Source organism: Cyclopterus lumpus, chromosome 3, assembly GCF_009769545.1.
Source record: "Cyclopterus lumpus isolate fCycLum1 chromosome 3, fCycLum1.pri, whole genome shotgun sequence".
In the NCBI taxonomy this organism is placed as follows: domain Eukaryota; kingdom Metazoa; phylum Chordata; class Actinopteri; order Perciformes; family Cyclopteridae; genus Cyclopterus; species Cyclopterus lumpus.
In genome coordinates this window covers 20,978,155-21,050,243 of record NC_046968.1, presented here as the reverse complement: position 1 = coordinate 21,050,243, position 72,089 = coordinate 20,978,155, and the positions used below count along the sequence as shown (strand labels likewise).

Sequence of the window (72,089 nt, the reverse complement as noted above, 5' to 3'; positions counted from 1 at the left end):
AAGTTGGAAAACAAGCTGAAATATCACAACCCATTTCCTCGTGATTAGGCATGCTTCTCGGCTGTTAAAGGGATTTAATGCACGATAATAAAGATAAAAAGGAGACATTAATAATTGTGTTATGTTAATTAAAGGCAAGAGGATTAAACAACACAGGAGCCTTGTAAAGCAATAAACAGACAGGGGCTCTGACATTTTTCCAAAACCATTAATAATAAATGCATTTGGTCCCTGCTGGATCAAACAAATCATATGGGATGACAGAAAAAAAAAAAAAAAAAACACTTTACATTCTCACTTCACTTAAGAGACACTTTGAATTTGAATTCCAGGGTCTTCAAGATCTAGTAGCAGTAAATACACTTTATTTTGCCAAATAATCCTAATACATGAGCCTTCACAGCCAACTTGGGCTATTCAGCCATAATGCAGCATGTGTATTTATGGGCCGGCTTTGGAAATAAAATTCCAAGTAAAGATGAAAACAAACAAATATATTCTGCAGTGAGACTTCAGTGTAACCACAGCTGTAACTTACGGATCTGGGCCATAGAATTCCATATTAACAGCGCCATATTCCTTCATTACAAAAAGTGAACGTTTAGATTTGTTTCCTCTCTGCGTGTAAACATGGAACTGGAGCCTGTGTCGTGAAGTCTGCTTGACATGGAACTATTGTCAAGGATTAAAAAGTGCATCAGTAGAGCTGTTTTAGAGTAACGCACTTTGGCCATATTTATCGTGAGATGATCATTACAGCCTATTAATGAGGCTGTTAATCAGATTTATAACCTGCAGAAGCGCTTGCCTGTCTATCTGAACCAGTCTTTGTGCTTCAGCTACGGCCAGCGCCTATCTGCACCTCCAGGAATCGGATTGTCGGATGATGTTTTGAATGTTTTACATTGACGGTCATTTAATGTTACGTTAGTTTTTTTAATTTTTTTGCTCAAATGGATAATAATCTAAAAACAGCCTGGCTTACATGTGTTAATGCCAAATACACAGAACACAACATGCTCATCTTTGACACTTGCTGTCCAACGGTACACACCTTAATGTAATGTTGATGTTATTACAGCTGTGCTATTCCCGCAGGTCAAAATGCCTGCAGTGAGAAAAGGTCTATTGGTTGTTTAAAGGTTAATGGTGAGTGGAGAGCAATGAATGCTTTGTAGTAACGCCACTTGTTGCTTTTTCGCTGCTGCATAGCATACTGCTCCTCATGGCCACTGATTTGGAGATAAATGTCATCGAGAGTTGCCAAGAAAATTGAAATGCTAGCTGTTGGAAAATTGCAGAGCGTGTGAAATAGAGCTGTGAAGCATGAACAATATTAGTGTAACTGCTGCAGTCACTCCAGATGGCACATAGCAATGTGACATTAGCACCAGTGACATGCGACATGGGGGAGCGGTCAGTTTGCTTGATGCATGAGACTGTGTTGTATGATCCGCTCATATATGACCTCAGCATTTTAGGGGTTAATAGCGCACGCTGTAGGTGGAGGCTGATGGATTTTCTCAGTTGTTAGCGTGACAATATGGCCTGGTTGAAATGATCTTGGGCGGTTTGGTTATTGACAATAAAATGCTGATGTAAATTGAACAAAAGTAGCAATATGTGCTGACCATTACTACCCAGAGGTGGATACACATGGTCCACCCACGCTGTCCAAGAGAGGGTTTCAGGTTGAGGTTGAGGCCCTGCAGTCTTGCAGCTGGTATTGTCGGTGGGGCATCATATCGCCACAATAGGTAATGCGATCACCAGGGTGCAGCCGGGTGGATAATGGAACCGTAAAGCTTTTTGCAAGCGATACAGTTAAAGTCAAGTGAATAAATATTTATACATTTATTTCCATTCAAACAACAGCTTCCTTTAAAAGTCTGTGTGTCTGTGTTTGCTGGGACAATATCACGGCATTGTGTTCCGTTTAACATTATTTCATCTTTATTATCACAATTCCAAATCATTTCCATAACTATGGCTGCAGCGAATAGTTTGAAAACTTTCTTTCAGAATGTTTAACATTCCAATTATTATTATTTTGAATAACTTACAGAAGCAATGCGTGTGTAGTATAGTCCACCTTCTCTCTCTCACAAACACACGTGAGCGACACTCCTCTCTGTGATCGTCTCTCCTCTGTCCAAAAGTAAAAACTATTTGAAAAAGGATTTCAATGAAATTCAAACAACCTATAATTGTTGGTGTTTAGCCTTTCAGAAACAAAATGTTCATCCCAGTCCAAAAAACGGTCTCCTGCTAGTAACACTGAGGCACATACTTGTATTCATGGGGTGGTCTTGCAGCAGTCTAACAGCACCATAGTTACACATAACCACAATTACACAACATCTCCTCTTTCAGTTTGGCATGTCGCAGTAAGTAGATGTAGATATTTCCCTTGAATATAGAGTACTCAGCTGATCTTGATTCTCAAACGAACGTTGGGAGTTGGCTGTGAAGATGTGCAATTTTGTTTAACTGTCTTTAGCCTCTGCTTCTGTGGGCGGTTTAAGCTTTTCAACCAAGCCGAGATAAAAGCTTTCGCTGGTGTTGTCTTCAGCTATTTTAATCTATATTCTCTCCGACAAATGTGATAAATCCTGCACCATGTTTTGAATTCCAAATCCTGGCTGTGTGTCTAAGCAGCTATGCTTATTTAGAGAACAGAAGGCATTATTGAAATCATATTTACACCTGGGCAGTGGGCGACTCGCGCCATTTAAGTGATTCTAATTTCCGACGCATTTGAATAAATGTCACAAATAGTGAATTCAGCTTCAGGATTGGCTGCCTCAACAGCTGGCACAAGCTGCAAGCCAGTGTGCCATAGTTGATGTATTTTATTTCCTCTTCATATTGGAGAAACTGGTTTCTACATCACACCACACATTGAGGAAGGTTTGTGTCCAATGCTATCAGGAGCAGGTGGTTGGATCTGGAGGTAAGGGCTACTGAGGTGTGGGTATCTGATCACAGAGCGCGACACGTTTAATGACAAACTTGCTGACGAGAAAGGAAATGGCTTAATCCTGTGTGGCGGTAAAGAGCTGTGAAAAAGGGGCGTGGAATAAGTGTGGTGGCTACAGGGATGACCCTCCAGGGAGCACACCCCGCCCTGGACATACCCATAAAATCTATGAAAAATGATTAGGCTGTGACTAATTATCCGTTTAGTGTCGCCGAAAGTTGTTAAACAGACCATTGCCTTTTAATACCTAAAGTAAGGAATGGGATTAATTAAGCATAAATGTATTCTTCTACCCTGCCAAGTCTCTTGCTCACAGTCTCTAAAAACAGTGTGTGAGGGGCTTTGCACCTCGGGGAAATAGTTGGTAATGGCCTGAGAAAGGGATCTCCTTTTCTCAACCCTTTTTTTTGGGTGGATGAATGAATGAATAAGTACTTGAGCAGCTGCCTCTATAAAAATGGAAGCTTTGGGGGAAAAAGGATTTATGACTGCAAAACTTTTCCTTCGCAAACCATGACCTTTAAAGGTGAACTCCACAAAAGTTTTTAATAAATAGTTATTTATTAATATCCACCTGTATAGCAGGGAAACACTACAATTGGCACATATACTGTGCTTGGGGAAAGTCAATTCTGAATTTGACTCCCGAGAAGTGTTGATTTGGTTTGTCGTGGTAAAAGCTATCTGGTAGAAAAACCAATGTCATCTAACTTTATCAATTCAGTAAACAGTTCCATTAGTCAATGACATTTTTAATCAACATAATGAGAACATGTTGATTAATGTTGATTAACAAATGTTGATTATCACATGTTGATTAACACATTTGGTAAAAAAAAAACATATTTAATTTGTATGATTCAAGTTGTTTTAAGCAGTCTTAACTGAAAGCACTTGGTTAAAGCTAAGAACAGATCACATTTAAAGATCACATTTAAAAAGATTTCTAGTAGTAGATGATACAGGCATGATCTTACATTGGCTATTACGGTTACCGTTGTACTTGTCTAAGTAAGTTTGACTAATACCCCTAACATCATCTGCCTTATATCTTTGAAATGTGGATTTCAACTACAATGGTACCGTGCGAGACGCAGTCAGGAAACGTTACAGCTGTGTCGTTGAGATCAAATGAATGTAGAGTTCAAAGATTGGCGTGGCCCGAGCAAAGGTGAGAGAAGTAGGGTCGAGGAAGTGGAGAAGGGGCCTCCCTCACCTGGTCCGATGATGTGATCCCATCACAAGATGGTCTCCAGTTATTCACAGTCGACAATTAATATTTAATCATACACTTTATGTGTGACTTTGCTCATCGCTGAGTGAAATTCATATTCTTACTATAACGTGCCATCTGTGTGATAACCTTCAGGCACGGTTGATTGGATCATTATAACTAACTGAAATTGGCAGGAAAATGTAAATTCTATGGATTATATCTTTGGCCTCGGATTTGAATAGTGGCGCACATTTTAATAGTGTTGCACATTACACACTTGTTTGATTAATTCTTCTTCTTAAATCAGGTTATTGGAAGGTTAACACAAAAGCTGCATACTTTTTTTATTTTAGTCTCCAGTCAATATCTGTAACACACCAGTCCTTGCTTTATATTCTGTTCCCACTTGACCACAATAGTCCGACCACCAGCTGTTACCCGTAGCCCGATCACAAGCCTGACAATGTAACATACGCAGCCGCAGCGCTAATCAAAACATATAAATGAATGCGCTGCTTTTTCTCCCCAAACAGATTTCTGTCAAATAAACTGACTAAATGGATATCTAGTTATCGCTGATGTGCATTAGGCAACCGTGGCAACACTGAAGCAATGTCAGGATGTGTGTGTGAAAGAGGATCAAAACACAGTGTATTGTGCATGTATCACACTGTGAGTAATGTGTCTGCCCCTCATTAAAATGAGTGAAACCTAAGCAGCAACTACACTCGTTATCTGACAGTTTCCCCAGCAGTGCCTGGAGCATTGTAATTTTAATTGCAAGACAAATAGGCTTATGGCTGTGGCAAACATGACATCATGCAACAATATCACCACAATAAATCACTTGTGTAAATTCATGTATAATGTCAGTAATTATGGGGAGTGGTAACTTCTTTTTAATCGTCTCATATTGTAAAAAAATTATTTAATCCATGTTCAGTGCCCCATTTTCCAAAACGTCTACACAGCCCACATTCAAAGTTTACTTTATATGATCAAGTTTACAGAAAATATGGACTCCACTGCATAGCCTAACTCAACCATGATAAGCTCTAATGTTTGGGGATTGGAATGCTGTCTGTGGGTTGCTCGCTAATGATTTACCTGATTTTTATGTGCAATGAAATGTTCTGAAGCCAAATGTGACTAATGGGCCTTTTTTTTTTAATGGCAGACATTTTGACTTGTCAATGCAGGAAAAGCAGAGGTGTGACTAATATCTTGTGTGACTGGCTACTGGCACACTTAAGAGAAATCCAGACATTATTAATAGTATTAGTTACACCTACGTTTGACAAGTATTAATGTCCTCCCTTGTCCTTTATGCACATTGAAAAGCAAGACAGGAATAGCAGCTGCCTCTTGGAGGATCTTCTACTATCAGCGTGTCATATCACTCACTGCTTTTAGAAAGGAAGGGGATGGAAGGAGCTTAATGCCTGAGTGGAACACATTCAATGATTGAAAGGTTGGTGTACCGGTTTCTAACTGTCATCGTCTTCCCTGCTGTTAAAAGCACAGAAAGGGCCACAATGTCGAATGTGCCTTTTACCAAACTCTGCTGTGTGCAATATTGGACCACAGTGTACAAAAAGAGTCATACAGGGAGTGCAGCGTGCCATCGAATGTACCTTTTTCTAATACTCAATGCTCATTGCAGTGCAGTTCTGATATTTCTTTTGTCATAGATTAGGGTGCTCCGATCAGAATTTTTGTGGCCATTGCTGGACGCCGTATTGCCTGATCCTATCACCGAGCGCTGATCACAGGTCTGTTTGAAACTATTTCTTCAAGCGATTCTGATCCTCTGCTCTTTGTGTGCGTCTCCGTGCCCCTCTGGCTGTCTGTTTAGACACAAATGATAAATATGGGGAATAAGTACGTAATCTAAAAAGCCAATCACAAACAGCAGTGATACCAGCTTGTCTGGGAAGAAGACGCCCCCCGACAGATGCCGAAAGTATCGCTGCAGATTGTGTGCTGGTCCACGCCTGGGCTGCAGAGGCTTTTCAGACAAGATGCGCCACAGCGAGCTCTGTGGCACTGGGCCATGTGTGTGTGTGTGTGTGTGAGAGTGTGTGTGCAATTATGGTCTCCCTGCTAAAAGTAAGACTCAATCACACCCACCCAACACCCCTACATCTTTTCTCTCTGCCTTGCTAAACATAAGCACTTTGACATTGCACGTGCAGTTGTGCGATTTGGATTATTATTTGGGTTAATTACACCGCACTGTGACAATGCTCAGCAAATTTGACACAGTATAAACATTTTTTACTAAATTAGAAACCAATGATGCAATCTACAGACAGATATTAATAGCAACATGGCATACACATACAAGGTGGTTGTGTACTTTTGGAGCATATGCAGGTGGGCCTCTGCCTATAGTTTTGAAAATTGCACTCAACACAAAAGAGCACCTTCTACAGCTTGACCGGACTCGTGCAGGGAAGCAGGCATTGGAAAATGCAGTAATCCTCAAGACCAAAATTGCAGTGGATTGCTAGTTGAACATACCTCTTTCGGCACATCTCTGCCTACTTTGCTGCATCATAAGTCCCCAAAATACCAATTTGGGAGGTGAAAAATCTCTCCACACAACAGCAAAATGTCACTTCTGAGTCTGATAGCTCACTGCTACGGTCATTTTCCGACTTTAAATGGCACAGTAATTCAGACTCAATTTTTTTTGTCTTTATTGAATATGTTCCTCCTGCAGATTTTATAGTCTGCAGTATTATGGGTTGTCAACGTAGTTATTATCTGTGAAAAGATTTCCATAATGTCAAATATTTCTACCTTGTAATATGCACGTTGCAACAGCAGGCTTCTTATAGCTCTGTGCAAGGTGGTAAATCCCATCTGGAGCCAGCAGAGATCAGTCTGTCAGCTGGGAGATTTACACTTTACATGCTCTTAAAGTCCTGGTCCGACACCAAGGGGGCCAGAAACCGCTGCCAGATTGCCAGACACTAGCTGAGCAAAGGGCCCACAGCCATTTAACAGCTGTGCTTTCTAGGCTTTATAGCCCATGCTGATGCACTGAGGACACAAGCAAAAAAGAACATTGATTGACCACTTGGACAAGGCCAAGATGCCATAACTTAAAACTGCAGCCTGATTGCTTTTTTTCCAAGCTGTTTGCAGCCTGACTCCTGCGTAATCCCTCTGTTATTTGGAATAATCATGTATGTTATCTTTAGCAATTAAAATAAATAATAGTCTAATTCTAAAGAATAGCTGATTTTTATGAGAAAGTATAACAATAGTTGTACTTTTGCATTTTTATTGAGTGTGAAGGGCACCTTTAATTTAGTCTGAGAGCAACTATGTTGTAAATTATCAATATGACACACAAGAGGACTTCACAGGCCACTAGTCTTGTATTTGTATATCAATGTCTAATATTGATCGTGTGGTATTTCACACATAAGTCTAAGATATGTTATGAAATCCATAGCCTATGTACAAAGTTTATTCTATCACAGGACAATAAACATTTTTGTGTTTGATTTTCAGATATGAATTGTTAGGAAATGTATTATATCCTTTCACCTAGTTGGCTGTAGAATGTTTTATTGATGATTCATAAGGTGTAAATAGACTTTAAATGTGACGTTACATTTGATCTCATGGAATTGAATTGATGTTGCATCATGTGCTGCTGGTTTTGGAGTCCTTTCTATATTATAGTCTGTTTGGGTCGACCGCAATTTGGATCTGGATGCAATTATCCTCGGGTCCATTCAAATTGGATCTATTTCTGCTCAGATCCCCTTCAAATTTGGTCTGTTTTTGTGAAAATTAATTTATGCACGCCAAGTTCAAGCCCCACATCCCACCCAATCCGAAAACAACCGCTGTACTCCACACGATACAAATGTAAAATATGTACACACAGGGGTAAATTATGTTTGACCCCTGTGTGTTTGGATTTAGACACAGTTTGCAAACATTCATCATGAGTTCTACATTTCTAGTTCTAGTTCACCTAACATTGTTTTAATTCTGCTCTATAAGGAACTTTGGGCTGCAACTTTGCACGACAGGCACTATACAAATAAAGTTGTTTTTCAGATGTGATTTGTTTTCCGTCATTCATCTTCGTGATCTCTTGGGAATTATATTTTTGTTCGATAAATAAATTATTTCAACTTCAACTGACGCGATAAGAGTTGGTTGTCTGCTGCGACCGTGAAGTGCGACATGTATGTGGGCGAGATCAATGCTGGAGCCTGTTGACAGATTTTGTTGGGCCTCTGTGCCTAATTATGGACTAAACTTAAGGGAATGCACTGAAGTTTGAATTAATCTATCTTTATTCCTGCTGCTTCTTTCAAGCACCTGACTTAATGAAATCCCACAGCTATTAATCTTTTGACATACCTCTGAAGTACTTTTGTCAGCAAGCCACCGTGAGAGTGCAAACCGAACCTGACATTTGACTAATCGCAGTCATTTGAGAATAATCATGACTATAATGTATTGGAAATCCACAGCGGCGTAACATAACATCTGTGCTCCCCTATTTGTTTGGTGACCCACTTTACAGTCAAAATATGGAGGATTTGTTGAACCACAAACGCTCCCCCCCCTCCATCTTGACTAATTGCAAGTTATTTACAAAAGTGATTATTCCAATCAGAGGGTCCCGTCTGATTTTTGACAGAATAGCCGAAGCCTGAATCAATCATTCAGTGCTGAGCCACAACTGATCTCCACCTTATTCCCCTCCCCTCTGTTTCATATAGTGGAGCCTCAGAAGAATGACTCTTACCTGTCCTTGGCCCCTTGCGAAGTGCTCTGAGAGTGAGAGAGAGAGAGAGAGAGAGAGAGAGAGAGAGAGAGAGAGAGAGACTTGGGGACTCACCTTGTACATTGTACCTGTCGTATCATTTAACTCTTATTTGTTGGTCTTACTAAACCGTCAGCTATTCCTTGCCTTCTTGGCCTTTTACCTGTTAAATGCCGTGGAAATGCTGACAGGCGGCCAAACCTGAGCTGTCTGGAAACAGACTGTTGCTGGCTTTTCTTTGACTGCTACCATGTATTGTCAGAATAAAATGTATGCGCAATGCGCTGCACTTAATATGTATATACCACAGTCCACCTTTCAATACAAATGAATTAAACAGCGGCATTCTTCAGTTGACGCTCTACTTTTGACAACCAACCAGTAACTCTGTGATATATTTTCATCCATTCCTGCAGTTTGAGTCAGGGATGTTTCGTTTAATTGTGTACTTTTCTGGACTGATTCAATTGTCTTTTATGTATTCCTTGCTCAACTGAGCATGTCATTACACGCATCATTTGTGTGCAATTTAATGGGGTATGCAACAAGGTTACATTTCTATGCTGGTTCAATTCGAGGACTTGTAGCATTTCCTTCACAATCATTTCTGTCTCTCTTTTTCACTGACTCAGAAATGTCTTCAATTGTGCTGGCTAATGCCACAATTTCAAGAGATATTCCAATTATCAGTCATGTAATGTGATGAAAATGGTAACTTTCTCTTTTTGACCTGCGTGTGTTTTATTCCTCAAGTGAACTGCATCATGTATTGATACCTATCCGTTGCTTCATTCCCTTTTCACTAGAGTTGTAAGTTGACATGCTTCTCAGTGACCCTTGACTGGTGATTGTTCCTAAGTGGCATTTTGGTTAGAATTAGCCAATACATTTTAACAGTTCATTTATACATTTTTAATAGGTGGCAAAAGGACAGTTTACAAAAGGACAGTTTGCCACCTAGTCAAAATGTTGCCAGGCCTAGGAAAGTAGTCAAATGTCAAGTTTGGGTAACGCCAGGTGTCTGAACTGCACTAATACAGGTCTCCCCAACCAAGGTCTCTAGTACAAACACTAAAAATGATTTGGTAGCTATATTTGATCAAGGCCGTATGGTCGCCATCTCTTTACCCTATCATAGAATAATTATTGCCTCCTATTACCTTTCTTTGTTTTGCTTGACACACTGTTCAATCACAATGCCACACTGTATGTGGAAGTGACATGATTCTCATTAACTTTAATTACTGTGTGTCAAGTCATCTGAAGGCGGTGTTTTGTCCCAGGAACAGCCCCAGCCCCCCCACTCGCCGCCACAGGCCCTGTCCTTCATCACCTGTGAAGGTCTAATCTTATCTGCGGCTGTTGCATGGCCCTTCATTAATCACACCCCCGGCCAAATCAAATGGTGACTGATGGTTGACGTGGCCTTGTCCGGCCATCCCTCAGGTGCTGGGAGTCGGTCTCGGATTGGCCGGGGGGCACAAATGCGTTCTGGGTTCTGTGGCCGATACGTGACCGGTGTCTGCGTGTGTATAAACCCGCCGATGTCCTCTACACGGGGAGCGTGGCATGCCATGTAACCCTCTGCCAACCATCCAGTCCACCTGAAGTTCAACACATTGTTCCGCTGCGGCTGACCTTGTCTCATCAGGAGCGGTCAGCTCCTCCAGCTGTGATCCGGGTACTGCACATTTTTGCTCAATGACACAAAACTTTTCTACTTGTTTGGAACAAAGGCATGCAATCGTCGCCCTTGCTCGTCATGAGCTCAGTAGAAGATGTGCAGCGGCCGACCAGTGATATCATGAATGGAAAGCGATGTGTGGCGAGAGGAGGCTACAGGTCGGAGGAGGAGGAAGGAGATGGAATAGAACTAGTTTGTTGTAGTAGCAGCAGGATATAAATGGCACAAAGATGAAACAAATCAACCTTAGGTAGCCCCGGCCGTTAGCAAATCCATAGTAATCAGGGAGGCTGCATTGAGCTCTCCGCTTCATGGACCCTTACCAATCAGCAGAGAAAACAGAGATCGGTCATCTGTTTTCCTCTGCACATTGACGGGGTCAAGGGGCAGTGAGAGTGAAGTGTGGTAATTATATATGAAGTGTGTGTATGGAACAGGCTGAGAGGGGGGGGGGGGGCGTATAATTCTGTGTTTTAGTGTCATAATTACCTTTTTTAAGTGGTTTTGCTTCACACTATTTGTCAGTTACTCAACAGTGGGTGTCCCACTGACCGTGATTAGTTGATTGATCCCGGATGTGAACTAATACATGCCCACCGCTGATGTCAAAACACAGATGGCATGACTCATTTTGCAGCCATCCAGAGGAGTTTTTGTTTAATGTTGTCATATGGACACGTCCGGGAAAAATGATGGGGAGGGGGGGAGGGGGGACATGCGGCAGCTATTTGTATTGATCTCCATTAATTGCTGTGGCATGGAAAAATGAAAAATGAGGCGATGTGTAATTCCGGAAGCATCACTTATCTCCTGACATGATGCGCAGGCACAAAGGCAGCGGATGTATAGACAAGAGGGGCGCTCATGTTCATGCGTACACAAACGCACATCTGTTTTGTATGCAGCGGCATCACAAAATGATCTTCCCGCTCGGCAGATGATTTTGCGTCGGTGTGCTCAGGTTTCCATAACCTTTGGATGCCTCCCATCCTTGTCCTACAGAGAACTGAGGACAAAGCTCTGCCCTATTAGAGATGAATAATGGACCTGTTGGCAAAAGAGACGTTGCTAATGTTTTGTCCAAATATCTCAAATCTGTCCCCAATGATAATGTATTCTGCGGCAGTGCCAAACAGCTCTCTATTTGAAGAGGTGATTTCATCGCTCATATGACTTATACAATCTTTAGATTGGAAAAGGGGGAAAAAATGTAATCCCCCTCACATTGTAATGTCTGGCGGGTGTATAGGCATCACAATAAGGGCTTAGTTTGTTTTCCTGTAATTGATGCTTTGCCTGTGTGTCGGCATGGCTTTGTTTGTTTATGCTAATGTCTGTGATGACCCGGTGGTCCCCAATCTAGCAGTGAAATGGCAGCCAATGCTTTAGGGAGTGAGCCATTGATCTCTCTTCAGTGCCTCTTTCTTCACAGGTACTTGGGATTAACTGAGCCAGAGCAAAGCAAAAGGAAAATGTGACAAAAGGATGGAAAAAGAAAAGAAATCACCAAATTACTTCTGGTATGCGTATCACATCAGCTTCAGGCCTGTAGATGCTAGTGTGGCATCTACCAAGCTGCCTGGTGTAAAAGTGCTCACTCTGCTTCGCTGATATCGGGCTCTTGAGGCATGATGCTGCCTAAACAGCATAGCTGTAATTCCCCTAAGTAGTGCACTATGCAATAACTGTTCTACATGAGCACACAAACATCAACAAAGAGGTGGGCTGTTATGGATGTGTTTCTCCAGAGTAGCTAATAATATACGGTGTTGCAGTTGCCAGTTGTAGGAGACTGGGTTCATCACAGACATATGAAGCTGGTAGCATCAGTCACTTGGTTGTAAATGTGTTAAATATGAACTTTGTCTATTTCACACAACATTCTCCACAATTATTTCCCCTATTACAATTTGCCTAAATTGTAAAATCTCTACTACGCATTGCAATGACATTTATTGTGGTTTAGTTTCTGTGGTTTGCATGATATTTAAATGTATACTTTATTCATCTAGAGTTTGTTAATTCCAATATATTGCTTTGACGAATTTGAAAATTTCTGTGAAAAATGTAATGATATATTGAAAATATCAGCTATTAAGTAGTTTCAACAATAAAAAAAATCTGATTTGAAGGTAAAAATAAGATGGCTTTCTTTCGTTTTTTTTTTTTACTGCATACAAAGATAAGATCATTTCACAGTGTGTTCAACTACATGCATCACTGCTTTAAATATACTCGTTAAGTATGTGCGTGAATGAGAAGGATGAAGGAGGCAAGGCTCCAGACAGCGACCAAAATGGTTGCTCACTCAACACTTCCTGTGACGTGGTCCCCTTTATGAAAGAACATGATGATGTTCATTCATCATTATTATTCTCAGCCTATTCAAACCCCACCAAAGTTTCAAAAGTCATTTGATTGTTTAGCAGATGCAAGCGTGTCGGGAAGGTCAATCCTGTGCTCACGGGAAACGCTCCCTCGTGACGCTGCTTTTCTGCTCGCTCTGTGCCCTCATATCGCAAAATGTCGCCTTTATTTTTATGTGCATGTGTGACTAATATATATCACACTTGTGAACGTAGAGGTGCACGGCACATGACGCAATCTATAACTGATTATTTTAAACGGTGGGGACGACGAAAAGGTTCTAACTAAGAACTGATGAATAAAAAGGCAGGAAGAGACCGACTGAGCCAGTGTCACTGGTGGAGGAAGGGATTAAGAACTTTTACTCTATTAATGCTGCCAATACCACGATTTAAAATCTCATGCCTCAAGAAGAATAATTTTGCTCTTTAATTTATATATTATATGTATACTATTAGATTATTATTATTGATGCAGTAACATTTAAGATGCATTTTTATGTTGAAAATGGCTGCAATAGAGCTCTAACGCTTTTTCTTAAATTTTTTATTTATACTTTAGGCTGTTTTAATTTACTGTATAAAAATGCATTGTATTTCACATATAAATAAATATAATGAAGTCAAAAAGTGCAATGTAGTGGAGAAGAACGCAGCAGTGTGCAAGATTGTGCTTCAGAACAGTACTTCAATAAATGTATTTAGTTAAGTTCCACCACTGATTAATACCATGTAAGGAAAAAGGTCCAAGTCATCGGCTGCTACTGGAAGCCCTGTTATGTGTTCAGAGGCACAGGAGCAGAGTTACCTCTTTATGACTGGCATTTTAAACTTTTTTTCTTTTCAAACTTGATAACAAAACATTAGGTAAGTGATGCGGGGCAGGCTCACAAAGCCGTTCCCCAGGGTAGATTATTGCTCGGTGAAAATTGAAAAGAAAAGAAAAAACCTTTTGAACAGAAAACACTCTCACTTTCCACCATAAGCTCTCACTCCTGGACACATTTTTTTTGTTAAATGTCAGTTCTTTAGGGCCACAGTACTAATTTTTGTTTCACTCAGTGTTCGTAAATAGGTCCGACTGTGAGTGTTTGTTCACAGATCCCAGGAGAGTGGCATGCATGCTCAGCCGAGAGACCTCTCACTGCAACCTCCCTCTAACATATTGATCAGGAATGGCTATTGGCGTCAGCCCTGTGAATAAAATGCTGCTCCGCTGGGTTCAATTCCCCACTGGGCAACTGAATGGAGAGACAAAACCTTTAGCTTTCTTTTTGTAGACTGCCATTAAGCCCGGATCCCGGGTCTAATGACATCACCGCCAGACAGACGAAACAGAACAAAAATGGAAATGTCACTTTTAGTTGGACCGCACATTCTTAAATGACTTTATATATGTGTTTTTTTCCTGCCTGCTACTCTTTTGTTTCTGCAGCCGACCAAGAAGAGATCACATTGGAGTGATTTCTAAAATCAAGGGCAGGTAAATAGTGTTGTGTTGCGGCTTTGTTGACATCAAAGAGAGGAAGAGGCTTGACATGTGCGTCTGGATACGTTATCCCTTCTGAAAGCAACAAACCCTTTTGACATTCGAAATAACTGGAACATGAAAAAGACAATGTTTATACAGATTCAGAGTACAGAATGTGCAGCGTTTTGTATCCACATTATAGGAACAAGCATTTTCTTCTTTTTTTTTTTGTGACTTCTACCGTTGTATGAGGCGAAAGGACCTCTTCATACCTCACTTCCAATTTCGAACACTTTAAATGTTCTTGTAAAAACGATTGCTTTTATAATCTCTGTCATTGTTTCAAATTTTTTACACACAGGGAATCTCTTGTATCTCTAGTGTATCTTTTAACATCAGAACAGGCACTAACCTTTTGGTACGCCAGAAAGTTTCATCTTAATGATCTGCTTTGCTTCAATTTACGTGTTTTCCCTGAGCCTCAGAATAACTTTAGGTAGTCGAGTGATTTCCCATATATCATTTATTTATTTAGTAATTAATTTATTTGTGTATTAATCTATGAGCTATGTATTTAATATTAAATAATGCACAGTCCTCTTCATGAGAGTTAATGATAAACTTAGACCTTTCTCAGTGGTCCTTTGTTTTTTGTTTGGTTGGAATATAGGGCAGTACAGTTTGGGTGCTCTTGTCAGAGACAGTTTGTGTGCTGCTATTTCGTAACAGTTTTTTGCGGCAGCCGGGGTTCAAGAGACCTTTCCTGGGTAGTGTGTGAGCTCCCTTCGTCGCCTTCATTGGCGAGGAGACATAGGAGGGGTCCAGACAGTTATGGAGGAGTGAGTGCTCAGAGGAAGAACGTTTGGGGGTCACTGAGCTTGACGGGAGACCGGCCTCACTCTCGCTATCAGGTGTAGCAGTGCCACTCTTGTCTTCCTGTAATTCCTCTTGCTCCTCCTCCTCCTCCTCCTCCTCCTCCTCTTCCTCCTCCTCGTCATCATCACAGCACAATGCGTGGTACAGAATTTTGTCACTGAAGCGGACTCTTTCTCTCGTGCCGGAAGTGCGAGATGTCTTGTGGCTGTGCGTGGAGCTGCTGGCCTCCTCGCTGGACGAATCTGGAGTAATAATGCGGGGCCCATTGGGGATGGGCAGCCCGCCGTTCATCTGGGAGTAGACCGAGGCAGTGGAGGGGGGCGGGGTGGGGCTCTGCGTCTGGGTGGGGATGGTCCCGCGTCCCAGCTCTGCGTGCAGATCTCCCGGTTGCTCACAAGGTATGCGGGCGGTGGCGCCGGCAGCCTCCAGGTAGCTGCAGAACTCCCAGCTATCAGAAAGCACATCTGCATTGAGGAAGTCCAGCCTGAAGGCATCTCCCAAACCTCGCTCGCTGCTAGACGTGCTGCTGGCTGTGGCCACCGTCCAGTCATCCGGCTCCAGGTCAAAGTCAAAGTCGGACGTTAGTTTATCGATCTGACCCACCACCTGCAATAGAAAAGGGAGAGCATGAGTGAGGGAACGGATGAGATATTGTAGAGAAACACATTTTAGACAAGACAAGAGATTTAATTTCAGATCCAGATATTTCTCTATATATTCATTTTTAGCGGCCTGGCTCTATAGATGGCATTGTCGGTCTGTTGGTAAAGCGGTCCACCACTTTTGGTCTAGACTTAAATAGTCTAAATAACTACTGGATGGATTGTCATGGCATTTAGTATTTTGACAGCCATGCATCTTCCAGGTGTATGGCCCTGTTACATGCACAAAAGGGATGTGATATGCAGCCCTCACAATGGTGTCACACTATTTCACTGATCAACAGGTGGCAGTCACACCGCAAGAAATGCAGCAATGCTCCCGCAGAGGGTTGAAGGCAGAAGGCTGCAAGCTGGTTTACATGAAGGATTTAAGATATTATTTTAAAGGATTGGCGTCGCAAATGTTTGATGAGGAAGGAGATGCTCTCGGCACATTTGTTAGACCTTAAGGATACACACAATGTGTTTTGGTTTGTTTACAAGAAAACTCCCCAGGGTCCTTTTAATAATCACACGGGGTTCAATATTACTCATATTTTTTCGTTCTTTCAGAAGCATTACAAATGCAAACTGGTCTTACCTTTCATACATGGAGTATGTAAATAGACTCATTGTAATGACAAAAGTTGACAAAAGTGTGAAAGAATCCAAAAGTACTAATGTGGAACTCACTCTAATACAAATCTCTGTGACAGCTTACCGGATACTACATTACATGCAATTTCCAGATGCTTGACATCCCACTGATTTCCCCCCCACAGGCAGGTTTAACAAAAGCTAAGATTTATTCACAGCTGCTAATAGTTCTGTGTGTTGCCTTTACAGCTTGCCATTACAATACTTGTTATCCATAAATCCTTAATTGTTTTATTCATGGATTCAAAATTGTTTTTATTTTCCGCCGAGGCCTCCTGTGGACAGGTGTTGTAAATTAGCTTCACGCTACATCAAGACAAAATTAGATATCCACTGGAATGAGGTTTTAGCAGTGGAGACGCGTGACTCCTCATCAAAGAGGCTTCTTCAGCCCTGAGAGGGAGAATAACTGAAGAAGCCTCTTACATGAGCGGTGAAAGCTGTCCCTCCTCAGTCCAGCGGATGATTCATTTTGCCTTGATGTTGCACTGCAGCTACCTGGACGAATACGATGGACACACACTTATAGCTTTACCGCACGAACACTTAACCCAATGCTTTTCATGCTCGCACATTGATGTATATTTTGATTTTCAGTGCTATTGTAATGTCAAACAAAACCAACTCAAAATGTCACTGCAGAGAAAAGTGTCCCGTAAAAGCCTTTAATTCATTAACTCAAAATTAACCTCAATGCTTCTACCTTCAACAGCCACAGCGGCGAGTGTTTGATGAATAGAAAGCACTTGAGCTGAAATCACACTGGTTTGCTGACAACACCAAAAACCCAGGCCCTCTCTATACTTGACATTTTAGCACCTTAAATCAGCATGTTCTGCCCTCCACAACAATATTTCTGTCAAATGAAATCACTCATCGTCCATGCAGCTTGTAAATCCTACGTTTCCCCAAACTATTCAGCAATCAAGCCCAGTGCTTTAAACTCCCCAGACGTTATTTTAGAGCCCTACACATATGGGTTTGCAACATATCCATCCATCCATCCATTATCACCCGCTTATCCGGGGTCGGGTCGCGGTGGCAGCAGGTTCACCAGGCCGACCCAGGCCTCCCTCTCACCCGCAACACTTTCCAGCTCATTCTGGGGGATCCCGAGGCGTTCCAAGGCCAGCCGGGAGATATAATCCCTCCAGCGTGTCCTCGGTCTTCCCCGGGGCCTCCTACCAGTTGGACGTGCCCGGAAAACCTCTAATGGGAGGCGTCCAGGAGGCATCCTGACTAGATGCCCGAACCACCTCAGCTGACTCCTTTCGACACGAAGGAGCAGCGACTCGACTCCAAGCTCCCCCCTGATGTCCGAGCTCCTTACCCTATCTCTAAGGCTGAGCCCGGCCACGCTACGGAGGAAGCTCATTTCGGCCGCTTGTATCCGAGATCTCGTTCTTTCGGTCACGACCCAGAGTTCGTGACCATAGGTGAGGGTTGGAACGTAGACCGACCAGTAAATGGAGAGCTTTGCCTTCCGGCTCAGCTCCCTCTTCACCAAGACGGACCGGTACAGCGCCTGTTTTACTGCTGCAGCCGCACCGATCCGCCTGTCGATCTCCCGCTCCACCTTAACCTCACTCGTGAACAAGACCCCGAGATACTTGAACTCCTTCGCTTGGGGTAGGCAGTTTGCCCCCACCTGGAGGGAGCAATCCGCCGGTTTCCGGCAGAGCACCATGGCCTCAGATTTGGAGGTGCTAACTCTCATCCCTGCCGCTTCGCAAGTTTGCAACATAATTAGAGTTTATTAGAGTAGTTTTTTTTGACCTTTTGAGATTTGTGGAACATAATCCTTTTTGTATATGTGCCTCTGTAATTATTTGCAGTGTTTATTCCTTCCTGGCTCTTATGACTACGAAGGAGTGCATTGCTATCGACGACACAAAGTATTCTCTTTGTTTGTAGAAATTGTTCCATTAACAACCATCTGAATGTTAATACAAAGATCACCAAAACCACAGAAGATCTGCACTGCAAACATGGCAACTGACATCCAAGAGCTTGATGATTTTGTACAGATATCTCAAGATTTAAATTGTGATATTAAATTTGCTCACTGTATCCTTGAATTTAAAAATAAAAATAAAACACTGACTTACATGACCAGCTGCAAATGTAAGTAATAGAAACTGTGAAGGATGACAAGATGCTGTTATTCTCCTCACTGCTGCATTTGAATCTCAGATATTTTATTATGTTAAGTCACACCACATGCATTCATATCTTGCTGTACACGTAGACATGAATTGCATTAGCTCATCTGTCAATGAGCTTCTCTGCAGATCTGCCAGTTGTGGCATCGTAAATGTCATAAGTACCTGGACCGTGCTTCTGTATTGGCAGACTGCCCGGAGGGAATTGGGCTGTATGAATCCTCTTATCCTTGAATTATTTCATCTTTTTACTCATGGAGTTGGTTATGAAAGACGTTTTTAGAAGGCTGAGCGAGGGACTAAACATGATAATACAGTTTCAAAAAAAGAAATTCTTCTAAATGTATTTCACAAGCTTACATAACACAAAGTTATTGTGTATAAATAAAACTCATTTATATTTCTACTCAGAACTATTGTGTGACTTTTTAAAGGGATGGCAAAAGGAATGCTCAGAATACTGTTTCTCGTGGATGTTGCTTTTGTTTCTCTGCGATGGATGATGAGGCCCTGCTTTTTTTTTTCATTTTAGAATGCATTACCAAGTGTTAAAAGTAAGCTGCGTCCGCTTGCAGCACTGGTTAGCCTGACCCCTGCCTGCGGTGCAGAGGCTCATTTAGCTTGATAAGTGTCTCTGATTGAAGGGTTCTGCCGAATCTTTCTAGGTCACAATGCAGCAAATGCTCTTCGCGGCAACAATGAACACTACGGTAGTCTCTGCTTTTCCTTCCAGTAAGAGAATGTGTGATGAAGGAGCTATGGAGTGAATTATAGGAGCAGATTGCTTTGGCACAAAGGATGAATGAACACATCAGGAAGCAGTCATTAATAATGTGCACCATAGGTTTATAATAGAAAACGCGTTATGAGAATCTACAAGAGGCAAAAGTAATTATTTTTTACAAAGGAACACATGTACACCTTAGTTTTGATATTATACTGTGGTTGTCCTGTAGTCGGTCCTTCTAACAATGCCTGAAATGTAGGCCTATTGGTTACATACTCGATAATAGTAGACACCGGAAAGTAATATTGGAGATGATGTTTCCTTAAAATTCCTTAAAATTCAGGACATGCAGCTTGAAGCTGTGATACACCTCTGGAGTTAAACAAAGTTTATGATGCAGTGATGGAACATCCTTGTGACTGAAAAGACTCCATTTGCAACCCAGTTAAGTAGAAGTGTAGAGCGTAACAGTGGAGACAAGTGCTGATTTGAGTTTATCTTTAGTCTTTAATTTCCTCTCAATGCATCCGCTGACAACTTAACTAACTTGCTTTACTGTAAGTGGTGATTAGTGGCAGCTACTAAAAACTATGATGATGAATATAGCAATATCTAGTTCTATAGCTCGCAAATTATAGCAATAAACACATTTTTTTTTCTTTTTCAATAATGTTTTAGAATTCGGTTTATCCATTTTAAAAGCTGGATTGCCCAGCCAACACTAAGCACTTATGATCTTGTTTATACAGTCCATACAGAGCAGTAAGTGATATTGGTACTTTTTCTTTCTTCTTCTTCTTCTTCTTCTTCTTCTTCTTCTTCTTCTTTTTCACTGCACATTATCAGCTGGCAGCCATGAGTCAACTGGTCCCTGCACCTTATCAACAGCAAGTCATTTCAGAGCTCTCTGAGGTGCTTTAAGAGAGGCAGCATCAGGCGAGGGTTTATTACTGTACCTCAACACATGTCTGAGATGATTGGGCTGGGTATTTGAGGGTCAGAGTGAAGGAGGGCACGTGGAGCCTTGTCTGTTACAGAAAGATAGAATGATGGAAAAGACAGGCAAGGATACTCTTACACGGAGTGACTTGGTCAGTAATGTACAACATCTCTGAAGATCCTCTTCTGAGACAGAGGGGTGATTTGGGAAATACGGTCCACTGTGATTACAAGAGCCCTTCTCTCTAATGATCAGCTCCACCTGGTATCATGATTTATTTATCGTGAGTGGGTACTCGCTTCTTTCCCCCAAGTGAGCGCCTGTCCTCTGTCAATGCTAATTGCGAATGTTCTGGAATATAAATATAAGTACTGGAATATCTTATTCGACCACTATCATTTAATGTTTACAGGCGGAGGTCAAAATCAGAAGATGTGGGCATGAAATTGGGTGTGATGAGGAGGGGAATATTTACCACATGTTCCAATCACTCCGTTGATATTTAAACATATGTTTAATGGGAATGGCTTGTTTTGATGTGCATTGATGGCTTTCTGTTTGAAAAGATTCGTGTTAGCCGTCTCGTAAACAGATGGAGTCTTGTATACGTAAATTGTGTAAAAGTGCTTCTTTGACATCTTTCTAATGATCATATCATGTTGTCCAATTTTTTCCCATCTTACATATAACGAGTATTTATCGGCACATTAGAAAAACTGTGAAATATGGCATCTGTAGCAATGCAGTTTGCACATATGTCAAAAATATATCAGGTATGGGTTACCAAAATAAATGAGACATAACTCCCTCACTGGGTTCATTTGAATTGCACGCTGTATGAGTGAATTTTCTGTGGATCGCTTCATTACACTGTGTTCAAGTGGCCTCTCTCCATCTGTTCCTGTGCCACCCGTTCTTCTGGGAGTCATTTTCAGAGTAGACTGAGAGAAGTTTGCAGTGCTTGTTTGTTAATTATGCAGCATCCAATGTTCAGCATGGCTTTTCTTTTTTTCATGGGAAAGTAAAAAAAAAAAAATGTGTTCAGTGGAGCTATTCAAACACATCTAAGTGTTAATTCTCTCTCAACATGTCACAATAGATTTCCAGCCTGCCCCTGTGCAGCTCTTCCAGCGCTGAAAGTGGTTTATGCCAGTTAGGAAGTCTCAGCAATTATCAAAATAGCTTTGCATGCTGGCTTCTTAAGTAAAACGTTCGCAAACATTGTTTTAATGCAGTTAGCTCCTGCAGTTATGCAGTTTCTTCTCACTCCTTACCCAGTGCTTACTTCCTCTCAATTTAATTCCCCTCAAGACGAGAAGATGGGACTATGCAAGCCACTCACAATGTGGTGTGTTTTTTTTTTTCTTATCCCCCAGAAGCTAATTTATCATCCCGACTTGCTCTGAAAGAAAGTATTTACTGGATTCACTAGAAAAACTGTCCAGTGACTCGTAAACGTGTGCAATCTCTTCGGGACATCTCATACACTATTGGATGAAACAGCACTTTGGGAGCATTTTGAATTTCTCGTTACATACTTAATATTACACAGCAGTGTGTGAACAACATGCAGAGCGGTGCAATATGTGCACAGCACTGTTGGCTTGAAAGCTGTGGCCACATTACATGAAAGCTCAGGGCAGCTTTGTGAAGCACGAGGCGGGTGCTCGGACCGGCTCGCACTGACCGATGAACACGCCAACTTTTAATCTCAACAAGGTCGTGAATAAAGATTGAGAAGGATGCAGAGTATGAAGACATATGTTGTGATCAAAAAGACGAGTGCTTAGGTACATACTAAGCACATGGATTGACAGCAAAGTAATTAATTATGTTCCAGACATTTTTATAGATATTTTGATGCTCTTTCTTCAGCCAGAACTTATGAAATCTATTGGAACCGCTGTGATTTACAGCAAACAACACATCTAATTACCAGAAGGGTTTCATAGCCCTTTAAAAATAAAAATAGATTTAGTTTGGGCTCTCGCCTTAATGTACCTGCACAAGTTGACCACTGTGTTTCTAAGTCTCTGTGTTTCTTCTGCAGCGTCAGAAAGACAAATTCCTGTCTGCAAACTGTACTCCTCAATAACATTGAGTGTGGTTGTGATTGTACTCTGTTGAGTCTGCAAAGGTCCAGTGGGTCTGTGGGCGGGAGATATTACAGACGAGCCACAGGGACCGGATTTAGGTCGAGCTATCTTGATTGGTGAGTTGTGTTGCATGGTGTTGGCACACGGATGAAGTGTCCTTTGAAGTGTTCGCTTGAAGCATTTGGTGTAATTATCCTGTCATGAGAGGGGCTATAAGCCTGAGACTTCATTAGGCACATGCCTCCTGCTTTTTCATCTTTAAAAAAAAACTAAAAACCTCATCTTTATGGAGGCCTTAAAGTGCTAAACAACGCTGTGATGAGCGTAGGGCCAATCTCTGCTGACAACTCACTAATCAAAAGCGTCATTACAAACTCTACCGCATAATGGGCCTCATTTATCCCGTTGGGTCTTTATGAGAGGTGGGCTTCTGCACTCCTTGAGGTCTGGAGAATCAACCACTTCCTTAGCCAAATTTAGGCCATTAGACTGGGCAAACTCATCCACCTGCTGTATGGCAAATTTGGAAGGTGTATGCTATTATGCTGGAGAGGTTATGGGTTGTACAATCAGTGAGGGAGCAAGATGGGAACTCTATATTCCAGCAACAGTGAGGTAGCAGATGCAGCATGCGTTGGTGCTGGCAGAGCACACTGATCATTTATTGAGGTTCTCCTTCATTGCGTCTATCCGTGTTGAGAGGCCTCGCACTGGTAATGACCAGAGAAAGATGGTAGTGCCACGCTACGGGGCTCCCCAGTATGTCTGCTTCTCTGAGATAGCGCTCGGATTAGGCCCGAGTACTGTCAGGTTACGCTGCTCACATGCAAGGAAAAAAAAGGTGTGCAGCCAGGCCACACTGACCCATTTTAATGACTCTGTAGGGTTTTTATCAACAACATGGTGTCGCTCTGTAGAAGGCCATTGAAGGTCAAAAGTGATTACAGTTTGTCAGAACGCGGGAACATGTGCGTGTGTGTTCATGTGTGTGTGTGTGTGTGGTGGAAAACGTAGTTGGCCTATTCCCGAAAAAGAAGGGGAGAATCTCTCCAGCAAGGGCGAATGCAACGCCACGGGAACCGGCTCAGCCCAATCCAGCAGTAAATCCCTCACCCTGACACTTCACGCTGCCAGATTGTCTACAGGCCAAATCAGTAAGCAGATAAGCACCAAGTCTACCCTGAGAAAAGAAAGATACCTTGATAGTACAGTTACATAACTCCATGGCTTTTGTGGGGCGCCTGTGGCTCAGAAGGTAGAGCAGGTGGACCACTTATTGGAAGGTGAGTGGTTCAATCTCTGGCTCCTTCAGTCCTTATGCCAAAGTGTCCTCGGGCAAGTGAGTTTGGATTAAGCATTTTAGAATATATCTTGATAAGCAGGTGGCACCTTTGAGTGCTCGGAAGGGACTATATTAATACAAGCCCATCATCTCATTTATGTGCTGGTGACTAATGATACTCTCTGTGTGGTGATGGGAAATGCATGAAGACCTATAAAAGCAGTTATAGTAGTTGAAATAGTCAATCGACTTACTATTGGCAATATTTTGGTCAGTATCGAAAGAACATATGAGAAACTGAAGAGAAAGTATGTTGCACTTTTGTTGTGAATCACTTTCTGTGAACAGCTTCTATAGATTTGTTTTTGGAAATGCCAACGTAAAGTCCACGTTTTAAGATCCATCGAGTTCCTTATATGTCCCACAAACTGGCAAAAAATGGGTCTCTGGCACAGGTAACTGTGAAAAGGCACACTAAATGTTCATGTACGTTTATTTATGTCCATATTTTGGTCTACTTGAAACAAACAAGCACCCATCTATAGTCATGACTAATACATTATTCAAAGAAGGAACATTAAAAAGATGAAGGGACACAGGGAGACGGCCATGCAGCAGGCAAAAGACTGATTGGCAGGAAAATCACCTTCATCCAAATTTTGTTTTACGTTCAACTTGGTAGGATCTCATTGTAAACATTGTTCCACTTTTGTATCTATGAAGAACTTATTAATATCTTTGAAAAATATAGCCTGCAATAAATACTTCTTTTCAGAGTTGATTTGCAGCGTACTCACATAGTCACATTATCACTATACATATATACAGTCATCAATGCCTTAATCATAAGTGAGGATGGAACTACAAACCCAGCAAAATATGTTGCAGTATCCACTCTCTTCAGTGTGCTATTCATGGTTATGTGAGAAATGATCTATGTCTAGTGTTACCATGCAAAAGCTATCACCTGCTCCCCTTTAGTAATAAAAAATATTTCTTTCCAAATTCCTGCTATGGCTCCTATCACTGACACCTTTCAGGCTGGGGGTGGATGATATTTCATAATGACAGTTTCCATGCTGCAGCAATGGGTGTTATTTCACAATTCCAAGGGTGTAAATGGATTTACAAACCATCAAAAATCTAGAATAACACAGTTCTTTTTTTTTTTTTTTTTAACTATACTGAAGGCTTATGCTTTTTTACATTTTTTTTAACCACAGTACCTTTTTATCCTACAAGACTATTGTTAGATCTATTAGCTCTGTTGGTGGTGAAGAAAAAAGGAGATGTTAATGTACAGTGTGTTGCAGGCGGATCAGCTGTGGACTGTGTAAAACTGGACAACTGTGTAATGTAGCTTTGTGTTAATCACTCTTGTATCATTCATTACATCTTTAAAGTTATTGTGATTACTATCACCAATGTCAACAATTCACACGGCAACCATTGCTACGTAGTAGAGGAGTGCCACGAGCTGAAAGGTGTTTAAATAGTTCAACCTTCAAGTCAGTTTATACAAAGTCAAATTACAAAATCAAGTTAGGATTTTAGAAGGCATCAATGGAACAAAGTCCTCCTTCTCAACCACATGGATTACACCTTTTTTTATTGCCCTCTAAAATGTTCAATATGACCATGCTTTTTGATCTGTCACGACCATGGTTGAACACCATGGGTAGAGTTGAAATTCTCTTCGTTAATTTAACAACCGATAGTTTCCATGGTAAAAGCAGGCGGCATTATATATTACAGTAAACATGCTTAGAATAAGAAGAGTTACAATGTAAATTGAGTAATTATAATACAGCTCTGATAAAAACTAAGGAGAGTAAAAGGCAAGACTGAGATAAAACTTTTCCTGTGAATCCCGTGTGCATGTAAAGGCCACTTGAGTCCAGCTCTGGGATTTTCCAAACAGTGGGCTATGGAGTGTGATAAAATGAAAGACCTAAGGAGATGGGATGTAAAATGTGGTCTGAATGTCATGTACTTTGTCAACGATCATCCCCCAAACTCCTTCCAAAAACTTTTAGTGAAGGTAAAACAACTTCACACTACTTCTACCTTCTCTATGGAGACCACCTCTAAAGGTCACTTGTCCTGAAACACGGAGAGTGCTTGTTTAAAGCATTTGAACAACCACTGCTGTTGGCTTCCTAGTGAGAACAGTCTCTGTGTTATGTACACATGTACTGTATAAATGAATGCTATGTAGTGAATGAGTACGTAGAATTACCTAATAATTTGTCGACAGCTGTTAGAAAGGAAGCAGAGTTCTGCTGCCATATGTTACCCGAAAATATTGAACATTCAGGCCACATCTGCAGCTCTGCTCCATAAGCAATAATGCGTTCAGTTGTTATGAGTCATATGAGCACGTCCCTCCTTTTATTCAAACGTCAGCCATGAATCAAATGTTTTACAAGTGCACTGGTTTACAGTGTAGCTCTTGAGCCTTTTCACATACAGAACACATAAATCCACATGAAGTAAGACATATCCATCAACAACATTCCGACAATGGAAAATATAAATCCTGCACACAAAATGTAAATACATTTTCCTGCCTATACCAGACAGGAAAGCTACCCAACGTGCATTTAGCTCAGGAAGTAATTGCTCGTTGTATTTGTACTTGTTGTGGATTTTCCTGATAGCCGACAAAACTGTGCTGGCATACAGACTTGCATCTATTGTTAAACCCAGCCCGTTAAATTGAGCTACAATGAAGACGTGTCACAACATCTCCCGTATATACTTGCTGTCTGTCCTTTTGTAGAGAAATTATGTTTTTTGTTTTAAGCTGACATATTTACTATCAATTACAACAAAAGATGAAACACACATGATAACCAAGTAACCACCAAGACTTAATGTAAAGTATTCTTTTAAGAACATAACCGATCTACACTATTAGGCCTTGAATCAACGGAGCTAAAACACAAATGTCCACCATCGACTACAACTCGGTCTACGATTGCCTTTTCAGCTTGACAGCACTTTTTTATTATGGTTGGAACTTGGGGTTAGTTTTCATTGTTGTTGGGCCACGACTTTGGATGAAATGTCTGCGCTCAGAGAGCAGCAGCTAACCCTACTATTAATACAGGGCATACAATCAATATGCCACTGGCATTTCCAGGTTTCTTTGGCCTGCAGTGCTTATCTTAATGGGAGTGTGCTCCCATTTTCTTTTATTGTGTGAACCCATATATCATTACCCACCAAATATAGCTGGATCTACCCTGCTAAAAATGAAAAATATTGAGGCACAGAGAAAAAAAATTGCAATTGCTTTTTTATTTTAACCTTCTTTGCTGCTCATGGGGGCGGCGGTGGTAAGCGCACAGGAATTTATCTAGAGTTATTCAATTTCTGCTCTATCATCTTTGTTTCTGCTTTGAACTTTCAGAGAAAGGTTCCCCCGGTGTTTGCAGCAGCATCATTCCTTGTGAACCAAACCATGTCGGGAGAGGAATATATGCTGTATGTTAAGCACCTTATATTACAGGTAGAAACAGATTCCTAAGGACAGACATTTTCGCCCCCACCTCTAATCTTAAAATGATACTCGCTTAGTCACATCTGCTCAGCAGCATGGTTGCATAATCCATTGCGGCATGCAGTTAATTCTCAGCTGTTAAGGCTACTTATTCAGTTTGTAAGGAAAACACTTCATGCAAGCACGCCACCTCCATCTTTTATTGATGCTGACACTGACTTATTATCTCTATGTCACAGCAAACCCTGCGTTTTAGTAATTTCCCTATTTAAGGAAGTGGTGATCTCAAGCCTAGAGAGACCTATTCTTGCAATTAGGTAACAGGACTGGCACCTGGTGTGGTTTACTTCTGTCATAGGTCATCTGCACTCCCCAAGGTTTGATGGTTAATGCTTATTCTTAGATGCCTCTTTTCACACTGTTGTTGCACTAAGCACTTGTGGCCACGCTGTTAGCATGAACAAGTCTCCTCTGACCTCATCAACAAAGCGTTTTTACCCTCGGGCCTGTGACTATGATTCACCGTCTGGAGGAGTGAGCCGTTCATAACAAGCAGTCCATCTTACCTTAAGGTAACCGATATGCTATGATAGGGTCGCATTTACAGTGATGCAGTATCCCAAGGCATTGTTGACTTCTTAAGTTGCACTCAACTTATAAACAATTCCAAAAATACAAAACAAAAACTGATAGTGCCTCATTAAGACACTTCTTTTAGAAAAAAATATAAACTTCCAGAGTAAAGGGGTGTGTTTCTCCTGAGCTACAGATGGGAGAGCAAAAAAGCCTAAATTGTGAATAGAAATAAAAAACAACAACCTGTAGCTGCTCTATTAAAAAGTAATTTGGAGATTTCATTTTTTTTACAATGTTTGTTTGAGCTTTTACACCCAAATGACCTTTATCTGTTGTGGTGCTTGCAGTTACAAAACCGGAAAATGTGCCCGTATCGCCGTGAAATCACCCTGGCTCCTGTTACAGTGTTCACAACGTCGTCCTCGCTCTAATCCAGTGGAGCAGATCAAGGATTGTTCTCTTGACGACATAAAATAATCTTGACTTCTACATTTTCTAATAATTAAAGTGTTCATTTGCACATTAGGGCTGTCCTAAAAAATCATGGTGTTTAGAGTCGGCACTTAAAAAACAGCACACTACCCCACACTAAACTCCTATAACATCCTTCCTGAATCTCATGTTTCATCTGTCCCACATTTTAATGCCATACATCATCTTTTATTCTTCAATACAGAGAAAGTAAAGGTGCGGATACTTGTTATAGTTTACTTCATAGACCGCATAAGAAGTGGGTGGAATCACTGTGACATCACCGATTGGTTTGTTAATGACATTTTAGCCGTCACCATTTAGTTTTTTTCCCAACCAGAAGTGACACGAGAGGAGTGAGCTAGGTACACCTGAATTTAACTCAGAGTTTGCTTGACCGATGTTAGTATCACAGACTTTTATGGAGCATACATATGTACTGTAACCATGCTCTACCAAGTCAATGTAAAACACATGAAGATAGAATATCAGGAAGGGAAGATTATTTTTTGGGTTGGAAACATTTGGACCAAAACAAATTTACCATTTATCAGACAACCTAAACGTATTTTTTTTTAATATACATTTTCTGCAACCTCTAGTTGGGAAAAAATAGGTGTAATAAATACTCACATCTTCACATTCACATTCTAAGAGTTTTTTTACAGAATTATATACATTATATAATCCTATTACAACCAGTAGTCCACACAGCATACTTTAGAATGCATTCCGGTATAATTAAGTTGAATGTTAATGCTGTGCAGGTTGCTTAGGGATCAGCGCTTTATATATTACAAACGTCTTACCAATCCGCAGTTATTCCTCTCTGTGAGGGGTCATGACATCATCACAAACGATTTTGAGTGATGGCACACTCTCCTCCTTCCCCACCACCGTGCTGAAGTAGGCCACAGATATTGCCATTTCTATCTGTGACAATCTGTAGGGCGGTCGCCTCAGAGAGTGACAAAACCTGTCACAGTGCGTCACTTTCACTTTCTCCCCAGCAAGTGGCGGGACATCTTTGAGTCTGCAGCACCTTTATCAGATATGGCAGTTCCTAAAGCTTTGCCAATAACAGCATGCAAGTTGGAGGAGAGGAGCCGGTGACTTTACAGAGACCTATTTGCAAACAAAATCACTGGGAGACATTCAATGCACCATCTGGCTGCTACACATACCTGCTTCCATCACTCCCTCACCATCACCAGCCTTTTACTATTTATAGACTGCTCTCCTGTCCACCCACCCACGCATTGCATCTTGTAAAACAGCAACCAAAATATTGTAAACTGAAGAATCTCCTTCAGGCAATCAATCATCAGGGTGACAGATGTAAAAGACATCTTCCCAACAGTCTGCCGTCGCTAACAATAGAAATGAACAATCAGCCGGCTCCTTGCCAGACCTTGCAGAGATACAATGACCTTCTTTGTCATTATCTGAACTCTAAGGTTGAACTATAAGATGAACTATGAAAGTGAGTGTGAGGTAAGAACTAGCTGCGGACAGGTGTTGAGGGTACTAGGTGTGATCTACTCTTTTTGCAGGGTGATAACAGCAGAATGTGTGATGATGTGAGATGTCAGCCAGTGGGCCATAAGACGTATCAATAAAGCAATTAGTGTCTCATCTCTGAGGGGAGTAGGCTGAATTCTGATCATTGGTATTATGTTATTGAACAAGCATTTCCCAGTGAGGGAATAATATTTGAGAGAACGTGCACTTGCAAGCGAGTCAGGCATTTGCTGCATTTTGATAAGGTCCACAGTGACTGTATTTTTAATGCTATAAGAACACAGCAATGAACTAATTTGATTGTAGTGCTAAAATGGCACATGTAATTACACCTCAGCAAGCAAGGACCGGGAAATACTGCCTCACTAATAGATGTTCTCCTGCATCGAAACACACATTCTTGTTCATTTAACATATCCTCTTCCCATTTATGCTCAATCCAAGGTTTTATCCTCTTGCAGCAAGAGTGAACTTTAACAAAATTCCCAAATAAAATACAGCCTTTGAATGTGAAATGAGTCATCAAAATCCAGATGTGCTGGCACGGCTCCCTATTAAGAAGCTGCTACTGCTTCTCTCTTTCTCTTTTTTGGATGGATTTCATCAGCCATCTCATAGTGAGAACAATTAGTCAATGTGCATGGATCAGCTCTTATAATTACATATTGAAATATTAGTCATAACCTCAAACACATATTGATTACGTGCCTGAAATCTGCAGAGAATACACATGTGTGCCCGTCAGAGCAATACCACAGCAAATTTTACTCACAACAATTCTCTTGATTTGTGTTCTAATGTTTGCATGTGTGTGTGTGCGTGCGTAGGTGTGTGAGTGTGAGTGTGTGTGTATTTATAATTATAGGTTGCAGAGTTGGCGGGGGTGTGTGGAGAAGCGCTACCTCTCTCACATAAGCCCTTCTGGCAAGAGAAGCCTGGTAAACAAATCTCACCAAAATGAGAGAAATAAATCAGCTATATTTTAGTGCATTTTTTGTATTTTTCTTCTACTTTCTGGACTCATTATCTTTGCCAGGAAGATTTGTAGCGAGTAAGTGATATGTGCACCTTTGGGTCTGTCCACAGCTAATCTCACATTCTGCTGCAGAAAACGACAAAATATGTTGTGTACTCTGGTATGGCTGCATGCTCAAGGACCTCTCGTGGTTGTGGTGACCCACACTCTCTCAAAACACCTTTTATTGCTTGCAAGTAATTGCCGCTAATAACACAGCCGAATGCATCCCCCCCGCCCCACATCTGCTATTCTGCGCCCACAATAAGAGGATAAACTGTTTGGCTAACAGCTAACAAAACTACCAGGACACACACTGCTGTAGCTTTCCAAAACTCAATCTCTGCTATGCTTGCAGACTGCTTGGTAAGTTACTTCTTTTTTTTTGCCAAGATTTTATGATGAGTCCTATATTACCACAGAGAGCTGATTGCCTGCATTCATCATCACTTTTTGTGTTGTTGTTTGAACAAAGTGTGTTTTATGACTCCTTACAGGCCAGTGGTGTCAAGTCAGGGGGTTAACAAATTGTGGGGTTGTGTTAATTAAATCACATAAAAGAGCAGCGGTCATTGCAGACAAACTTGGCGGAGATCTGCACTCTACTGAGTGCACTTGTCTAATTTCTGATAGTTCTTGCCCCCACTCGATGGGGTTGTGGTTGTCCAAATTAAGGCATACCAAAAGATAACTGTGTCCTTCTTCATAATGCATAAGGATAAAAAAAAAAAAAAGCATTTAACTAATGTCTGCCCCGTGACGAGAAAATATGTGCAACTGCAGAATGGATGAATCTAGATGGAAATGGTCCACAGTGGCTGACTGAGAATGTCTTCCATTATAACATGAATCATCCATCCATCAGTGTCTCCCGTCTGCTACATTCCACTTTGCTGTCTTGTTAGAAAATGCATAACACAGTGGGGTTCTCTACCTGCATTCTCCGGAAACATTAAAAGGGACAATTACCGCAGACAAATAAGCAATGTACAGTGAAGGTGAAGGACAGGAGAGGCAATTTTTCCTCATCTCCTGCTTTCACGCTTTAAATTGCCAGTCCATAAACAGTGGGCCCATTGTACTGCGCGGTTGACACAAATTGTAAGGAGTGAAGAATGGAGATCCATAGTTCCATGTAAAGCATATTCATCTTTTCAATAAAGTTGGCATGTGTAGGGAAGAGAAAGTGTCAGGCACAGCGCGTAATTAGCAGGTAGCGGTATAGTACGGACGTTTCGTTGAGCCATCTGTGGGGAACATTTCTGAGGATCTGTGCGACTGAGCTTCCCTCGCTTCTTTGTTTTCACCTGCGTTTCTCTGTGACCCTCTCCCATATATACTCAGCCTGCCAGCAAATACCAAGTGTAGTGCCTGTTTGCAAGTCTGCATGATGCAATAACTGCTGTTTGCAGAGGCACCTTCTGATGCAAGCCCCTCACTTTTCACATAACATTCCACAAAGTTCCTGGAAACATTTGAAAAGTGGCCGCAATATTAATCCATGCACTGTGTCCGTGTGTAGATGTGGCGCCAACATACAAGTCAAAGTCCTTAGTTGGATGCTGTATTGACACCTATTAGGGTTTCTCCCTTGCTCCATGGCAACTGAGCTTTGATTGATGACAACAAAAGGGGTAGTGAAATCTAAGCGCTGGATGGAGAGATAACTGACTGGCTGAGAATGACTCAGTCTGTTGCAGAGAGTCAGTCTGCTGCAGCCTGGAGGAAGAGAGTGAGACAGGAGTGCAAGAGCACAAGGGAGCAAGGAAGGGAGAAGGTATCACGGGGTAAATGGGGCCTTGCAGTTTGGTTGTGCACAAAGCTTCATCATCTTTGGCTCATGTCGGGGAGGCAAACAAAACGACTGGGCTAATGTTGCTTTATTTGTGAAGAGAAACATCATCGGCAGCCAGAGTGATGCGACCAAACACACAGTGGGGCCTCGCCAACAGCATTTTATCTAATCAATCTACTATGGGAGGACAGAAAAAACGCTTGTGACGTGCATTCACGCTAGAATACACACCCACAATAGGCATCCACAAAACTACAGTATATATACACACACACACACACACACACACACACACACATAACCAATTCCATCTTCTGGCAGATACTCATGCTCCCACGCAAACATGCATCAATCACTAGCTCTTTCTTCCCTCTCAAACAACAACAACACTCTGTCATACACATGCAACAGATACATATACCGCAGACGCCAGATCAGGTTGACTGCTCGGCGGGCTCATACTATTTTGATCCTGATGGGAAACCGTGAGTATTCTGATGGCAGCTTGTAGGTCTAACCTCAGGGTTAGAGAGTTTTATTTATAGGCTACCAATAACACTTAAAAATGTGTACCGCAGCTCTGATTGCATCTCTGCCATCATCAGACATATTCCTTCCCGTATGACCTTGGCTTTTATGCGCCGAATCTACACGGATGCAGAGAACGTGCAACGTGATCAGGTCAGTCCCTTACCCCCCCCCCCCCTCCCCCATCCACTTTGTAGCCATCATTTGTGCTTCATGTTTATTTATTTTTTGTCACAAGGTGATGGCTGCCAATGATGTCAGAGAGGCGGCGGATGTAGTGTGGACACTGGCGTCGGGGGCTTTGGCGTGCGCTCCCTCTTTAAATAGCCCCAGATCTAATCTGCAGACAGCAGCAGAGTTCTGACAGATCTTGCCTCGGTGCCTCCTCCCACTAGGTGACACATTCTTTATTTATTTTTCCTCTCCTCCGCTCTGGTATTCACTCCGTGGAGCACTGGCCCCTCAAGCTATTGTCAGTTCCGTTCTCCTTCCATGTCTGAAAAACCAAATGGATTTACAGGGTTTACTGTCAACCCCTCCCTTTTTCAGGGCATGTGAATGTGACACAGTCTTCTACTTCCTCTCTTTCATTTCTGCACCATCCAATCCTTTATGAAGACTTGGTCATTCTTCTTAGGATAGGGAGCGGCTGTTGTGGCACTGGCTCTACTTTGTCTCAGCGTGACTTTCACATGACATCATAATATCTCTTGACCTTTGTTCTTTGCTCAATATAGTGCACGTCTCTGAGATAGATGACGAACAGCAAATCCGAATAGTTTGAACCTTTACCCTTATTGCGTTGTCAGAAGACTGGAAAGGAGTTATATGAATATAAAGTCCATCTCCCATTGCTTATCCCATAAGCCTGAGATGCAGAACTGCTCTCTTAAGAATAACTACAGAGTGAGGGCATTTCAGCAAATAACCCTAAACAATATATGTTAATGTTTAAAGGACAAAGTTTGGATTGATTGATGTCAGGTGAAGTTATTATAGAGCGACAAAGTCTTTTGAGGTCGAAGGTCGGGGGGATGAATGGGTCAAACAAATGTTGTACTTTAACATGGGAGAGCGCTGTTCGTTTCCCATATCCGACGGCCAATTAACATGGCTTTCTTTCAACCATGATTTTTTTTCTGGAACCTTAATCACATCGTTATTATTATTACTTTCAGGACAAGGGTCCCTCACCTTAACAAGAGTAATCATTTAAACCCAAACCATTATGTTGTTCTAACCTTAACGGGAGTACTTTTTTAACCTTAACTAAAGTTTTGTTGATCATTTTATTGATTTACTTATTTTAACAGTTTGGAAGGCACTGACAAATGAAAGCATCCTGTCGATCAGAAGCTTAAGAATGTTGTTCTTGTGGGAAGTGATTTTGTATGGAGTTGAATGGAGAGATGCACCAACCAATGGGCTGCCGAACAAAACCAGATGGTTTTCCATGGACTGTCTGGTCAGTTTCATATATGCTGCCTAATTACACACCTGTGACACCACCGCATTTTAGTTTTACGTCGGCACAGAGCTGCACATGCAGTTGCGTAACACACTTGTCGGTGAGTGAGGAAGACATAAAGCTCACAATTTGTCACAACTTCAAGTCCAAAGTAAGCCGTGTAGGAATAACTTCTAAAACATTTTGGACACGTAACTCAATCAGACACTTCTTATATTGTAATTAATTTCCATGCATGCTGCTCAGAGTACGCACAGTGACTGGCTCGGTTCCTCCCGAGCACAGTCCTGCTTGTAACGGAGCTAATAGCCAAGATTCACAGAGGTTTCATTGACTTGTTCAAGCTCGACTCAGTAATTGGGCGAAGGTCAAATATAAGGCTAGCTTTACGTGTTCAAATGTCATTTTGAAAATTCAAGTTTTTGGTGAGAAATTTGCCCTCGATGGACTGGCGGCCTGTCCAGGGTGTCCCCTGCCTTCGCCCTATGTCAGCTGGGATAGGCTCCAGCGCCCCCGCGACCCTAATGAGGATAAGCGGTATTGAAAATGGATGGATGGTGAGAAATTTGAATAAACGCAGTCGTTATAAGGAAATGTTTTTACAGCAATATAAAAGATATAACAATATATTAAACAATATATTAGAGAAGGAATTGTTAACTCTTAAACTAACACTAGTATGAAGCAGCTTATAATATATAATTATGAATGCCAAGTCTGTTTTTATCAAAGCAAGTAGCCTATTAAAAAAAAATGCAATCATTCATTTCCTATTCATTTGAATTGTGTGTTTTATGCAAATAACCACGATAGAAGGAGATAATAACAAAGAAAAAAGGCCAACATTTAGAATTTTTGACAGTATTCACTGACTGGAACGGTTGAAGCAATGACTATTATTATGACTAGATTATGCCCTTTATGCCTTTTCCTATCCAATACCTTTGTGAAACCTATTGAATCTGTAGCTCCTCAAATGTAGGTCTACTCTTGGCCAACAATAGAAAACTATACTTATACAGAGCAGCGTCAATGTGAAGATCATGAATGCTTCTGAAACCTCATCCATACTATTAGGGTTGTAAAGCTATTATCATGCCAAAGCAATGAGTTATTTGACTCACATATTCAAACTTATGAACTGTGTTAAGACATCATCAGCTATAGTAATAGTGCTCCAGAGATGGATTGAATCACCATTGGCTCCATCACACTGAACCCAAGTCATTTAATCGAGACATAAATTCTATCTATAAGATAATTGAATGCAACTAAAATCTGTAATTCATGGTATCAAAACAGTATTTGGTCACGTGATCAGCACAATAACTGAATGTTGAAACCATTATTGCAGTCCCTTAGGATGCAGTTCTTTTATTCTGTAGATTATTTTATTGTGTAGAAAACCTCTCTCACTTGCTCAACACATCTCAAGCACTTAAATTGAGATTTTCTAACCCCGTCAAAAGTCGCGATATTGACAAATCACACTTGAGGCTCCATAACATCCCTTTGATCACTGATGTTGTGTCCAAATTATATTTGTATATTTGTCTTTGATTGTGTTTGAATTTCTTAGTTTGTCAAGTTTTTACTGTCTAACTCTTAAAAGGGGAAGACATCCATTATTAGTTCCTGTCAAGTTTCACCTTGTGAATTAAGTCTTTAGGCACGACCACTGCACCAAAAGACTTCAAGGCCGTGGGATAATCCTAAACCAGTAGTCTCTTCATGTTGGCTTGCATTACCAATTCAATGTAAATGCAAAGCATACCATCCACTCTCCGCACCATGCTGACAAGCCTGGGAATTAGCTAACGTGTAATGCTGCACCGTATCTGTGCTCTGCATTCAGTGCTCCAGTGGAGGCAGCAGCTGTGTGGACTTTGCTGGGATGAAAAAGATGGAAATGGAATATAGTTTTACTTTGTGCAATTGTGTGACGACATGGTGAAATCCATTTCGATGAGTCTCTCGACCCACCTCAATCCATGCACAATTAATTTGATACAAGCTGGAAGCATAAATCCTAGATGATTATGCTGTGTTCAGGACAACAGCAATGAATATGTTCATCTTCTCAGGACTCGAGGAACAGCAGGAGACAGGGAAATTAGTTTTGCTGTATTATGTAGATGCTGGTACATTTTGCAGCATCAACAGGATTCAGCAGTTGAGGTATGTGTGTTGAAAGGGTGGGGCGAGGTCAAGGTTATTTTTTATTTTTTTAAATGTCAAAAACAATATTACATTTTAACAACTGCAGGTGGTCTGTCTGTGTGACGACAGATAGTAATCATACTGTGTCTCTTGAGCAGTGATCCTCTGAGGTGAGACTCATCGGTAATGATCACAATTGAAATGTAATTGTAGCGAAGCCCCCTCCTCCACAACACAGGCCCAATTAAAAGCGCAGTCGTTCAAGCTGGAAAGTGGCCAGCTGTTCTGGGTTAATAGATGGGCTTGGCCAGACGTCTGCGAGGTGACCGCTAGCTGGCAGCCTACTGGATAAGGTTGCAGATTGTAAGTGGACATGTACTTTGCTTCCCCTTGTGTGCAGTTGTCACGGGAGATGATGAAGCACCATGAATCTCCCTCTTTTTCTGTCTTTAGCACCCTCGTCTCACCCTTATTCTAACCTTCCTAACCATTCTTTGTCTGTCTTCAAGGCCAAAGCAAATGTAGTGCTGACACGTGTGGACCGTCTCCCTGGCCCCCTGACTTTAGACCCAAGAGTGGAGTATCTCTATTGACTCAGGAGAGTTCAAGGACTAAGAGAGCATTATCAAAAAAAACGTGGAGAAAGAGACAGCAGCAGCCAGAGACCATGCCCTGTGATAACCCGTAACCACACATTATCAACAGTACTTACATTGCACGACCATACAGTACACATAAAGACACTCGGCGTCAAACCCGATCTTAAATCAATGACCTGAAATGGCATGCAACAAATATGTACATTGTTCTAAATATTCATCCAGTGTGTCCCGGTTAACGCTATTTCTTAATTCAATGTTGCGCTGCTTGGTGGTTGATGGTTGGTGTGCTCCGTCAGCCACAAATGTTACCGTAACTATTGCTGTGATCTATGCCGTAGAGCTGTTTTATGGATGTCAAACAGAAATGTTGGTCAGAAACGAGCAGTGAAAACAGACATGCTCACTCATAAGTAGCCAGTTTCCATGCATGAATTAGCCATGTGTTAATGTATATTTAAAAGACATCAATATTGGAACATGTTATATTTGATTGACAAGTCCTTTAATATAATAGCCATTAAGTCACGAGGGGCTCAAATTTAGGGTTTTTAGTCCTGAGTTTGTCTGCATCAACAATGTTTGTAAATATTCCAATAAAACAGCCTATATTCTGAAATATGATTGAGAAATGCACAAAGTGCTGATTTTCCATCTCCAACTCAAACTCTTGAATTATGTATGTGAATATACTGTACCTACTTAATAATTTATATAGTCAAACAAATGACTGATTGGGCCTCAAAAGTATTCACTCTCTAATGCAAGAAGGGAAGAAATCAGAGTATGTGAGCAGGACAACAACTATTGGGTAGTGTTTGCAGCATCTCTGATAGATATTTCATATGCATTTTGATGGGTTCTATTTAATGGATCACACATTGTACTGAACATTGGCATCCCGTTAAGTGACATTAATGTTTCACTAAAACGCCTTGGGTGTTTCAAATGCTGCTCAGAATTGTGTGAGATGTCGTGAAAATATTGCTGGACCACAGTTAAACTTCGGGCAAGGGTTACTTCAGCAGTACAGTGTCCTGAAAGCCTGAGAGCTTTAATGCAGTATAAATGGAGGGGGACTACAGGAGTGGAGTCTCTTGCAGCCCTCTCTTTGGCTTCGTACTGGCGTATTCTATCTGCAGCGTAGAATAAGTTTAACCAATAAAGAATAAGGAACTGGACTCAACTGACCAGACCTGCACTGCTCCTATTCTGCTTGTTTTTTTGTTTGCCTCTGGCCACAATTCCACTGGGGGTTTACTGTACTACTGCGGTCTAGCTCAGAGATGATAAAGATAGTTGCTCTCTTGTGCATGGCAGTAGGGTGGCATTTTAATCAGAGTTTTTTAGTATGAATAGACATGGGAACAAACCCGTATCTTAAGAGCACCTAAATGCAGAGTTTATACTAAGATGCCTTCATCTGTAGCTATACAATTACCAGTTGGCCATTACTGAAGGAATATATGGGGATAGCCACAATGCATGTTGTGTAACATGTCAGGCAGCAGTAGCTTTTAGTTCCTCGTCTCTATTGTCACTCTGAACATGTCACTAAGTGTCCTTCTATGTCGAAGGCAGATGCTCCTGCAATCACTGCAGTCTATCCAATTCATTAGCCTCCAGATACCCAGCACTGATCTCAAAAACTCACCGTTCCGCTCCGAGTAATGAAAGTGGCAATAAATGGATAGCTTTGTGGGGAGCGAGAGAGAGTGAAAAAAGAAAGGGCATGCATCTATCAATTAAATGACAGGGGCAGAGTGTGTGCGGTGAATTAGGAGAATCCGATGGCCTATTTTTCCTCTCCCATTGGAAATCATCAACACTAAATACAGCAATAGAAGATAAAGGAAGGAAATCCAATAAAGTATAATATGGATGGAAAATACAGCCACTGGCTTTCACGAAAGTTTAAAGCAGGTTTGTCGTCACAAAACATTCCCCACTGCTTCAAAATGGAGTCTCACTGTTACGAGTTGCTCGGGCTTTCTGTGCTGCACCTTTCATCAAACAAATGATATTTCTAAATTGAACTGCGATGCTAGATTGTTTCTTTCTTTATGGCCCGCAATATTGCGAGCACACAGCACCTCCCACCAAGTCCAACATTTTCTCCAGCAGTTCAGAAGCATGAAACATTGTTGACAGTTATTGTGACAATGCGGTGCAAAAGGAGAGTAAGAAGTGGGCGTCTGGGCTCAGTGGCGATGTGGTTAGCGGTGCCGGTGCTGCTTTTTCCTTGTTTTTGCCTTTTTAATGGCTCCATGGCCCTCAAAAGAGATGATACACAAGCCAACCTCCACTTGTTGGCTGTCTCTTTCTCTTAGTTATCAATATCCTGTTGAATTTATCTGTCGCTATGTTCCTGAATAGAAATGTAAATCCAATCTATGAATTTCATGGATCAGAAGTGTTTTCGAAAGCTTTTGAATCCAGTCATTCTAAGATGATTTGGTGGTAGGCAGATTTGGCCCTACACACCTGATTAGAGTGCAAAACTGTTGACGTTGTAGTGCTCAAACATTCTTTGTTTGTTCAAAGATGTAAGGCTTGGTTGCACCATATATTGGTGTGCAGAATCACAGATACGGGTATGTTTTCAAGTTCACGCAACACAATTTGCTTTTTATCCTCAGGGATTTTTTACTGGTGTCTCAAGATCAAGAACCAATAATGTATCACAAAAAACAACATATTTATGTATCTTTGCTGGCCCCTTTTTTACTCCTTGAGTGCATAACAGCAAGTATACATGTACTACTCAGACTGCAACCACGGTGGTACACAGCATAGCAGGTCACATGGCTTTGGTACCATAAGTTTGTATGCGCAAACACATGGAAAAAGAACCAGGAGATTTAGCTCCAGAATCAAGGCAATACAACTTAGAGAAATAACTACTAATATGACATATACTGGTTAAACAAGAGGAAAAGCATGTCAGTAATGGGAAACACTAGCTCTACATTATAACCAATTAACACAACTTGTGTTCAAAAATGAAAATAGTAATGGCTTATGGGTTTGCTACTCCTCTCTTCCTGAGCGTACACTCATACATATGTATAGTGTATAGAGGCAGGCAGCAGTGGGCTGAGCACAGCATGAGGCTGTGTTTTGCACTGTCTAAATATAATTGCCTGACCACCAACAGTTATATCTAGATACAAATCCAACATTAAAGGGTTTCCCTGTGCTGTTTTCCAGTTCCCGGGGCCGAAAGCAAACCTCGCCGGAGTCCCGTGGAGGCGGGGCAAAAGGCGCGTCTACCTGCGGCGTGTAGAGGCCACAGTCAATCTGTCAATCAGGCAGGGGCTGTTTCAGAGCATCACGCCCCCTGTTATCTCTCCTGCAGAATTTGGCTTCAGAACAGTTTCCCAGCTGCCAATTTTATGTCCATGCAAATAGACTGAGGGAGGGGTAATGGTGTCACCCTCCTCCAGGTGTCCGGATGGGCCGCATCTGGTCCAACAGAGGAAGGGGTGTTTGACAGAGTGCATGTTTCCAGAGGAGCACTCATCCAGGAGTGCCACTAAGCCTTCACATGGACGTGTCAAAGCAGCAGATTTTTGTCTTTTCGCTGCAGGCATCAATTAGTCGAGCTGGAGAGCTTTTGTGTGAGATTTAAATTCGGAGCCATGTTTTGTGCAAAGGTCACGCTTTCTCTTGCTTGTGTCAAAGTAAAGTACTAACAGAAAGTTTTGAAACTAGAATCCCTTGCATGTCTCACTTTTTTTTTTTCGTTCTTCTTCTTCTTCGAGAGAGACCCAACTCCCCTGAAGATCACGCTATTTTTCTGCACTTCAATGACACGTAATGTCAAAAATGGTTTATCTTTAGTTAATAAGTTTCTATTCATCGCTTTGTCTGATGTTCTGAAACAATAAGTAGGAACAGCGGCAACTAAGGAATGAGCTCTGCGAGGATGAGATCCCTTTTTTGGGAGAATCAATGAGGGGGGGGGGGGGGGGGCATCGTGATGTGGATACAAAGCAGAGGGAGAGGCTACATTGATCTTCGTAAAGTGGTGTGAAGTAGGGGAAATTCATTTACATAGGAAATGTGTGGAAATATGGCTATCGTTCACAGGCTTGCCAATAGTTTCCTTAATTGATTTGTGAATTTCTTTGTGTCTCACAGCACATAATTCACCACAAACATGTCGCCTACCCAGTCTTCTGTGTTTTTTTTTGGTTCTTCAAAGCGGCAGTCCATTTTTTGACCACTTTAAAGAGTTTGACGTTACTTTTTATTTTGTTTATTCTTAAAGATCCCTCAGATGTAATAACAGGCCAGTTGAAAATGATCAACTTGTAGTTGTTTGTCTCATGCTACTACTCATTATAATCACACCTCAACCAGTTTTAGAATGATTGCAGGTTCCAGTCCAGTCGTTTGGTGGTGGTGTAACCCTTTTGTTGAGGATATAGGTTTCTGATTCATGTTACTTTTACACAGTATGTATGAATAACAGGCAGTTATTGTGCAGAAATATAATTAGAATATATACAAAAATATGTTGCTATTTTGCTTATTCAGTGCGTTGTACAGTGTTTTGTAAATGCCTTAAAGTCAGTTCGAGGGTGACCTGGCCAAGACAGGCAGCAGCATAAGAAACAGATACTATATATATATATATATATATATATATATATATATATATATATATATATATATATATATATATATAAATGTTAAGGAGGCAGGAGGCTCTCCAGTTGGTGTATTGTTACTTTAAAGGCATTTGTAGTTTTTCTTTCTTTCTTCATAATTTAGACTTAAAGATATACTGAGAGTACAGTTTCTTTTGTGTGCCACCACCATTTTAGCTACTCCCAGCCCATTTAATATCGCCTCCATTTAGGTCATAGAAAATGTCATTGACTAAATGTAGACCAAAGCTATTTTTGGTTCTTACAAATGACTCTGCAAAGCAATAGTGACGCAAGACAGATGGATCCAATGCTTCTTCGGGGCAAAGGACCTGTGAAATTCCAGCATCAGATAATAATAAGGGAGTTCAAAATAATAATAATAATAATAGTAATAACAGATAACAGCCGTTCTTGGCTGCTCCCAGTGCGGATGCAGGTGTTAAATAGCTAGATCCAGGTTTTATTTTTTTATTCTCGTGCATCTGAGACTGACTTGCAGTCATAGAAATATGGGATGAACTGTTGACCCTCTGGCTCACGCACTCCATAGAGGAACACACCTCTGTACACGGTCCAGCTCTGAAAAAATACTGTTGTCTACAGGCCAAGAGATAAGCCCTCTCTCTCTCTTTCCTTATTATCTCTCTCTCTCCACGCGCACGGACACCTGTACAGACTGAGTCGGACACCGGATGCCCTGCCGTTGTGCTCTACCCTTGTCCTATTTGTTTTTGTGCTGACAAAAGCCTCCCCACAAACCCAACAATGGATGACCTGAGTGTCTTCACCCTCACCTGACTCTGAAAGTCCTGACTGTGGGCAAACCGCTCCATCAAGCTGCCCGCTTTGCCAACATGAACAGCTGATTCTTAGTTATGATTCTAGCTATGACCTTTATAACCACAGCGTGGAGGTCATCATTGCAGCTCAACCTCGGCTTCATCGTTCCCCTCCTCCTCCTTCTAATCCATGTCAAATGCTCTGAAGCCAAAAAAGGACATGAGTCAAACATTAGGTAAATTAGTTAAAACAATTGGGTCATTAGGCGAGTCACAGATGCCCAGAGCATTGTTTGTAACATTCAAGCTGCAGACTGGATATGATGATTGATGTGGTAGTGCCAGGACATTTATTTTCCCCACTTACCTGTAGTGCTATTCGTCAACCCTAAATTGTTTAGGTGTGAGTTGCCAAGTTTTTCAGATATTGTGAGCAGTAGATTATCCTAAATAACCAATGATTTCTAGACAGATACATCTGCTGTGGAGTTTTTCAACGAGTTAAGTGCCATATAGACCCATTATATTTCAGAGACAGCAGATATCTCAACAGCTGATATTTCGCAAACTAGGAAACTCACACTAAACCAATCAAAATCAAATTAATAAATAGCACTACAGGTAAGATAAAAATATGTATTTTATATTTAGGGGTTAAATGTCCCTTAGTTACTCAAAATGCTTGTGTTCACACTGTATTGATCATTACACTGTATGCATTGACCATTGACACCGTATGAATTTCAATCGATGTGTATGACCACACAGAGTTGCAGGCCTCAAGGTGACCTCCACTGAAACCATTGGGAATCATGCAGTCAAATTGAGTGGGCTTGTAATAATGTTACAATTAGTGGTTGAATAATTGTTGTTTGGATTACTCTTTGTTCCGTTAGCTCGGGGACAACCGACATGTATATATTCAATAGTTTTACTAGGAGGTCCTTAAATCAAAGAAACTGCACAGCAACATGCTGAATTGAGGGCTGCAAATATACAATTGTAAATATATATATACATATATATATATATATATATATATATATATATATACTGTATATAAAAACCCTGGATCATTTTAGAAATATCCTTATTTTAGAGATAAAGTGTCACAATGTTTGAAGCATTGCTGGGAAACAAAAGACACTCCAGAAGGTTATTAACCCTGGCAATTTGTTCATGCACGTTCATCAGTAAATTCATTTTTTCCAATCTGCTTTTTGCATAATCAGAATTTCTAATCAAAATCTGCAGCACACAGTCCGCCGCGGCCCACATCAACCTACAATCCCATCCCGAGTTAATATCCTTGAGAATAATAGCAGACCAAAATGTCTAATTATAATGTTCACCCTTTTCGACCTTGCTGTGTCGTCTACTTTGCATCATCATGGCCATAAACTACCAACTGCACAGGTGACAACAATATGAATCACCCAAACAGTTTGTTGACATGGTCTGTCCTCTCTGCTTCTTTCATCTAACTACTAACTACTTTGACAGTGGTGGCAGCCATCCATGCCGTGCCACGAGCAGAGTGTGAGCTGCCAGTGCAAGGCAATGTGAGAAAGAGAGGGGAGATTCCAGCAACATGGAGCCCTGTCTTTAAAGATGCTCAACAGGAATTCATCTCGTAGGTTTTTTCATCATAGACTCGGAGATTGTCGAAGGTGCTGCCCTCCATAGGGAATCACAGAAACATGTACAAACATTATGATAAAGGTCGCTTATAAGCTGAGCAAAAAAACAGAAATATAACCACCGCTGAACTCTTGCTGGAAATATAACTCATTGACATGGCCAACTTATTCACCTGCAACCTCCACACCTTCCCCACCAACACTTACTGAGACGAAGCTCGCTGCATCCTGGATAGATGGCCAACCACCAGTCCAATTTGTAAGCCGACAACCAGCCACTGAGGAAAACAATTAAAGAAATGGTGCACGGAAGCTCTGAAATGTAGGAACCTACGATCATTGGTCACAGTCTCTTAGTCTTCATTTATGCAACCGGCTCTCAGCATGCAAAGAGGCTTCCTGAGTGAACAGGCATTACATTACGCCTTGATGCAGCTGTGTGCCACTCTGTTTTAGCTGGCTCTATTCCATGTGAAGGTTTACATGTTGTGATTCACAGACTTGGTACACCTGTCCATGATGAGTCTTTAAGGGATTCACTGGTTTCTTGATGAATAATATGTCAGCTCTTCGGTGCCCAGATGGCTACGCTATACTGCAGGGTAAAAAAACAACTTTTGTTAATGTTGTTAGACTCTACCACCAGAATCATCGGTTGTATAATTCAAATTATCACATGCATAATAAGTGAAAAACTAAATTATCTGATTTATTCAATAAAACAGGTCTACGATGCAGATTAACTATGACACCGTGGGCCAAACTCAGACAACCTGCTTTGATATTCAGACAGACAGGCTCCTCACATAGTGAAGTAATTAATGACATTTAAATGTTAAATGGATCTCTCTCTAGTTGGCATTAATTAGGTAGATTAGAAATAAATCCCAGTCAGGGAATCTAATGTTTTGGCATTTCTGAAGACCTGTTGCAAAGTGCGTTACTTCTGTATTAGCCTATTATTCCCTCCAGTGATCTCGCATACAGAGAAACTAATGCAAACTTTACCAATCACTGCATTATTTGACAGGACTCTCAGTTGAGTCTAATTTTTGCAGTAAAGCTGGAAACTCTGTCAGCACTATTACTGTGTCTGGTGCTGTTAGACATGTTATCTGTTAGCTGCTGAGACAGACATTTTTGTGTCTAACCTTGTGTGCGGGCAGGCCACCCTGGCTTTATGTGTTGATGTGGCTGCTGTAGTGGGTCAATCACACGTCGCATTAAACACTTGCGGTGACTGGCGGCCAGACAAACCATGCAAATAGTGATTTCTTTTTCCGTTGATACCTTAAAGGCAGTGTGTAAAATACGGGTTTGATTGACACCTCAGACCCACTTGCAATTGTCATTAAAATGTCTTTTAGAATTGTACTATTGCACAGCAGTTTTCCTAATTCAAATTGCAAAACATTTATATAAATATAAAAGAATAAATGAACAGTGAATGCCGTAAATGACACAGCCAGACAGGGCCCCGACAGGTGGCGCAAAGCAAGTCTTTCTTCATATCTAGTTGTGGACCTAAGATTTGATCAAATTCCTTCCATGAGGACCTGGATTAAAGCAGGACATCGTGTCTTCTCTTTTTGGATACCAGGACTGCAATGAGAAGAAGCCGAGCCAAGGTTTAAATATCTGCAGGTTTGTCCGGTTAGTGAGAGACACGTGTTGCATTGTGTAGTTGTGTATTGTTAAAGATATAAGCCTTAGTGATGTGTGTGCAAAGTCTGTACATCCTTGTTGCCATGGCTTCCATCCATGACATCTTGTTGCACTTGATGGAAGGAGGGCGATGGGATCCCCGGGTATTTTGTATGATGCTTAAAGGTATCGAGTACCGACACCCATCTCGAACTATACGTACAAGCCTACCTTTGGCCAAAAGCATGCCTTAAGAACAGTCAACTTTCTGGCCATCTTGTGGAAGTGCTAACTGTTGGAACGTTTGGACATCGCAACTACTGACTTGGAAGAAAACAAATTAAGGTGTGTTGTTGAAACAGAAAGCAGATGGGTTTTCTTCAGTCAGCACTTTTAAAGATCAGATTTAATTTCGTTGCACTTTCAGAATGTTTTATTTATACTAATTATTTCTCAACACCTGTTGCAAATTGGTACTTTGTGGCTGTGTAAAAGACGCCACAGCTGCTCTGATTTGTACCAGTAAAATATACACAAAAGAACAAGGTAATTGATCTAAAGTCAATTGTATGATATGTATTTAACTTGAACAACATGCAGAATGCAGAATGTTCAGCACGATGGTTTTCAGAGGCCAAATTATGTCATGGAAAACAAAGTGAGATATTTGAAACAGTGCTTTAGCACCAATGCAACTCACATCGTTTAATAAACTTTGGAGGTAGAAAATATTTTTAATGTGGGTATTTGCTGTCTGGACTGCAGCACAATCAATAAAACAAGTCTAAGTGAAGACAGGACAATCTAGCAGATATTGTGCCAAAATGTATAGACCTTAAAAAATGTGTTTTCCTTGGCGGAGTGTCCTTATTTTGTCCTCTGTGTGTGTGTGTGTGTGTGTGTGTGTGTGTGTGTGTGTGTATGTTTAGTTTTTTCACTGGACAATGCTTGTTGAAATGTGCTTAGTAGTAAATGACCAGAGTCTACGCTAATGTAGAACTCTGACAACTTCCTTATAGAATCATTGGACATTCATGTTTTGAGATAAGATTGGAACTAATTTATTTTAATAACAAGGTAAACAGGAGGCTGAGCTTCATAAACATCCAATGAAATGTTTTCTAACCTATATCAACATTTTTTAATTTTTCCTCCCACTGAAATAATTACTTTCACTGTGTCCAACTACAAACACACAAACACACAAGTAAGCATACACGTTACTTCATATGAGTTATATTTATCCCAAGATAGTTTCTTTGTGAAATCGCTTATTTGACAAATTATTACTGATAAATGTTTGTCTCCTTTTTATTACAATAAAGTAACTAATAATTAAATAAACAATTTGAACCACTCTCCCAACAGCTAACATTAACATCTATTGTTGCAACTTTTCTACCAGATCCAATATCATAAATGTTGAATGATGATAGCACTAAGAACCCACTTGTGAGTTAAATGTCAGGATTATGGATATGCTATGTGCATAAACCTTTACAACATGTTTTAAGTCCGGAGGATACAGAGGCTTGGTTGTGTCCCAGCCCAGTTCAGCTATTTCTGCTGGTTAAAAGTGAACAATCTCATTTGAAACTGGGTTGATTTATGATGCATCACCGACTACGGCTAAAAATAAAAGGAAGGAGAGAAAAAAAAAACTCTTGATGATCCTTCAGTATAACACAGTTCCAAAGATTTTAGCTGGATTAAGCTGCTACACCGGATAGTGGGTTGGCCCACGCTGCCCTGAGCAATTTCACAGGCTATGAAAATGGAGGAAAATATAGCATTTCTTCACATGAATTTGTATCCATCATGCAACTGTACTCTTGGTAAAAATTAGTATCCACACCTGGTAAAAGAGCCTAACTAATGGAGAGCAAGCTGTCCCACTGCGTACAGTATGCTTTGAGACAATGAAGTGATGTAGCTATTCTCGGAGGCTGCTTGTGCACTTCGATGGATGCCATTTTTCACACCATTAACTGCAGCCTACTGGTTTTACTCACAGCACAGAGATGGGCCAAAACAATCCTAAACATGCCCACGATTGAGCACAATTGCAACAATTGATCTAAGCTGTTCCACCCAGTCTGTCGCAATTCTGTGCATGAAAACCATTATCTCCATTCACCCTTCTTCTTTCCCCATCTCTCTCGCACACTTTTCTCTCTCTTTCCTTTTTCACCACCTCTAACTACCGTTTTTATCCTATTCAGCTATATCCTTGCCTTGGGATAAGCAAAACGGTTTGTGGCTGAATCCCAAAGTACAAACATGCATGGCAAAAGTTGACGCTTTATCTGTAGCTCGGTGGGTTAGTTGATCAAAATCTATGAGCAAGATGAGTGCAGTTTTTTGAGTGTTTACCTCAGCAGAGTTCTAACCTAAGGCCCTCATTACAGTCAATGCTGAGTGCAGAGTTCGCACAGGGAGGCAGAGCTCAAAGAGCCAGCTAATCCAGTGGGTTTTACAGGCATGATGGGCTAGTCAATATGCTGGGCCTGCATCCTAAAGAAGCTGGAGCTCCACAGCAGAGCTAGGTAAAAGAGGCTCAGGGGAATGCTTTGCATGATGCCACTTTATTCTCTCCACAGCACTCAAGGTTAGATGCCGCTAAAGTCTTAACCCGTTGTTTACCTCTATCCCCTTCCCTCCTATTGATTTTGCTTGCCTTTCAGCCCTCAACACTGCTTAATTTATAAAAAGGAGATCTAGGAATTACATTCTGATATTGCTGCTATTGCAATCCAACCCCGGTAAAAGCATCCACTAAATGCACAAGATGTTTAATACCCTCTCCTTCCATTAAAGCAGTGATGGCCGCTATTTATACAAGATTATCTGTAAATCAGTGGGGGTCACAACCATGATGGTTTCGTACAACCAAACATGATCATGACTGTCCGAGTCGATTAGAAATTAGTTCAACCAAGAGATGATCTGACATTTTCACTTCAAATCCCGAAGCAGTATTTCTTCAGTCCCGGGAATAATTGAGCCTCTGATTCGTTCTAAGAATGGACACATTTATGTGGAGCTCAGCTCAAGGCAGCAGCAGAGGTGTGGAGATGGCAGGGTGTTTTGTGTTCAGTAAAGAATAGATAGGGCTTGAGGTATCCTTGTTCCTTGAGCAAAGAGAACTCCGCTGGAGGAACGTCACCAAGTTTAATTTACGAATTTAATTTCCACACACAAAAGAGGTCAGACAAGGAGGAACAAATTGACAGACACAGCAGGCAGGTACTTGTCATTTCTTCCAAATAGCTTTTAATGAGAAGAATACCTTTGGCCTAGGGATGTACTTTCCTCTGTGAGTGGTTAAGTTATCAGCATTGCCCACCGAGTGTTGTTGGCTTGCTGGAAAAAACATGTTCACCGGTCGGAGACCGAGCCAAAGCCCGCCTCAATCTGAAGTAAATGGACTCTCTGGTGGAGAACAGACTGGGCCATCTTTAATGGAGAGCACTGGGCTGTGGTCAACTGGGCAGTAAACCCACATCACTGGTGGCCAATCAAAAAATGGTTGCTTTGTGGGAAATGATCCACCACGACACAACTTTGTGATTGATTGTAATTTCTGTTTGAAGGCATCCATTTGGACAAACAGAATTAATCTCCTGCCAAGATCGTATCATATTCAGCCACATAAACTCATCATTAATTATTTCATTAAACTGGTTTTTTATTTACAATGTAATTACTTTAGCATGCACAGGCACAGTAGAAGCACTTAGTACAATGTACCAGTTTTGTGGTTATAAATATAATTACCTACTTACTAATTTCTCCCTATGATCATTTTGAAATATTCTGTTCTATTGTATTACGTGCCTCTGCAGTGACCCATTCCCCCCCCCCCACAGGAATCATCCAATTGTTTTTACAATATATTTGTCATGCCCTTAAACATTACCCAACATAATGGTCCTGGCAACGGGGACGCTGGCGAAACTTAACGCCGCTCCGTCTAGGACTGTTTTTATTTGTTTTTTTTCTACCTTTTTTACAATTTAACATTAATTTAAATTATTTAAAATTGTATTTAACAGTGTAGCCATTCTTCTGACTTAATTATTCTGCAAATCTTGGATTATTTTTTATTTTGTGATTGCCGTTGGCTCCTGCTCTCCACCACTGCGATCTGGTCAACTGGCGTTGGCTGGCTAGCCGACAGTCTCTTGCTGGCTGGCCGACGGTCTCTTGCTGGCCGGCGGCTGCGGGCGAGCCGGCCGACTCCCTGCTCCATGCTGTTGCTCTGAGGCTGGTCGCCTCTCAGCGGTCCTGGTGCTCCGGTGCTCCGGTCTGTGGTTGGCGATTGCATCCTCCCCGGCTGGCATGGTTCTGCAGTGTTCCACCTCGCAGCTCCTTGGGCTCAACAGCTTCTCTGCTCCTCCGTTCGTCTCGGCCATCGGGGTGCTCGGACTCCTTCTTCGGCCCCGTTGCATCCACAGAGCCTCCCGCGGAGGGTTTGTTTGCTCCAGGCCTGATCACTCCAGGCTTTCCATCCCCTCCCTCTGGTCGGCCGAGCGCATCGCTGCAGCTCGTCATCACAACAACAGTCCCCAAGAGCGAGATGGTGGCAACGAAATTAGGAACTGTTACAGCTCCCCCAGCACCCTCTACTCTTCCTGCTGACTCCACTCACCAAAACCGGACTGGTACACTCCAAGATGTTGCCCCTATTTTAGTTTGTCTGTTCTGCTTTATTTTGTATTTGTAATTTTGTATTCCTCTAAGGTGTTCATTGCCTATATGGCATTGTCTCCTTTGCCTCGTGTATTTTCTGAAATGTTGTATTGATGTTATGTTTTTACTTTGCTTCTATGTAGAGCACTTTGTAAACCCTGTTTTTAAAGGTGCTATATAAATAAATGTATTATTATTATTATTATTATAATCCCTAGTAGTAGGATCAACTATTTCATGAACATGAGAGTGTGTTTACCAGCATCCTTTATATTGTTCTACTCCCTGAGTGAAAGTGCTAGTGAGTCCCCCTAATGGTTAAAAGTTGAAGTATTCTTGCTAGGCAGTTTTCGGCTCCCTGCCCTGCTCAGCAGCAGCATCAGCGGGGGGAAACACAGAGTGAGGAGAGGATATGGCCCTCGCAGAAAGAAAAGTGGTCCTTTTTGATTTTGGTTTTGGTCTCCCTTGGGCTGCCTCTGGGTTTGGAACAGATTTGGTTCAGTGCTGAGCGCGGCAGCTTGCGCAGAGAAGGACCGTGTCATAACTGGTTTCAGTCTCGATAAGGAGACACCACTGGCTAGCTGGCTGGCTGATCTGGGGCCAGCTGCTTGGATACCACATCAGCCTTTAACAATGCGTTATTTAAGCACGCCTCATGAAAGAGTGTCTCACTGTAGACAAATCATTCACAAAGCAGTTCTTTTAATGGACTCCATTTTAGCACAAACGTCCTAATTTGACAGCCAGGCCAATGAGATCATACGGCTGGCACTGGGTGATGAATAGAAATTGAATAGACCACCCCTTTACTTTTAATGCAAATTTAAATGAGATGTGCTCCTGCGGATTTAGTGGAGGGCTAATAAGCTAGTCGAGCACAAAGTTCAGTGTTTGTTTAAGAAACAAGCAAAACCTGAAAAGCTCATATTCCTGCAGCTGCTGCTGCTCACAGGTCATTTTTTGTAGATCAAACACATTCATCAAACACTTTCAAAAAATCCATTATATAGTTCTAAAACTGCATGGTGGCCAGTCTCATTAATAAAGCGGTTACTCAGGACTCCATTCCTAAAAAGCTGACATTTGGAGGATGCCGTTTCCACCTGACAGTACGGTTTTCCTGCGGCCTCCCTCCTCTGTCTTAAGGCCTGCAGCTGAGTCGAAACATTAAGCTAGTCTCCAGCATTATGATGAGCATATGCAGACAACTACTCAACTACTGCAAGGCTGGCTGATAGAGGCCAGTGTCTTGGACATGCTGTACTCGGCTACTGATAATTGCTCTTTGTCCAGCTTATATTCATTCGCTCCTCTCATTTGGAGCTTTAATTCAACGAGTCCTGATTGCCTTTCCTGTGTTCATTTGTCTTGAGCCGTTCACGGACGTGCAGCATCGTCTGCTCGTGGTGTGATTCTCCGTAATAACTACATCCACATAATAACGGTCCATCGTTCCTATTTGGTTGCATATAAAGACATGAAGCTCACTGCCAATCCCCCCACACACACCCCCAGTCAATGCCATGGCATCTTCTCCCCTGTCTCCCCACCCCCTTTTTTTGTGCACTTCATGATAGTCTTTACATTTTCTTTCTAATAACCAACATGAATGACTCTTACATTTCCTAAATTGCCCTATTTTTGATTGAAATTCAATGTAAGCACAACTCGAAATCAGAAATTTCAGAGGTTACTTTACATTCTCTTTGGTGCCATTCTTTTCCATTGTTTATCCTCAGTTCTCAAAGTCCAAGGTGAAAATGATACCCACATGAATTGTTCCTTGCCACTCCTGCCAGTGTTATTATTAAAAATGTAAAGATCTCTCTCATAAAACAACTTTATTTCTACACATTTCATATAGATTTGATCAGTATAATACAGTTAATGCATCGTTGTTGAGACTATAATGGAATGTTTTTATTTGATAGTTCAGGGGTAGGTAACCACATGACATGGGTTGCTAAACGTCTGTAGATTTTAAAAGCCCTTCACACAAATGAACTAAATATATTGTATTGCACATTTGTGGGTTTCAAACTGGTCTTGAGAGCCAATCAGGGACTACTTTGTTAGGTTATTGGCTGCTATGTTAAGCCTGTGCTATGAAGATGTTCCTTCCCTACCTGGTAAAATAAAAATATAGCATTAATGTGCTCAGGGACCACAGTAGTAGGAGGGATAAAACTCCTGTAGTCTGGAAATATTTGACTGAAAGAAACACAGGCCTTCACAATACCAATGTATTAGTTTGTGATGTAAGAAAATGTTCTTGGTATTCTTGGTATTGCTTTTTAATTTAACATTGGTGATCTGTCATTTCCAGGCTCCCTCAAAATGGCTTTTTGATTAATGTTTGCTAAGATTTCACAACAAAAAAAAAGCATACAGAATATGAGATTATTCATGGCAAATTTCGAAGTGCGACGCACTTACCACACAGAAAAGTTTAATGATAGGTTCGCCACAAGGTGTGATTAGACTGCACTTAGAGTGATGTTTGTAATAGTCCAAAATCAGAATGATAAATTATTGCAAACATGAAAGATCAAAGGGGGACCCTTTTTTAAGAAGTCTGTGCCTTTTTGAGAAAAGCAAGCCACTTAGGTAGAATCAGGTGAAAGTCTATTCATCTTCGTCTTATTTTCAACCTGCCTCTTATTTACCTAGTATATGCCATAATTGGTACTGTGTTCAGTATCTAATCACTTTGGTTATTGCTGCTTGTTGATATCAGTTACCCAATACCACCTTGTGCTGAAGAATCTACAAGTCATTTGGGATGGATCATTTGAAAGATCTTAAATCTCAGTAAACACCCCCTCACAAACAAAGCTAAGCAAATCAATTTACCTTTTGTGTTACCTGCTTTTGTGGATGCGAGATTCCCCTCAGGCCTCGTTAAAATTCCTTTGGAGCTCGACTATTTATTCAATAAAAACTGGTCTACTTTGTAAACTATTCAAAATGTGATGAAAATCTGTAGAACATACATTCTTTTAATGGTTAATGCATGAGGCCATAAAGACCTGATGGCTGAAACCTGACTCCATAAAAACATCCCTCAATTTGACATTTTAGTTCATCGTGAGATATGGACTAAATGAAGATTGCCATATGCAATGCACTCACCTTTGAGGCAATGGACAATCAGAAAAATGTAATCTAGTCGGACGCTATTGCAGTGTTACTAATGATTGTTGCGATTAAATGTTTTAACCACTTTTTTAATTCAGCTTTTTGACCAATTGGCACAGGGATAATGTATGTATGTGATCTTGAGCTATGAACTTAATACCGCAAAGTTTAGCATTATAACAGACCAGTAAGTTCCTAAATGTTGGGCAGCTACGTGCTTTGGACTGTCATCTTTAACTCTTCAAAGCGCTGCAGTATCTACAGTTCCCCAAAGACCTTGTGGGTGATAATCAGTCATAACTGCTCCTCCACTGAGGTTATTTATTTCACTACATTCACACGGTAATTCATCATTTATTTATTATGACAGTTGTTATCTATCTTTCATGTGGCCAAGAATGAGAGATTTAATGGAACATTAAGCTTCCATGCATCCGACAGCGCGACACTGATTCTGTTTCTTCATCAATCTTTGATTTCATTTGCAATCTCATAGGTCAGTTAATTGCAGGATATTGATACTAGCATTATGACTGCCACTAGAGCTAAAATGATTCCTTAGCCATTTCAATATGTGCGATTGAGCTTTCCCAATACATTTTTAAAAAAAAGACATTTGAGCCACTGTGCTCTCTCTAATGAGGTCTGGGATAAGAACGGTAGTATTCGTTGAAGCTGGCAGAGGCACTGGCCGTGTTTTTGTTTATAAATAGCTCCAGCCAGCATTATTCCACTTGCAGTTGTCCCATAATCATCAATCATACTCGCTCGCAGGCCGGCTTCTACTCACCAGAGAGAAGGTGCACTGTAAGCTGTGCCCTTGCACCTCCAACTGTGCAAGTACATAAAGTAGAGCGTGGTGAGTGGGACAGAGCTTGTGTGTGTGTGTGTGTGTGTGTCGGGGGGGTTCACCCCGGCTATTCAAAACCCTCCTCCTTCAGGCTAACATCCACTGTTTTGCTTCTTCAACACATTGAGAAACACACACACACACACACACACACACACACACACACACACACACACACTACCTCTGCATGCCTGATCTGTTGCAGGTGGGAGGTTAATCATGCTCGGAGGATGTGGGATGGGTCAGACACAACTGTTTGCTCAGGTTTCATTTGTCTCTGTCTCTCTCTATCTGCCTTTATCTCTCTCTTTGGGGGGGCTTTGCAGGAGGAGCTCACAGCGTTATGGACACTGCAGGGGAAAGATCCTAAAAAGATGATGAGGGCCATTTCGTCTCACACACATGAACACGTGTAGTCTGATTATCAGCCATCGCACAAGTTTGTTTCATCCATATACTTGAGGAGGTATGGAAGAGCACACGCATGGTGTCTCTCTGTGCTGATCCTTGTTCAAACTGTGTACTGTACACATATATGCACGCACATAAATCTCCCAGTGTTACCATGGCAGTTGCAAAAATACAGTCAGAACCCAGCTGATCCTTAACAAAATGGTTATATAACTATTGCGGTGCTAAGTCTTGTATCTTATCAAAGCCTGCCTCTGTGTTTCCCTTCAGCTCGGCTTTGCTGCTTTTCGACAGCGCTTCACATCATCTGCCGTACCTCCCACAAGACACCGCTTTGTAATTGCCGATAAGCAATTGTTTGATTGGAAAAGGAAGACAGCCATGCTGTGGTTGTAATCAACAAAATCCTCCTTCCTCTAAACAAGAAAAGGGAGATCTCATCACTTTCAAATCTTAATCAAAATCTCCATGCCGCGAAAAAATAATTTTACACTCATTAAATGCAGCCTACTTGAAAAGCACACCCACCTGGCACTCACATTCTCTCCTTACCTCCGTCTCTTCATTCCCCCTGCTCCTCTCTAAACCCCCCCCACCCCCAGAAACCTGATATGTGTAAGCTTTTGAACCTCACCTCCCGGAGTTCCTTGGCCACATCCTTGAGCTCTTTGAGAATGCCGTCCAACTGATCGATCACCATCTTCATGTGGCTGCGGATGCGTTCTCTCGGGCTGGGGGTCTCAGAGGTGTCCCGGGCCGGAGCTCTGCTGAGGGACATCCTTTACAGGGTGACGTGGGGCCAGTGGCCAACAGGCTGAGGGCGTGGGGGAGCCGAGTCGGGGTCCATGTCTTTGGCTACAAGGAGCCTCAGTGCTACTGATCCGAACAGGGGCCCCGGCCACGCAGGGAGACCTCAACATCTTAAAAGCACCCGGGCAGCAAAAACACCTTGCCTCGCTCGCACACTCGGCACAGGGTCACGCTCTGACATCCATGCCCTCTGGTAGATGCTTCCAGAAACGGAGAGAAAATGAGCACGGGAAAAGTCATACGCTGTATATCCATGGAAAAGGAAGAGACAAAATACATGGGCTAAAGCTGGTATGAAACTCTTACATAATCGTGTTGAGCCAACTCATCTCATGTGTCAGTGTGTACGTTTGAAATTGTTCCCGAGGAGGTGCTATTTAAAACGCCCGTCTATACAGGGAATAGACTTTTTCCCTCTTCCACTTGTCCTGTACAACCTTTTTTACCTGTGAAACACAGTGACATAATGGCAGGCTAAGATACAAAAGAAAAGCAGAAAAAGGGGTCCATAGTAACACTTTTTTTTATAGAGAAAGCTATCCAACATAGATAGAAAAATAGAACTCCCAGCAGTGGCTCAATTTTTCAAAATGACCGTGTTCTACATTATTGTCGGCCAGTGGGGACAAGATTTGCTTTCTAAATATAGTCCTTCAGTGAGGGCTTCTGTCTTTTAAGAGAGAAAGGACAGATCTTGTTTGGAAAAAGGGGATATTCCTCTCGTTTCCCCCTCCAGGAAAAATAAAAAGAATTTCAGTAGAAACTCACATCAAAATAAACTTTGCTTCACATCCATTTTCTTTGCAGATGATGACTTGATCATGTTGTCCTTCATTTCTCGTCCATGAAAGGGAGGAAGGCAGGTGTGGGTCTTTTCACTGAGCGTCCAATCTCCCCCCAAAGCAGCGCTTATTCCAGGTGGCTCGGGATCAGAATGAATTGATTTCCAAGCCAGCGGAACTGACTTGTGATGAGAATTTGTGGGGGGAGAACAACAAAATCATGGTGCCGTTGAGACACAGTTAGAAGGGGGCCAGAAGGCGAATGAGCACCTTCCCCTGGAATTTGGGTGGCAGCTTGTCTTATGCAATAGCGCTCTCCAAGTCCTCTCAGAAAACACTGACCCCACAGCAGTCCACAGGGGTGTGCCCAAAAACCAAGGGGGCAGAAACAGAAAAGGATTCTCTTCTCTCCTTCAGTTGTTGCTAAGGGAACCTGGTCTGCCTCCCTGTGATTGGATAATTATTTTACTTCTTATCCGTGTAGTGTATATATTTTCTCCGTGGACTTTTTTTCAGAGAGGCAGAGAGCTCAGTGCCATCCAGCAGGAAGAGATAAATCCCATGAATGCTTCCCAGAGGAGCCCTAGAGAACAAGCAGGGGGGAGAGCTTCTTGCCAAATCCAGGGCGATGCCACTGCCACAGGGTGCGCTGGCCAATCACACATGGCACCTGGACAGACGGGAAGAAAAACAATCACTTATTCTTTCATGTCTTATCCTTCTTTTCTTTATATTATACTCGCTCTTTCTCCAAGTCATAGATCGCAGCATAAAAAAGCAACGACAATGGAGTGAAGGAGACTCGAAGATGGAAGGGAATTAACTGCGTTGATTTTCAAAATGCATCACTTGCTTCAGCAGCACTTGCCTTATCTTCACACACACACACACACACCAGGACACACACCTACTCACCTTTCCTGTGCATCACTTTGCTGTTGCTATGCCCAGAGCTCACTGTCCACGCACAGCAGGATCATTCAAGCCACACACAACCTGCTGGTTCTTTAGCAGTCCCTCTGTCGCTCGCACACACTAACATCTTCACTGTTCTCTCTTCCTCTTTTTCACTCTGTCTCACACTCTCTCGCTCTCTCTCTCTCACACACACTCACACTCTCACACACACACACAGTTCTCTCCCTCTCTCCTACTTACTGTCTTGACAGAGAGAAACACTTCTATCAGCAGGGTTATTTCACTATAAAGCTGTGGCTCATCAGAGGAGGAGTAGAAGTGGAGGATGAAGCTGTGGAGGAGGAGGAGGAGGAGGAGGCAGGAGGCATGAGATGGGAACGATTAATGGCTCTAATAGCACTCTGAGAAGGGAGAGAGGAGGCTGAAGATGACTAAGAGCCAGAGTGGCGAGGAGAGCTCCTGCTTCCGTTTGTGATGCTGCCGCGGCCGCTACCATCACTCAAATAACTGCTGTCGAAAACACGCCACCCGTCATTCCCGTCAGCGTTCGCCTGCACCGGGAGGCAGCAGACAGAACGGCTGAGCTGCTGCTGTGAGAAAGGAGCTGTGTGATGAGAGCCTCTCCCTCTGTGCCTGTTTCTCCCACTCTCTCTCTCTCTCTCCCTCTCTCTCTCTATCCCTCTCTCTCCCACCTTTCTGTCACTCTCGCTCTTTCCCTTTCTCCGTCCCCGTCTCTCTTCTGCCCCTGCGCCCTCACTGTGTCCTCGCTGACTGTCGGATGAAGGGAAGCTGATGCCAGAGTTTATCGTGGGCTCAGGCTCCTACCAGCACCACTCGGCTGTTCTGCTCGGCTCTGTGGAGGAGGAGCTTGATGCTTTAAAGGCACAGTGTATCACACGGTCCCCCTCCTCAGCACCACTCCTCTCCTGTCTTCTCCTCTCTGCTGGCGTCTACACTCCCCCACTATCTCCTCTCACGCTGTCTATCTAGCCTTTGTCACAGTTCTATCAAGGGTGTTATATCTCTCTTAAATCAAGATGAAGTCTTCCTCTGCCTCTAGCCAAGCAGTCTCTTGAGGTGTCCAACAATCCCTGGCTGTTACATCATTAATATCCAAGGCAGGTTGGTGTTTGATGACCTCATCTGACTGAAAGACAGAAATAGGGAGGGAGGACCAGCATGACTTTTTCTTTCCCCAGTCCTCTTCATCAGCATTTTTTTCAACACATATAAGCCGTGCATAACCCCGCCAAAGGCAGTCACCGTAATATGAAATTAGTTTTTCGAAGGAAATAATGTAACAGTCAAGCAAATTCATAATGGCAACTTCTCGAGCAATGCAGTGTTTTGGCAGATAACTGTACGGAACAGCCAGAGGGTGGATGCATCCCTTAACATAATTGTAATGAAAAATGCAGAGTGGATTCAAGTTAGGTGGGACACCATAATCCTCGCAGATTAATTTATTCTGGGGTTCTGATTTTTGTATTACTAGCATCACAGGCATGTTGTTTATGCTATTTGAGTGAATATGCTGCAGTTTTTTTAAATGATCCTATGCAAGTTTGGCTCTTTAACAACATGTGAATTAAATGCTTCATATTCAATGCTAACCTTTTCTAAGTAACGAGTCACTGTGTCATTTTATGACTCATTTTCAATATGTTTCTCAATATATGTTGTGGCTCTATGTGGATTTGCAGGACTGTAATGGGATCTTGTGCCTTTCCTTGCATTGACATGTGGCTGCTGCAGTTTGCAGAGACAAGATGCTTCTCAGAAACTGCTCCCTGCAAGAAACAGGTGTCCTTGAGCAGAGATTTATTTGCTTCACTGCTTAGTCTCTCTGCACATCACATATGAGAGGCTTCCTTCTTATACCACAGCAACAGTGTCCAGCACATTTTGTTCTTGCCATCGTTTCCTTTTTTCTTGACAATGCAAAATACCTTTTTGCGTGGATATTCGTGGTGTATGTCCCCTAAAAGAGGGAATGAATACTAAATGACCTCTCAGTGGAAAGGCCCAGGTGCTCAAAACAGATAGCTCCTTGTCACTGATGCCTTCATTGGAAGGGAATTGGATTATTTCCCCCTTTAATGCTGAGGTCATTCCGACACTGAGTTCTACTACGATTCTGGAGTGGGTCCAGCTAAATATTGGTTCCACCTAATATTCCTGGCTTGGATTTATTGTAGAGACTTTTTTTTTTATAGACATATTTATTTTTGAAGTTGGGCACAGGCTCACAAACAAGTCCAACTATATATAAACAAACTAATACACACATCAAATACACACACATCAACACCATGCTGGACAATCCTACACAGAGGAAACTACATTAGTCATTTGGTACCATAAGAATAAAGCTAGGGAGAGATTGTATTTGACCTCCCAATAAGCTATCATACTTATATTTATTTGAAACAGCAGGGATCTACTGTTTTTATTTTTGCCAACCTTCTCCACATTTTTTGGGTTCACCATTACTGAAGTAAGATGTGAACACAATTTCTTTTTACTATAATCATAAGAATAATAAAAGCAATTAATACTCTCTTTACCCTCCCCCTTTTACAAATCAAAAACATGTACGATTACAGAGATCGTAAGACAAAGATAGGTGTATTTTTACTTATTTGTCAATTGGATATATAATAGACAAGACCTGGCTGTAAGAAAGAAACACATCTCACACAAAACAGAAAATCAACAAAATGAAAAAGACAGCACGTCTGTCCTTCAATTGCTCACCCTTAAAAATACAAATCAGTCCAAGAGTAGAAATAAGATGACACGCCATTGAGCATGTCGAACATCTCTCTGTGGGAAAGGTATCTTAGAAGATCACCTCCTTTAATGACACATGCTGTTGACCTTGGCAAAGTAAGACAGGACCATGTTTGGTTATTACATAATGCCTGGCTTTTGCTTAGACAGATTTCTGGTTCTAAAGGCTGTTTTGTTATCAGGAATACAGACTTTAAGTATTGTAGTTGGTCCAAAATAGAATTGAGCCAGGTTAGCTGTGTTTCCTGTCGTGCTAAGCTATGCTAACCGACGGGGGCTTTATATTTAACATAAAGACATGAGAGTTGTATCAATAAACAATTTGTATCAATAAACAATTTTCAATTTTGAAGTTTGGAAGGGTGAATTCTTTGAATAATTGTTTGTGCTAAACGTTGTATTTCCACCGTCAGATATACTCTAGGGAAAGTACGTTTTCATTTCATAGTGAAGAATCTGTGTGGGGCCCAGTGGGGTATAGTAAAGTAGAAATACTTTGTTATTGTGTTGTTTTTTGGGATATCTGTACTTCACCATTTATATTTATGTTGACTTTTACTTCACTACATTTTGCAAAGAAAACTGATACTTTGACTGATACATTTAACCTGAAACCTTCATTAATCGCTACAAAATCAAATCTATCTTTAGAAAATCATGAGCCCTACGTTGGGGACTGTGGTGGAACACTGACTCCAAGCAAGCAGGTTTGTCGAATCAGTGGTCCTAGCTTGCAAATGAAATCATTAGTTAATCATGTTATTGCACATTTGTAAACAAGGGCTCTCAAAGCCGTGTTCTTTTTATTCTCAGTGATGCCCAGGATGCTAGCTAGCGAGCGACTACATGAGTAGAATTCAACTCTACGATGACTGATTTCATGATGGAATCAGAAATGGAAGCACCTGCTACAAAGACCAACACTGGATTACGGTCGGAAAACGGACCGTATTTTTTTTTTTCTCGACTTTTTCCGTGGCTTTTCTGTTTTGTACTGACTGGGGCCATTCTCTATTCACCGCGATCAGCTGATTGCGCTGAGCAAACCATGGCTTTTGCCCGGCACCAGGCCTGTGATCCCGGAGGAACTGCTAAGAAGGGCTCGGGGCTGCAGGTTGGGTGCTAAGCGGAGAGCTAAGGTGAGGAAGTACAAACCCTTGGTACCGGCGATTATAACGGGGAACTTAGTCTTTGGCTAATAAGACTGACGAGCTCGGCAGGCTGGTAAAAACTGAGAGGGACTTCCGTACATGTAGCCTCATGTGTTTCAAGGAAACATGGCTGCACGTGGATTTTAAGGATCACAGTGCGTCGATGCCCGGCTTCAGGACTGGTCGGGCTGACAGAGACGCTATTCAGAGCAGTAAGAGGATAGGTGGCGGGATTGCAGTATGAACGAGAGGTTGTGCAATCCCGACCACGTGTGTGTGTGTGTGTGTGAAGGAGCGCTTCTGTAGCCCGGACATTGAACTGTTAGCCGAGGGGATGCGTTCGTATTATTTGCAGAGGGAGTTCACGTCCGCCATAATTGCACAAGATTGTTAGAAGGTGGTCTCGGGGGGCTAATGATGTTTTGCAGGACTGCTTTGAGTCAAGGGAGTGGGATGTGCTGTGTGGACCACATGGGGAGGACATGGACTGCATCACAGAATATATAAATTCTGTGCACCACCATACCATCCCGGACTGTACGCTGCTTCCCGAACAATAAACCATGGATCATTAGTGACCTGAAAGCTGCTTCCTAATAAAAAGGAAACAGCTTTCAGGTCTGGGGACAGAGACAAGCACAGGAGAGTCCAGCGCGACCTGGAGGTGAAGCTCAGAGAGTGTAAGGACTCCAACAGGAGGAAGCTGGAGGCCAAACTACATCAGAAATTGTTCATCCTGATGTAGGGAGCTCTGGACCGGAATGAAGCAGATCACTGGCTTCAAGGTTGGAGGGAGACAACCAGGGGGCTCCCTGGACAGTGCCAACAATCTAAACTATTTCTTGTGAGCTGCACAAAGGGTTCTTCCACCCCCCCCCCCCCCCCTCTCTGTGATGACTGACCAGGTGAGAAGACAGCTGGAGAGACTCCACCAAGGCAAAGCTGCAGAAGCAATTTACTTACCAGCCTCGTGTGGGAGTGGACGACGCCATCATCTACCTGCTGCAACGAGCTCAGTCGCACCTGGATGGTGGCTCTGTGAGAATATCTTTCTTTGACTTCTCCAGTGCATTCAACACCATCCAACCACTGCTGCTGAGTGAGAAGCTGCAGGTGGTGGGGGTCAACGCTTCCACCGTCTCCTGGATCACTGACTACCTCACAGGTAGACCACAGTTTGTCCGCCCAGGGCGTGTGCTGTCTGAGACGGAGGTCAGTGATGTTGGAGCCCCACAGGGAACTGTTCTGTCTCCCTTCCTGTTCACCCTGTACACCACTGACTTCCAGTACAACTCTGCAGAAGTTCTGACGACTCTGCAGTGGTCGGGTGTATAAGGGACGGATAGGAAGTGGAGTACAGGGCAGTTGTGGATGACTTTGGAGTGGGCCGGTAGAAATCACCTGCTTCTGAATGTGGCTGAGACCAGAGAGATGGTGGTGGACTTCAGGAGGAAGACAACGGCTCCACAACCGCTGAGAGTTCTGGGAGAGGATGTGGACATGGTGGTAGGTTCCTGGGTGTACAAGAAGGGGATGAGTAGAATCTTTTTCTTGAGGAAACATCGATCCTTCGATGTGTGCAGCAAGATGTTGGAGATGTTCTACCAGTCTGTTATGACCAGTACTCTCCGTAGTCTACTGGGGGAACGGTATTAGAGCTGGAGACACCAACAGACTCACTAAACTGGTGAGGAGGCCGGCTCCATCATTGGCTGCAAATGAGAATATTCGCAACAGGTCGTGGAGAGGAGGACGAAATTATTGTCCATATTGGATAACCCGGACCATCCTCTCCACCACCTACTGCACGGACAGCGGAGCACTTTCTCCAACAAACTGCTTCAGCGCCGCTCTCACAACGACAGATACAGAAGAACATTCCTGCCCACTGCAATAATACTGTACAATAAATCACCTCTGGCCAGATCCTCCTCAAATTGAACAACATCAATAAACCTTGCACCGCTTTCACTTCATACTTTATATACACTTAGATACAGTGTATACACTTTCATTTTTACATTTTCATTTCCTTTATTATTTAAATTCTTAAATGTAATATGTCCTGCCCTGCTATTTTATTGTATTGTATATATTGTAAACATGTTTGCTGCTGCTTCAAAGAAATTTTCCCCTGGGTATGAATAAATTCTATATCTAATCTAATCTACATGGTGTATGTTAGGCTAACGTACGCTAGCTACCGTAAATCAAATGAGACAATTAGTGTAGTAGACAGGCCGCTAGCGAGTACGCAGGCTGTGTGCACAGCTGTCTGTGAAGCTGAACACACCTCTACCTGCCTCAGCGGCCTGTGAAAGGCTATTTAGCATTGCATGACTAGTCTTCAGCCCAAAAAGAGCGAGACTGAATTTTGACTTCTTCTTTTGAAGATGAAAAGGATTCTTAGCTTCAATTAATGACTGTGTTGTTACTTTCGGTGCTGCTTTAGTATTGATCCTGTTTTGATATTTGAGTCATTTTGTGGATGATCAGATCGAGTTATGATGGTAGCAGTCGCCCAATTGCAGATTCAGCTTGAGCAAAACCTTTGCCTATTGTGTTCAAATCATGCCCATAGGACATTTTTATTATCAGCATTTACTCGCACCTTTACTTTGAATAATTAAGTACATGTAATATCAGATACTTTAAGACTTTTACTCAAGTAGTATTCTCATAGGTGACTTTCACTTGGAGTCATTTTCCAGTACGGTATCTTTACATTTACTCAAGTATTGCTTTTGGTTACTTCATACACCACTGACGTACATTCTTAGTCATTCTCTTTCTTTTCAAGTTTCAAGGTGGAATAATTGGTATATCTTTAATATATCTGAATCCCTTCCCAACAGACAAGAGGTGAGAAACTGTCTGGATTTGAACGTGACTTAGAGGGACACAAAACAGAACATTATGTTATGCTCAAGATGCAGGTTTTCAACTATAAATCACAGTGCAGAAGTCCACCAAGGCAGTAAAAAATATCCAACTTGCTTTGAGAATCAAAGCTTTTTTCAAATAAACAAGCAAAATACTGTGTTATTAAGTGCCAAATGTGGTACTTTCCCAGCAGCACATAAACAGTGTCTAACGGTAGAAATTATCCAAATCTAATCAGCATTGGGCAAGGATGGTCTCTCCTGTCAACTTCAGCAATATTCGTAATATTTTTTAGATATTTTGCTAACAGACAAACAAGAGAAGAAGCACAACCATCATCCCGCTTTAGAGATACATTACGGTTACAGAATGATCCCCTTAATTAATCTACAACAGTTATGCTTCTCCTCTTCTGGCCATTGTGTGGCACTGTGGTGTAGTTGTGACTGTTGCTTTCTCTCTGCTCCAACTGAGGACTAAAATGGTGGACAGACAGAGAGAAGTTGCATGTTCTTGGTTAGTCGACAGATGCACTGAAATATGAATTGTTATTTGACATGACAATGGTGTGAAGAATTCACATGATGGCATGATGCAGAACCAAAGGAGGATTTAATTGCAGTTTTCAGTGCACATATTCATGATTAAATTAAGAGCTCCTTGGCATGTCAGCTCATGTTTGGCATCACGTATTTATATTACTATGTGTAGTGAAATTATTTCCACCGATAAAAGGCATTCTCACTGAAAGGCTTACATATTTTGATATAATCTCCACCATCATAATTCCGTGGTTGGATTTTTGGATTTATGATCACGGAGACTGAATGATGATTTATGAACCAAAGGAATTGGAAGGCGCATCTGGCATCTGTAATATGCATGGCATAACGTAGACATCATGCCCTGTTTACGATTCCCAGTTGTGCTTGATATCACACAAACACTAAGGGACAGAGAGTTCAGAGGCCCAGCCTGTCTTACAACGACACCAGTCTCTCCTCTTGCCCGTCTACTGACCTTTTGATATTTCAGTCCTGTGCGTGCGTTTGTCTGTTTTGTTTCTTCAGCAGTCATGCAGAGGAGTAGAGGCTGTGTCAGACCATAACAGCCTGTGATGGATAAGTGCTCTTACACAATGAAATGAAGCTTAAGTGTTTGATTGATTTCTCATTTACTTTCCTCACTAGCGGTGGAAATATAGTCCGTCCATACGGCTGCACTGGAGCCCCTCGGTCACAGAGGGCCTATGGTCTCATTGTGATGAGTGCTCCTGTGTCAGATTCAAAACATTTTTTTGTGCTGAAATTACTCAACAGTCCTCAGTCTCCTTAATGTGGATCAATACTAGCCTCTTTGATTTAGAGTATGATGTGATGGGGTAGCATGTATGTGTTGGAATACAGCTAAAGCTTATGGCAAATGTTTGCTACGGTTTTGTTAATATATAATGGAAATCAAAACTGATATAAATGCTGCATGCCATTAAAAGGTGTTTGAGCCCAATTCATGAAGTGAAAGAAATCGCATACATGTGAGGAAGGAAGGTAATCTGGACTTTTTTCAGTTAGAGATGCTTGAGTGCAGTTGGCTTTGTAAAACAACACTAAATCTTGTTTACTGCGGGAGAATCCTCACTTAAGTCTAATCTTAAATCACTTCCTTTCAGAAGGGAGCCGGACAGTCTAAATTGGCTGATACAAGTAGAGGCAATTCATATGAATGTCCAAACAAAAAGTGAATTTGTTTGTGAAGTTGATGTGATTTTGTAGCCTGAGTTATTCAATTGAACCATGTTTATGTCAGGGTAAGGTTGGACACATTAAAATGTGTTGCAACACGGCCCATCATCACTACGAACTGCCACTGTTTAGCACCACCAATTGGTTACTCTTTTGCTTTTTTAACTAACCCTTTATTGTCTAGACCTCTGCCTGGTGATAGTGGCACGGTACAAGTTCACGTTTAAAGAGTACTCTACTAATTTAGTATTGTACCTATGTATATCCATGTCGGACTCACGATGCATCACAATAACAAATATTGTATTTTTCATGCCATATATTCTTATTACTTGTCATAACCGGGCATCTATATTACCAATAATACAACAAGACCTTTACAGATGCAATAATACTCCCCAAGACTTGTAAACAGACTCAGAAGTGTACAATGCATGGACTTTCCCTGTAAGGGTCACTCGGACGACCTATTGATCTCCTCTCTTCATTTTGCCTGAATCTATTCACCACTGACAACAAGTGACCCAAACTAGATGTAGGTTAGAAGAGGTTAGTTAATACGAGGTTGAAATTGCTTACCATAACCCCAATAACTAAGCTGATATTTATCATAGGTACTTAACTCATTAACACAAATTTAACAGCAAACGTAGACATGCTGCTGCTTCCATTATAATATATGCTTCCATTGTCTTAAGAAAAGAAAGCCATATGCACTGAGAAACGAATGCATCAACCTTGCTCCATAAATAACTGCCACTGCTTGATGTATCTCTTGTTAATTTATTATTTGTTGTACTGACAATCCACTCAGTCTTCTAACATCTGAGATACATTTTAGTTGGGTTACTTTGATTGAATATTGTTCCAAGAAATATTCAGAAACACTCAGGTCTTTCAGGATTGTCTGACAAATTAATATTGGACCTGGACATATCTTGGATATGATTGCTAGCAGGTAATCGTTTTATAAGTTCACTTTTTTTGTGATGGACGACTTTCTACACTGCATTGATAGACTTATTAACCATGATTGTGCTTCTCCAAGAACTGCTAAGACATGTGTGATTTAAAGCAGTGGTTCTCAAATGGGGGTACGTGTACCCCTGGGGGTACGTGAAGGCACGCCAGGGGGTACGCTAGATTTTTATATATTTAAAATGAGCATCCATTCCAAATCCCTTGAAAAAGTTATTTAATAAATATTTAATCAAATAAGTGTAAGTTCATACACTGAATTTTTTATATTCAATATTAAATCAGACATTGATGGCACAGCGCTTCGTATTACATCTTTTTTTTCAACAAAAAATGATTTGCGCTAGTTACGGGGTACTTTGCTGAAAAAATATTTCACAGGGGGTACATCACTGAAAAAAGGTTGAGAACCACTAATTTAAAGCAACGGTAGAAAATGGCTTTTTCTTGCACTTTGTATAGTGGTAGAAAATGTACATCATCCGATGTACATCCTGTCAAATCGAAATCCAGCCTTTGATCAGGTAGCTAAAGAGGAAGAAATAGCAGAGAAATTCAAAGCTGCACTTCAAACAACACATTTTCAATATAAGGTTATAAAACTATATAAATAGTACATGTACACATAGTAGATGTACTAAGTGATTACTTAGTTAAATTGAGTTTGTTCGCCATCTTGCACATGAAGTTGATATATTTTACCGACATTACCACAACTTATATCTTATGGAAACCATGTTACCACCTGTAGATCAGTAGCCATGTGGATAACAGAGTCAAATAGGGCCTGTTATTTTGAAACACTTCAACTAATCATGTTAGAGTGCTCTTGACGGCTCAGGTCACGTCATATTAACAAACAAAAACACATTTTTTTGTTTGCGTGTGTGAAAAGAGCTGCTAATTCACACGTCCAGCTATCATCCCCACTCTGCTCAACAAAAAGCATTGTGCAGCCAACTCTGCATTTACATTAGCTGGGACAGTTGGCACCTCTCAAACTGGCACAACACTTGAAACTGGATGAGGGAATGTCACTCAAAAAATGATCTCAGTATTCATGCAGACCAGGGATATTTTTATAAATCCTCTCAAATTGTGCTAGGGAGAGGGTCGAATTTACGAAAGATTAGAAGAAAAAAAAAACATAATCCATTATAACATTTAATCCCACAGTGTTTTTGTCCTGTTTGGTCCTATTACAATGCATCAATAACAGTCAGCCCAGTTGTATCTATATCTTTCAATCTGTTCTTCCCTTACTTTACCTGCATGCTCACTCTGCTCAGGATGCCCTCTTTGTCTCCTTGTGAAATGCTAAGTATTCGTCCGCCTTTAACCCTGCCCTTTCCTCAGAAGCTAAAGTATCTTTGCTGTGTTGTTTGCCAAGAGCTATAAACAAGTGTAATAGAATTGCAGAGGGGTTAGCTGAGATAACCGACTGTGCATCTCCCATCACCCCTGCCTCCCCTGTGTGCTAACAAAGCCAAGCAGCATCATTGCAAATTCATAACGAGTAGCACCAATGTGGGTCATCTCTGCTGCCGCTACATCTTCCTTGTTGCTCCTCCTTTACCTACTTCTTTTTTTTTTTGCACACCTGTTGCCCGTTCGACTGGCATTATTTGTGTCCGCTGTGGAAGAGAATAAAGTGTGTAACATGTATTATCTTGCAAGTCTACTGCACTCTAAGGGGAAGTAAAGTTATCACTAATGTGCTTGTCGCCTCTCAATGCAAGAGCTTAATTAAAATAGAGCACTCAAAGTATGAGATTTCTTTTTTTTTTGGGGGGGGGGGGGGGGGGGGATGTTAAAAGAAAGCTTTTGAAAATGACTGATTTCTTTGCGAGTCAAAATTGTTTGATCTGTTGTGCAACATTCTGAATCTTCTGTGTCCTCTGGGGATGCAGATATTACCTCTAGCACGGAGACGCACCGCTGTTGTGACACACTGTTGACGACATCCAGAAAGCTGACATAAAATGACATGGAGAAAAAGTTTTTAAAAAAGTATATTAGTACTATATATCATGTTTTCTAATTGATTAGTCATTTATTTAACGGACTTGTAAAATGAATTATTTATACTTATGTATAGTTGCTGTACAGCTACTGCACTATAAATGTCAGTCACTGGTAAGCTGATGGATTTTTCCTGTGCCGAGAGTTCGTTTAAATGCTGTCACTCTATAAATAGACATGGAAATATATAAATTCTTTATTGTGGGCCTCTGCCATCTATTGGTTGGTCTTTATGCCAATAACTGCTATGCATTGTGTAGTGTTCTAAATGCTATGCCAACATAACTTTGAAAGAAATACTGTAATTCATCTTTAATCCTTGTGTTGACACTAGTGAAAAAGGAAATGCTGCACATTTAATGTACGCCTGGTTTGCTCATTACATATGACTTTGCTGTGATACAGATCAACCCTTTTCCTAATCAGCATCGACAAAGTCCTCACAGTACATCAGACCCAACCTTCAGGTGCTGGCTAATGATGCCTTTTTAATTCCTCAAGAGGAGTCATTAGTTGATTCGGATATTTATGGGGTCTGAAGAGGAAGATGCATTCAGGCAGAAGAGGCGAGGATTGCTCAGATAAATGTGCCAGTGAAAATATGAATATGAAAATGTACTGTGATCCAGGGGCTGAATTATTCAACTCGACCCTGATGCCTACTGTCACTCTTGTTTCATTGCCGAAGGCAGCCCAAGATCCTCTCTCAATACCATGGTCTGGAATCGAGCAGAAGACACTAGAGGAAGACTGCTATCGTCTCGTAAGCATTTGTAGAGTAGCAGTCAAGATCTGGTGTCAGCATGCAGGCAGCTACAAATTAAACAATGAACCCTGTTCGCTGTGATCTCACTTCAAAGTAAACGCTCGGCCTGGCTGCCCATGGAAAGATATGGGTAATCAAAATCACTGAAGATGATGCAAACTGTCCACTTCTGGATCATTCCCCCCCACACTATAGCGCGTATTCGTCCCGAACAACTGTAGGATTACCTGGGTTTTGGAAGCTATTTGATTTATTTGCTATTAAACATTTTATAAAGACCAAGATGATGAAGCCTACTTACTGCCTTTGGTTTCCCCCTGACTATCCCTCAGGCACCACCAACAGGTTTACATTTAGGCTTTTAGGGAATATCTCAACATCTATCAGACAGATTGCCACAATGTTTGTCACAGAGATTCATGGTTCCCAGAAGATAAATCATAATGACTCTGCTTTTCCTGTTCTGCCACTGAGTTTCAACAACTATTTGATGGATTTCAATAAAAGAAAGAAATGTACACATTTATTTATCCCTGTGTAGCTTTTTCTGCATTTGAACCATCCTTGGTTATTAAGGAGCAGTGGGCTGCAGTGAAGCGCCCGGGGAGCAACTGGGGGTTCAGTGTCTTGCTCAGAAATTGTTAAAAACGTTGGTTTCCAACCAAATATCTGCAAAACTAATGACCTTCCCATCAGCCTCAGTTGTATTTTCTGTTTAACAATGAGTAGCTAAAATTAGCAGGCTAACACTTTAAACCAAGATAGTGAACATGGTAAATATTTAGGTCATTCATTAGCATATTATCAGCATTATATTCTAAGTTCATAATATTTCTGGCAGTTAATCTCCCAAATAGTGATGAAAGGTTTTCTTGTTCCTATTATTCTTCCCGATCCAAATCGCGGTCACTGTACAGGTTAGTGCAACTCCAATGTAGAGCTTTGGTGCAGCAGATCTCAGGCCAAGCGAGGTCTCCGCACTCTCATCAACACATCACATAGACAGAGTGCTGTGCCCCCCTATCCCGCCCACCCCTCGTCACTGACTCATCACAGCCTCTCAACACGTGTCAGGCTAGCAAGCGGCCTCCATCTGTCTCCCCGGGAGCCAGCCAGCCATGTCCATCCCAGAGAGCCACACAGGCAGAGAAAAAGTAATTCCCAAGACAAAGTGCGTTATGCCATGCAGCCGTTCCCCTTGAAAATGAGAACTCCATTTGAGGAGTGAGGGTAGTTTAGCAGGCAGGCCGCTTGCCTGTGTGTCAGAGAGGCTGGGAAACATGGCCCCGGCCACGCAGTGGAGGGCTGCGTGGCCGTAGATAGTGAGAGGAGATTAGTCATCCTGAGCCACATGCTGTTGGGCTTCTTTAATATAGAAGGGCAGACGCACGCAAGCTAAAGAGAAGTACACATGGACACCAGTGCCTGCAACAGCAATATATATATATATATATATATATATATATATATATATATATATATATATATATATATATATGTTTGTATTTTATATCCTCACCAACAATACATACTGTTATTACTTGATAATATATCTTCTTTTTTATAAGCTATGAAGACAAAACAAACTTAACTTTATAATTAAGGTTGTTTAAGGTACAATAAGGCAACAGACATATCTCAGGACATTTATCTAACTCAGCAGCAAGTTAAATCTACTCCAAAGTACTTATCTGTAAGACTTAACTTAACAACTCAGAGCTGGCAGTTTTGGAAAGCAATGAGCTCTCATGCCATGCGAGACCCGCTTCTACTGATGCAACGTCTCTCTGACTGTCACAAACGTGCAAAGCTCGCACACAGGATCTCAGCAGGTAACTGGAGTGGAAAAAACGGCAAAAACATTATTCCCCACGGTGTGTTGTCTCTCGGGATTT

General features: G+C 41.6%; 1 protein-coding gene across 1 annotated transcript; it reads right to left on the bottom strand.

Moving 5' to 3' along the window:
• Positions 1-14,645: 14,645 nt before the first annotated feature.
• insyn1 (inhibitory synaptic factor 1) lies at positions 14,646-58,635 on the bottom strand. The gene is made up of 3 exons (XM_034529305.1): positions 58,100-58,635; positions 55,984-57,611; positions 14,646-16,000 (listed from the first exon to the last, which is right to left on the bottom strand). The coding sequence occupies exons 2-3, from the start codon at positions 56,125-56,127 to the stop codon at positions 15,152-15,154; spliced, it is 993 nt and encodes a 330-aa protein (XP_034385196.1). The 5' UTR covers positions 56,128-57,611; positions 58,100-58,635; the 3' UTR covers positions 14,646-15,151.
• Between the last annotated feature and the right edge of the window lie 13,454 nt (positions 58,636-72,089).

Excerpts from the sequence above, each read along its gene's own strand:
- insyn1 (XM_034529305.1), bottom strand. The coding sequence starts at position 56,127 with ATGTCCCTCAGCAGAGCTCCGGCCCGGGACACCTCTGAGACCCCCAGC. Across the intron at positions 16,001-55,983 it reads TGGCCAAGGAACTCCGGGAG|GTGGTGGGTCAGATCGATAA; the intron begins GTGAGGTTCAAA and ends TTTCTATTGCAG.